We start from the raw sequence: 60,948 nt of genomic DNA, 5'->3' as shown, positions 1-60,948 counted from the left end.
GTTTGGGACCCTGGTGTCTGGTCTGCAGAATCCCAGGCCTCCCACACACAGCGAGGAAAGTGCTGTTCCATCACGTCCTTCTCACCCCAAGTGATGCCAGGTATCTGGTATTCAGAAGACCCAGACTCTTCTTGTTGATTAGGTGGTCCTAAACTGTCAGGCAAAGTGGTTGTAACTGGAAAATTAGGAACTAAACACACAGAAGATCCACCAGGATGATGTCACTCTCAATTTTGGTCCATTTTCAGATGGAATTGTCTGAAGTCAAAAGGAACTGATGATTGAATTAGAGGTGGAGAATTCAAAGCATCACTAGATATAGGAGAATACAGTTGTCTCGGGGTAGTAGATACTTACCAAAGTAAAAGGGCATGACATCTACAACTTATTCTCAATAATCAGCCAAAAATAAATTAAAATACTTGTTTGTGGTGATTGTGGTGTATACAAACCCACTGTGCTGCCAATCATATAAAAATATGGCCCATACACATAATATTTAATGATGAATAAACAATTGTTACTAGTTACTTATTTACTAGTCTATAGTTTTATCATTATTTTAGAAAGTACTTCTTCTACTTATATATATGCCAGCAGTAGCCCCATACATCTTGTGTTTACTTTGACTCTTGATTGAATCAGGAAGCATGAGTAGAATAATTTGCTTCTACCATCCAGGTCTGTGTAAGTATACTATAATGTTTTCACAACCAGCAAATTGCCTAATGAAGCTATGCATTGTGGTATACACATGTTATCCCACCACTTTTGAGGCTGAGGCAAGAGGATCACAAGTTCAAGGCTAGCCTCATCAATTTAGTGCAATTCTCAGTAACATAGTGAGACCAGGTCTAAAAAAAAACATGAAAAGCTCAGTGATAAAGTGCCCCAAGTTCAGTCCCCAGTACCAATAATAGTAATAACAACAACAACTAATGACACACACCTCAGAACATATATTTCTGTTAAATGATGTACTTATGTACCCCCAAAACACGGAGTTGTCATAGCTTACCTGAAGACTAGTGTTAGAAAGCACTGCCTCAGTGGTTGGAAGGGAAAGAGAATTATCTAAACTCAATGACAGTTGAAATCCACTGAGATGTGAGGCACAGCTAACCTGTGCTGTAATGTACCAGAAAGATTCTCTTGAGAACAAGCAATTGGTCCCTCTGCAGATGACAAACATCAATCACCAATGAGGCACAGTGCAACAGTATAAGAGCAGGAACAAGAGGCTTGAGGATTATCATATTTGGGTATAAATGTTGACAGAATCTCCCTTTGGATTATGCAAGGGAGTTTTGTGAGGATTTTGATGGATAATACCTTAACACATTCATATTAGATATGTGCTAAATCTGACACTGACAGCTCAGCAGATTTTAAAATATAGGTTTCATATCTATTTTGCATACACATACTTTATAAGTATACTGTCTGCAAACTCAAGTTTGAATGAGCTTATCTTGGCATATCTCAAGACATCTTTAGATCTGATTCTCATTTATATTTTAGCTTTTATTGTGGAAATTTTCAAGTGAATACATAAATAGAGAAGCCACCACCCAGGTTTTTATAGTTACTAACATTTTACAGTCTTCCTTCATCACTTCTTCCAAAGTTTCAGGTAGAATATTGAAATAAATCAGAGCTATCATGTCATTTCACCTGTCCATGTGATTACACCTATCTATAAAGATAAGGTTTTTTTTCACATCATTATCATGAAAAAAAATATCTTATAATTTTTTATAATCTATTAATTAAGGTATGCGAATTTTCTCCAATTATCTCTAAAAGTCCTTTTACATTTGATTTCTTTTATGTCAGGAGTCAAAGAAGTTCCATATATCACAAATGATTTAGATGTCTCAGAAGTCTTTTGGTTTCTAATAATTTCCCACCTACACTATGCTATTGCCTTTTATTATTTATATATTTTTCACTTCCTAAATTAGGTTCATTCCTTGCTAGATATTGTTCTATTTTAGTTCACGACTCTGATTTTTACATCTAGAGATCTGATTTGACTTAGATTGAATTTGATTTTTAGGTAGGAATGCTACATAGGTGATAGTGTGTTCTCATCACTAAGAAGCACATAGCATGATTCTCTCATTGTCATCAAGATTAAGAATGCAGGTGGAGTTAGGTGATCCTTTTCTATCTATGAATCCATTTCCATATCCATGATCTAACCTGAGACAGTGTTTAGGACAATTGTCCTTGGTATTCTATTTCAAGTTCAAAATTTATCTTTTATTAATGGCATCTCTTTCACACTTGCTATTTTCTTTCAGTGCATTACAAATACTCTGAGAGTTTTCAATACTCCAAATACAATAAAGAACATCAGGCTTTTATTTTACTTTATTTGCCCCACACTTGGAATCTACCACATCTCCAAACAACCTCCATTTATTTTATTGAAAAAATGGCATGTAGATGGGACTGGGGTTGTGACTCAGTGGTAGAATGCTTGCTTACCGTGCACGAGGCACTGGGTTTGATTCTCAGCACCACATAAATGTAAAATAAAGATATTGTGTCCACCTAAAACTTAAGAATAAATATTAAAAAAAGAAAGAAAGAAATAATGGCATGTAGAGACCATCATTTTGGCTTTGGTGTGTTCATTACTATTTGGTTGGTTATTGCATCCACTCCTTTTCAGTGGACAAAGATACATATACATATGTGACACAAATTTATATATATATATATATATATATATATATATAAAATTTTTTAATTAGAAAAATAAAACTAAATTGTGAGTTTATGATGGCATTCAATTTTAAGGATTACAGACAGTTAGAGGATCTCAGAGGTTGGACAATATACAGATTATTATAGGAGCTTCAGTGCAAGAAACATGCTTCTTTATAAGCTTCAGTATAACAATAAAGAACTAAAACTCAGTGACAGGGAAATGATGCCTAGATTAATACATAATTATAATTATAATTATTATTTTTGGTACCGGAGATTGAACCCAGGGGCACTTAACTACTGTCACATCCCCAACCCTTTTTTGTATTTTTATTTATAGAAAGGTTCTCACTGAATTGCTTAGTGCCTCACTAAATTGCTGAGGCTGGCTTTGAACTAGTGATCCTCCTGCCTTAACCTCCCTAGCTGCTGGGATTACAGGCATGCACCATCACACCCGGCTACAATTTTATATGTCCTGGAAATATTGACAACTATCAAAAATGGTTGGGAAAAGATATTGTACATAGAAATAAGAAAATTACATTGCAGAACTTGTGAGAAAAGTTGAGAGGTGATGAACAGAGAGAGACAAAATAATCACAAAGTATTAAATTCACAAGTAATGAACACGTATATTCAAAGAATATATAACCTTTAAAATGAATAGATAAGGCAGGAAACACAAAGGAAAATGTGAGAAAAAAGATATGAATAGTTAATTTATAAAGATTAGTATAGAATAGCTAAGGTAAGAGGGACTCAACATATTAATTAGGCAAATGTGAATTCAACCTATGCAGCTGTAAAAAGGACAAAAATTTAAATGCAGATAACTTCAAGTTAATGATGATTTGGGATAAGCAGACTTCTCAAGAGGATTGATATTTCTGTTAATTCTGAAAAGCAATATGTCAGTATTTGTGGAAGTTAGATAAGCTTTTCCCTTTCATCCCTCTTAATCTCAGTCACGTATCTGTATCATAGAAAATATTCCATTCATATCTCTAAGGAAACATACATGAACCACAGAATTGTGTATAATATAGGGAAGTTGTTGGCAACTATGATTATAAGTAAAATATGTATATTAATACTAGAAATATCCTTCAGGAGTAAGATGAAGCAAACTAGTTGCATATACTGTTCAACTGATTAATCCTAAAATACATAGTAGAGGCATTTACCAGAATAGTACCCACATATACTAAAAACATATTTGCCTAAGAAAATGAACAAATTATATACAGAAGCCTCCATAATTACATGAAAATCTATTTGCTGACTGAAAAGCTACTCCAATTTCTGGCAATTTACAACAGCAAATATTTGTTATCTCACACAGTCTCTGGGAATCAGAATTTGAGAGCTGCTTGGCTGCATGGTCCTGATCAGAGTCTCTCATGAGATTGCAGACAACAGAAGCTTTGCTAGAGGCTAGGATCACCTTCCAAGTTCAATTACGTCATTGTTCACAATAGATCTGGGTTCCTTTCCATAGGGTCCTCTCCATAGTGCAGTTCATGAAATGGCAACTGATATCCCCAGAGGAATTGATTCAAGGAGAGAGCATGTCAGAGTGTTCAAAATAGAATCTACACTCTATTTTATAACTGACTCTCAGAAGAGATAAATCATCAGTTCTATGATAGACCAACTCCAGAGTAATAGGGGAGTAGTATAAGGAGTGACTACCAGGAACAAGGGCTACTTGTTGGGCATTGGATGCCCTCTTCTTTCAAACTTTAGTCAAGAATAATTTAACTGCCTTATAGAGATAGTAATCTTTTAAAAATACTATAAAAAAGACAATAAATCATTCTCAGACTCCCTAGGACCAAAGAAATAGAAATACAAATTTGGATATATATTTTGTCTAATACAGGTATTTTGAGTTGAATATTCCTAATGCTATTGAGAATAGAGTAGTAAAAACTCTCATGTACTTCAAATGAGAATCTGTTGATGCTGCATTTTGAAAGAATATTAAAAGTAAATAACTTAAATTGATAATGCTCACAACTGTATACAATCTAGAAATTCACATTAGTAATGTTTATATACAATATATTTGCATAGGGTGGAAATTGTTTGGGTGCAAAAGAAGAAAATGGGGAGTATCTTGGGAAATTAGAATATTTTGCATTCCCCATAAATGGATATATGTCATTGGTCAAAGAATGACAAGGTTTATTATGCAGTGATAAATCAATTGACCGAATGTTTAATAATGATCAATTGTTTAATAATGGCATGTATATCATGATCTATATTTATATGTAATTAGAATAAAGTACAGGACACAATAGAGTTAAGAAATTCTAGGGGTAGAAGTGCTTTATGACTCTTGAGTGCAGAAGATTGAAGACATACCAGAAAGAGCATATCTGGAGATTATAGACAGTATAACCCACATATTCTGTGCTAGGATGGAATCCTGCAATGTGTCCCTAATACTTTTTTTAACACTATCTTTATTTTATTTTTATGTGATGCTAAAGATCAAACCCAGTGCTTCACACGTGCTAGGTGAGCATTCTACCACTTGAGCCACAACCCCAGCCCTCCTTAATACTTTTTATCTGGGGGGAGGAGGGAAGACTATTTCTGCTAATCAGGATAAATAAAAAAGCATAAAATACACTCATCTCAAGTTAGGTCTGTTTTGATGCCAAACCATTTGGGGACCAGATTGTAGGGGGGAAGCACAGGTTTTAAGAAAATTTGGACTTTAGAATGGCTATTAAGAAATTGTGGAAGTTAAAAAAAAATCTGTTTGTGGTTATTGGCAAGCAGGATCATAGAAGACTTTTCTTTTTCAGTCTACTCAAGCACCATTTGTCCCTCCCCCAACTTTTAAAATTTTGTTCTTTTGTTTTGTTTGATTTGCTGATCTAATAAGTATGATCTCATGGTAATAAACTGGGGTGGGGGGGGACTTAACAAGGCCAGTTTGTTAAGACTCTTCTTGGTAGTAGTAGGAATTGAACCCAGAGGCACTCTACCACTGAGCTACATGGCTTTCTACTTTTTATTTTGAGACAGGGTCTTGCTAAGTTTTCCAGACTGGCCTCAAATTTGCAATCCTACTTCAGCCTCCCATGTGCCTGGAATTTCAGGCATGTGCCACCATTTTGGCTATTTGTCCCTTTTCTGTCCCCCTTCCACATCCTGTCCCAAGGGATTAGTTATTACTTTGGAAATCAGAAAATAAAAGGTAGAGATGAAAGTAAAAATGGAATCTCTGATAGTCTCTCGTCTTCAATGATCATCTCTCTTTTTTAATGCACTTTTTAGAAATAAAGAACAACCCAATAAGTAAAAGTATTTAGATAAAGACATATCAGTATCTCCAACATCATGTTAACATCCATCAAATCATCAGCTCCTCAGGACAGGACACATATTTCACTAGCTCATTTTAACTGGAGAAATCAGAATCAATTCTAAAATAGCAAAATTACCATCTTTATCATATCTTTTTTCTTTGCATGTGGGCACAAACAATTTCCTCTTCAGTTCACCATGCAAAGATCTATATTTATTTCCTTGATAAGTTGCAACCACAGTTCCAGTGAAGGTAACAGACAACTTTGGCAGAAAAATCTGGAAGGGGTAAGACAGATAGTTTAAGAAATAAAATCCAGAATGAACTTTCTATGACACACATTGAATTGTGTTATAGAAGGAAAGGACTGCAGCACATGCTTGTGAAGGCCCCCAACTTTAGAATATCTGCTGAAAAACAGTTTGATTCATGTTGACAGCATCCCACATCAAACACATATCTTTTTTTTTTTTTTTAATTTTTTTTTATTGGTTGTTAAAAACATTATAAAGCTCTTGACATATCATATTTCATACATTAGATTCAAGTTGGTTATGAACTCCCAATTTTACCCCAAATACAGATTGCAGAATCACATGGGTTACACATCCACATTTTTACATAATACCCTATTAGTAACTGTTGTATTCTGCTACCTTTCCTATCCTCTACCATCCCCCCTCCCTCCCCTCCCATCTTCTCTCTCTACCCCATCCACTGTAATTCATATCTCTCCTTGTTTATTTTCCCATTCCCCTCACAACCTCTTATATGTAATTTTGTATAACAATGAGGGTCTCCCTCCATTACCATGCAATTTCCCTTTTCTCTCCCTTTCCATCCCACCTCATCTATCTGTTTAATGTTAATCTTTTCTTCCTGCTCTTCCTCCCTGCTCTGTTCTTAGTTGCTCTCATTATATCAAAGAAGACATTTGGTATTTGTTTTTTAGGGATTGGCTAGCTTCACTAAGCATAATCTGCTCTAGTGCCATCCATTTCCCTGCAAATTCTATGATTTTGTCATTTTTTAGTGCTGCGTAATACTCCATGGTGTATAAATGCCACATTTTTTTTATCCATTCATCTACTGAAGGGCATCTGGGTTGGTTCCACAGTCTAGCAATTGTGAATTGTGCTGCTATGAACATCGATGTAGCAGTATCCCTGTAGTACGCTCTTTTAAGGTCTTCGGGGAAAAGTCCAAGAAGGGCAATAGCTGGGTCAAATGGTGGTTCCATTCCCAGCTTTCCCAGGAATCTCCATACTGATTTCCAGATTGGCCGCACCAGTTTGCAGTCCCACCAGCAATGTACAAGAGTACCCTTTTCCCCACATCCTCTCCAGCACTTGTTGTTGTTTGACTTCATAGTGGCTGCCAATCTTACTGGAGTGAGATGGTATCTTAGGGTGGTTTTGATTTGCATTTCTCTGACTGCTAGAGATGGTGAGCATTTTTTCATGTACTTGTTGATTGATTGTATGTCCTCCTCTGAGAAGTGTCTGTTCAGGTCTTTGGCCCATTTGTTGATTGGGTTATTTGTTTTCTTATTGTTTAATTTTTTGAGTTCTTTGTATACTCTGGATATTAGGGCTCTATCTGAAGTGTGAGGAGTAAAAATTTGTTCCCATGATGTAGGCTCCCTATTTACCTCTTTTATTGTTTCTCTTGCTGAGAGAAAACTTTTCAGTTTAAGTAAGTCCCATTTGTTGATTTTTGTTATCAACTTTTGTGCTATGGGTGTCCTATTAAGGAATTTGGAGCCCGACCCTACAATATGTAGATCGGAGCCAACTTTTTCTTCTATCAGACGCAGAGTCTCTGATTTGATATCTAGCTCCTTGATCCACTTTGAGTTAACTTTTGTGCATGGCGAGAGGAGGGGATTCAGTTTCATTTTGTTGCATATGGATTTCCAGTTTTCCCAGCACCATTTGTTGAAGATGCTATCCTCCCTCCATTGCATGCTTTTAGCTCCTTTATCAAATATAAGATAGTTGTAGCTTTGCAAACACATATCTTGACACTCCTCTGCTTCCTTGGAAGCTAGGGGAGGCCATTCAGTCATGCAAGTGGTGGAACCTGTGTTCAGCATGCAGGGGTCTCGCCATCTGACCACACTGGCAAGATGAGTTGGGTTCAAAAGAGCTGGCTGTAACATTAAACTAAGCAAATGGCGAAGAAATCATGCAACACACAGACATGAATTTCTCAGGTCAAGGGTGGGACTTCTCTGTGACCTCGAGTGTCCTCTTCCATGTTGGAAGGCAAGAGGGCAAAGAGAGAAAGTGTACCCAGAACCTCTCTATTTATTAGGGAAAAGCCATTTGATAGAATATTCCACCCAAATAAGGCAGGGGATAATGATTCAAAAGGGGGGTTGCCCAATTCCATTGGGTAATGTTCAAGCCCAGAGCTGAAGCCCTTCCTTAAGTGAAGCAAAGGGCCACTTGCTTCGCACAGCGTGTGGTGTGCTATGCCAATCCAGTACCCCCTTTACTCAAGGCTGGGGGGGGCGGAATGTTAGCTCATGTGTAAGGCGGGTCCTCACATATCCCCCCTTTCTTAATTTATAAATGCAATAGAGGGGCTATATTTTTCAGTCACTGGATCCTTGGTCCAAGGACGTCATGATGTACTATTATGACATAAAAAGGATTAGTAGAAAACATATCATTTCAGTAACATACCATGTAGAATGTTTCAACATATTTTCAGGATTAAAGACATGCTTTGATCAGCTAGAGAGGTAGGATCCAAAAGATTGATTTTACCTGTTTTGAATACCCTGGATATAGTGACGTAACTCCAAAAGATTGAGGTTATTATTATTGCTCTGCCAAATACCCATTAGAAGATTTTTAATCTTTTCCCAATCTCATTGGGAAGCGTTATATTTGGCTGCAGTAACACAGACATATTTATAATTAGTATGGCATTCAAACCTTTCCTTAAACTTGAGAGTATAAAGCTCATTTCCAATATTTATTACAGTGGCTTCTAGGACATTCAACTCAGTTTCAATACTTTCATCAATATTTATCTGATTATGGAGGGCTTTGGAAGTACATTGAGCCAAGTTATTAAGAAAATTCATATGTTGTAAGTTTTAAAACATAGCTGCAGAGGCTGTAATTGTAGAAATAATGAATAAAATTAAAGTAGCCACTCCAAGGGTTATAAGACCAAGAGCTCACTTAGGTCTGTTTAACTGAGCATACATCTCTTGCAAAGCCTGAACACCAACTTCAGCATACCATAGTTCTGAAATGTTGGTTGGTAATAAGACAAAAGAGGGTTGGTGAAGGATCAATGTTCCTTCCCCTCAATTATAACTAGTGATGTAATTAATTAAATTGTATTTTTTACAGGCTACAAGATATTTATCATCCTTTCTCTTAATTCTCACATTTCCAATAATTAAAGCATAAGGAGATTGAACAGAGGCCTGCAGGCCATAGCAGGAAACTTCCCTACAATTCCTGCCTACAAATCAGGCATAGTAAGATTAGCTTTAATAATCATGTGTAAGTCATGACTTTACTAATTTTAAAAATATCAATGTGTGCTGTAGGGCATTACCTTGTTTTCAGGTAAAGTTGAGAGCAGGCTTATCATGTTTAAGCTTTTTATTGAGATAAACTATTGGCTATTGAGCTGATTTGTTCATGGCTGTCTGTCTATTATATTAAGGTTGACTATTTTTAGGGTTATTTCTCTCAGTGATAAACAATAACAGGGGATCAGAGTAAGGCCCTGTTTTAATGTTTTAAAGACTTTACTTATATATAATGTATTAAAGATTTCCAAAGCCTGTTTATAACTTGGAAGAGGAGTAACATTTCCACCCAGCAAGTTTATTCCTCCTGGGGCCAAGACTAGTATTTCAGTCTTAGTTTCTGTCTCTATGTTTTTTCTTTCTTTTATTTGATCTCTATTTAAACTGTGTGGTAACATCTAATAATTGATCAGGGACATGTTAATTTTTGTAATTTCCTACCAATGTCCACGGATAGCTGGATGATAAACTCATCCTTTGAAAATGGGTGACCCTCCATAAATTTAGGGTGCTGTGTATTGTCTCCTTGAGTCTCTCCATGAAGTTAGTAGAACTTTCCTGAAGGCTTACTATAATTATTTATCAGGCATCCTGTTTATCTGTTGGATCCTAGTTTGTTTTGGGGAATTGTCTGTGCTCTAGACAAACAACCAGGTTTGTCCCGATTCTGTGTTATTGGGACATGTTTAAGATAGATCTTTTTCAAACTATTCTTAGGGTGGCCTTCCCTTTTAAAGTTTAGCTAAGTAACAGCATAATATCTTTCTAGGTGAGGTCAGACATCTAGCATAAGTTGTGAAACATTACAATATATGCATTTGAACCTTTTGAAAATCTCCCTGAATTCATTCTTGTCTATGTTAAGTTGTTGGTGGTGGGGGGGTCTCTTTGATTTTTCTTCCTTAGTACGTGTTTTTTTTTTAAGGCTTTCTCTCATGATAGTGATCATGGTTAGGCCTAATAATACATGAAAATGAGGCAATTTTTCTGATCATTGTAATTTCCCAGTATGTAAACTAATTGATCCATTTTAATGTCATATGTAAAATGGACAGATTAAGAGAATCTTCAATCCCTTCCTGAGAGAAGATCTCAAAATATCGTTATTTCTCATAATAGCACCCTTTAAACAAGTTAGTGTCTTTAAATTGTCTTTAAAAATATATATATAATCAAGTTTACTTTCCAGTGTAGGAAGAAACATACAAGTTTCACAATATATCTTATTGATAATAGGTCCAGTTAGAGGATCATATGTGATACAAATGAATTCCCAATAAAATTCTCTTCTTAGGGTGGCCTTCCCTTTTAAAGTTTAGCTAAGTAATAGCATAATATCTATTTTCTATAGTTTAGAATTAACATATAACTTTAATTTGGAGAATACTAGTTCTGATAAAATGTTCTCTCAAGCCTTGGATATTTTAGAGACATATTTAATAAACAGAATTAATGTGTAAATTAGTAATAATTATCATAATTATTGATGTTTTTGAATATCAAATTTAGTCCTTAAAGACAAGTTTCAGGGCTGGGAATATAGCTCAGTGGAATTTAAGATGGTACTTGAAGATGTCCACTATTATCTAATCAAGGATTATGAATTTTTTAAATACATTTTTTTTAGTTGTAGATGGACACAATAACTTGACTTTATTTATTTATGTGGTGCTGAGGTTCAAACCTAGTGCTTCACACATGCTAGGCAAGTGCTCTACCACTGAGCCATAGCCCCAACCCTGGGTATATGAATTTTAATTCACTAAAAATTAGTCCTTGTTCAAACAGCAAGAATCACTAAGCATAAGTAATAACCTTATTGGAATGAGAATAAACTAATGTACCAATAAGTTTTTCTCATCTCAAAATATGGACAAAAATCTTGGGTTTTGTCATATCAGCATAATAATACCAGGGAAAAGACTGAAACATCCTAAAACTGATAATTTTATATATTTATAGCCAATCAAGTTATACATAAATCTGATTCTCAATTACTTTAACTTCCTATATCACCTGTCTAGTTAATCATAATTATTATACCTTTGTTAGACCAGGACGCAAAGAAAAGACCACTGACTCCAATTAAAATCAAATTAAAGAAAGCTTATTATTTCCACTGGCCAGGCTGCCTCTCCCACCAAAAACCTCCGGAACAAGACAACATTGCAGCTTTCATGCAGCCCAGCTTTATAGCCCAATAAGTTACACAAAGTGGGGTTACAGATAACAAAACTCTGAAGAGCATAACACAAAAGCTAATTTACATTTTTGATGGCCCTGACATCAGAATTTATGAAGGTATTAGAGCCTCAGAGAGGGTCGTTATCTGGCCAGGGAAGGCCAAGATAGAAGAGGCATCACTAAAGTTTCAGAGAGGGCTGCTATCTGGTCAGAGAGAGGCAGGCATGGGTGAGTTCAAGGCACCGGCAGGCATTCCAAGCAAGTTCAGAATTTGCAGTAATTTATAGTAAAGCCGAAATTAGCTTTTCATGAGTTTGTGGCAAGATGGCTCCCAATTTTAAGAAGGAATCAGGCTGGGTCTATCACCCTGATAAGAAGAAATATTTCAGTGGAAATGTAACCAAAGCCATTGGACACTCTGTATATAAGATTATATTTATTTGTCATATTATAAAAACCTGGACAATAATTAGGAATTAAAGCTTATTTGATGGTTGTAACACAACCTTATAATTTAATGTAAGTATCTCTTGAAATACGTATTTTATAGCAAATTACATTTATCTTGAATATCTCTTAACTATAAAAGGCAGAGCATCAGATAAATACATGTATAAAAATATAAATCATGTTTCCTTTTAAAGAAAAATGGTTAGAAACAAATAGACATATATGTTAATTACCCTACGAATAAAAGATTACAGATTACTTAGCAACTGGAAAAATATGTATCAGGAATAAATATAATAGCTTATACATTATATAATTATCCAATTTAAAATAAATCTTTTTAAACCACATGGTTCTTAAAAGTATTTGGATCCATTTTTATTTTACTAGGAGTCTACTCATATCTATGTGATATCATGTAATGTAGTTAAAACAAAATTCTTGCGCATATATTTATTCATTTCTTGTATTACAGAAATCAAAAGAATAAGGACCCTTGGTTGTCAGGAAAGCATTAGGAGAAAAACATCTCAGATTGCCGGCTTCTTTGTACCGCTATTTTTGTAATTTTTCCTTAGTAACACAAACCACAGAAAAAAAGAGGATTCCTAAAGGAACCTGTCAAGGGATAAAAACTCACGTTATTTAACTTGGAAAATAAGTCAGGCTTAGGGCTGTGATGCAAGAGTTTGTCGAATCAAGTTTTGACTGAAAAGCAATATCTTTCGTTGGTGGGAATATATTGAAGATTTGAAGGAAATTTTTTTGACAGCTGAGCGTTTGTTTTTAAGGAGTGGAAACTGCAAAGGGCAGGCTTGGAGCTCTAGCTGCACACGTGCAGGGGAGGGGAAAAAAAAAAAACAAACCCAAAACAGGCTGGTAGCTGGGAGGCGGGGAGGAAGCCCTGCCTGAGTGACAATGGGAAAGACTAGATGGAAGCCCACAGAAGTGCAGGAGGCGGGACTTATCCGCCATGTTTTTCCGGCCATGTGGCTGGAGTATTCTTCCGTGTTTTTCATGACCCAAAGTTTTGCCTGAAGTCCCGGGAATTTCATCCCCAGTATCGCCCTTCCTGAGCTTGTTGCAAGTCGGACAATCAGCAGTCCTGACTGAACCCGGCTGGGCCCAGCGACATGCGTCCAGGGCTTTGTGCTGTTTATTCTGCACCCCGCCCCTCGGTTACCAGTATAGCGTGGAGCTGGCTTAGCATTGTTCCCACAATTATCAAAGGGCCCCTGGGCTGTCTGGGCTTTGCCTGCTCCACCAGCCGCCATTGTGCACCATGCCTGACTCTCAGGCAAGAGTCCTTGACCCTGGACTTGTCTGCCTGCGTTTCTCCATTTTAAATCCGAGACCCTATTGCATGGGCATTCCACCAGTCCTGGTTGTCGGCCGCCATGTTTGGCTGCCATGGTTGTGGATTAAGCAGCATTCCCAGTTTCTTTTAGTTGCCCCGGGGTTAAGAAGGTGTGGGGCGGCAGCAGCCACATTTTCATCTTGCAAATCGCCATCAGCGCCTGGCTGGCAGGCTGGCTTGCTTGCACTTCCCCTTTGCAGCAGCAGACACTTCAAAAATCCCATAACCCAGAGGCGGGATTCAGCAGCAGACGCTGGCATTGTTATTAGTTTTTAATGCAGTATGTGTTTGGCACCCAAACTCGGTCATTTAAGGGGCAGAAATATTGCCAGCAGCGGGATAGAGCCTGCATCTGTCTTAGAATAGCAGCCCGTTTATAACCTATTTCGATCTCATATAGGATGCAGTGAAGAGGCTCAGTAGATTTCATTGGCCCAGTTTAAATCGCCTGAATATTCCCCAAAACAGTAGAAAAATAAAATTTATTTCTTTGGAAGAACAGAATTCCTCCTATTGACGTCCCACTATTAAAAAAAAAAAAACAACTTTCCTCTTTCCTCTTATTCTCTAAACATCCATCCCCAGTACATAAATCTAAAAAATTATCAGCTTAATATTTCAAAATACAAAAAAATCCACAATAAGTGCGCTTTTCCTATGAGAGAGGGCTGAATGTAACAATAAACATTTCACCAATTACCTTAATATCCCAGCGGGCCTCCAATCTCCTCCTCTGCCCGCACTGATGAGATGAGTGGTGTGAGGACGGCCTTAGGCCTGAGCCTAAGCAACTCCATTTAAAAAAACCTGCATTCTCACCAGGCACACACAGAGCCCACCAATATGGCCTCAGACAAGTCACTTCCCCTCACCCTGATAAACAAGAGTGGCCTCTGACAGGTTGTCCTTGCCTGATAAGAGGGAAAAGCAAGAAGATCAGGGTGGAGACCACCAAACCAGATGTTTCTGACCCCAGGGTAAATGATGTCACGGAGCAATCCTTTGGTAGCTGATAAGGATTGAAAGGAGAGTCAAAAGCCCCAAAATTTAGTATAAATAATAGAGCTAATGAACAGGGATTCAGCCAGCGGAAACAAGGATGCACTAGAGCTGGAGGGCCTGATGAGGACCTGGACTGACATCCCATCACTTGTCATCATTTTCCTGATCCTCTGCGTGATCCTCACCACCCTCAAACTCTGGATCCTAGTGAGAGCCGCAACTTCTCCATACAACCCTCTCCCTCTCCTCAACCAGTAGTCCACTCCACACCAGGAGAAGCCTGCCTTGGTTCTGGACCTGATCACCAGGGTCTGAGTGAGTGTGCATCTGCTGGACTTGAAGCCTAAGGCTTCAGACTTTTGATCTGACACTGAATTTAGCATGCAGAGGGAATGTCGTCATTATCCTGTCAAGTTTAAGTGTGTTTGCAGTGCTTAGAATTAATCTAGAATTGTTTACAGTGAATTAATTAATCTAGAATTGTTTGCTGTTAATTGATTATGTCTATTGCAGTTCCCAGCACTAAGGATTGTCCTTTCTTGATTAAGAACCTATAGAGTGAAATTTTATTGAGTAATTCTTTATTTCTCCCCCTTCGACTGCATACATAACAACTTTGCCCCCTGGTGACAGCTAGGTTCAAAAGAGCTGGCTGTAACATTAACTAAGAAAATGGCAAAGAAATCACGCAACACACAGACATGAGTTTCTCAGGTCAAGGGTGGGACTGCTCTGAGACCTCAAGTGTCCTCTTCCATGCTGGAAGTCAAGAGGGCAAGAGAGCGAGTGCACGTGGAACCCCTCTGTTTATTAAGGAAAAGATATTTGATAGAATATTCCACCCAAATAAGGCAGGGATAATAATTCAAAGGGGGGGGGGGGTGTTGCTCGATTCCATTGGGTGATGATCAAGCCCAGAGCTGAAGCCCTTCCTTACCGGGCAAAGGAAAGGACCACTTGCTTCGCACAGTGTGTGGTGTGCAATGCCAGTCCAATACCCCCTTTACTCATGGCTGGGGGTGGGGGAAGTCAGTCTTGGCTTGTGTACAAGGCGGCCGCCCCCCACACAGGAGGACCTGGGTTGTTCAATTCCTAGCACAAACAACCAATGTCCCCAGTCCCCACAGAACAAACATAAATGACAAAACACAAAACAGCAATGACAGGGAAAAAAAAAAAAAAACCCCTGGAGAATTGAAGGATGAACCACACTGCAATGGACATGTCATCTTTTTTTGTTTTTGTTTTTCAGATAGGGTCTTCCTACATAACGTAGTCCAGGCGGATCTTGAACCAATGGCTCTTCTGCCTCAGCCTTGGACATGTTATCTTTTGTCTGCTATAGACATCACCACCACCACAACAACAATAACAGTCACCTAATTTCATTTGTAAATAAGAAAATGACAGTTTGGCCTTTGATCAAAGCAGGGAGATCCATTCAGTCCTCTGACCACACCTGCTTCATTTTGCATCCCCACAAGCAATGAGAGAATGACTGGGAATACCAGTGCTTCCTTCACACACTTCAGGTGAGGGACCAAGATCTTAGCCCTCCCTCCCAGTGCTGGGCCTCACAGTTTCTCCTGCCCCACTCCAGGTTTCAAAAGCCCAATTTTAGTGTTTGCTAAACTTCTTGGCTGGAAGTTTTACTGCCCCCTGGTGTTACGAGAAAAGCGAGGAGAACCTCACCTGCCAACAGACCACTAGAGGGCAGCAACACGCCGGTGACAGAGCAACATTGTTGTTCAGGGGCTTACTCTGGTGCTTTGGGTCCTGAGAGGCAAAGAGGCCAGTACTGGCTTCTACAACAAAATTAAGAAGGGAAAGCTTATTTTGGATTGATATGTCCAGGAATGTCTGATAGGTAAGGTAAAAAGAAATGACCAGAGGAGCTTTTTGGGGGGACACTTCATATCCAAACCATAACAGAATACTAAAATACTAAAAAAAAAAAAAAAAAACTTGCAACCTAATGGAAAGTGAAACCAATTTGAAGTATAAGTGGAAAGTGGCACAAAGTGTAGATTATGAGCAAATCTCAATGGGTGATAACTATGTGAAACAATAAAATGATGTGGGATTTGATATACATGTAAAGCAAAAATCTGCGGGGTGGAGAGGAGAGTAAAGGAAATTAAAATTTTCCAAGGACTTTCTGTAGTCTGGAAAGAGGGTAAAAATATCAAGTAATTTAAATGTTTTAAATCAGGATATAAACTATAGGTTGGCCCCTAAAATAATGAATAAATAACTACCAAGGTAAAGGAAAGAGGACTCATAATATTTATCCAAATTAAGGCGAGAAATGAGGGGAAAAAATGAGGAAAACAAACCAGGCACAGTGGCATACACCTGTAATCCCAGTGGGTTGGGAGGCTGAGCAGGAGGATCATGAGTTCAAAGCCAGTCTCACCAACTTAGGCCCTAAACAACTTAGCAAGACCCTGTCTCTAAATAAAATATAAACAAGGTCTGGCGATGTGACTTAGTGGTTAAGTGCCTCTGGATTCAATCCCTAGTACCACAAAAAAAAAAAAAAAAGTAACAATTCATAGGGAGACCAAGAAGCAAGCAGGGTGCATGTTTGCAATAAAGATTTAAAAGTTAAAGAAGCATCATTTGGATCTTCGTGGCCCCTTCGGCAATAACAATATCCTGAGGGTCTCCAGTACCTAGAATAGCAACCATCTTCACACCTGGATGGTTTTGCATGTCACATTATTATGCCAAGATGGGATGAGACTGCAACTTAGACACAAGATTCTGCAGCCACCAGGGAGAACATTGGTGAAAAAAAAAAAAAATCTGGGCCTCAAGTGTTATCTATCTCCTGCTTAGACTGCTATCTTTTGTGATTTTTTACTATCTGGGCCCTGTTCTGTCTTCTTTCCTAGCTCCACAGGAATGATCAAGGACTCCACTTATTTGGAATTTCTAATCCAGTATTAAATAAGAGTTCTATAATTACCATTCCTTTTCTTTCCCTAATCATTTCTTAACCTATTGGATACAGACTATCCCCCGAAACCCTCAAAAACTCCACTAAATTTGTTATTGCTAAGTCTTCTACCAAAGATGTCTAAGATATTAAATAATTTACCCCACCATTCCCCAATCTTTATTTAGTTTGGCCACTCTGCAGCACTTGGTACTACCGAATACTTAGCCTCCCATTTTGAAACACTTGGTGGCCTTCTTGATGACATCCTCCTCTGGCTTTCCACATTTCTTCAGTTGCAACACTTAGTCTTTTCAAAGTTTTTTTCCTTTTCTATTTCATCCATAGATATTGATACTTCTAAAGGAGTAAAATCCTATACCCTCCTTTTGGATGCTGTACAACCAAGAGTTCCCAACGCAAATACCTTAGAAAATGGGCAAGTATCAAAAATGAAGCTGGATGACATAGCACACACCTGTAATCTCAGTAGCTTGGGAGGCTGAGGCAGGAGGACCAAGAGTTCAAAGCCAGCCTCAGCAAAAAGCAAGGTGTTAAGCAACTCAGTGAGACCCTGTCTCTAAATAAAGTACAAAACAGGGCTGGGGATGTGGCTGAGTGACCTAGTGCCCCTGAGTTCAATCCCCCACCTCCAAAAAATGAATACTATGAGCTGAGTCCCAGACATTATACAGTGGTGGGGACTGTGGTGAACTGGAGAGCTCAAATCCCATAAGGAGAGGTGTTTTTCTTTTGGTTCAATCCAATTGTGCAGGGCAGCAGCCCTACATACTGCAATTTCCCCAAAGTCTATTTTTATGCATAATTTCTTCATCTTAAGAAATACTGTGATTAATAATGACAATATCTTAAAAACTCCAGTAAACTGATTTCAACCTGTAGCTAGCCTAACACTTCTGCAGATTCTCCTTAAGCAATATCATCTACTGTCATGTCAATATTTATTTTATGCTGAAAATTTCAAACTCTTCTTTGTTAACTCTTTCCTTTGAGTCTATATATTCATTACCCAAATGCCTTTTTTTTTTAAAAAAGTTTTTAGTTGTAGTTGGACACAATACGTTTATTTTATTCATTTATTTATTTTAGGTGGTGCTGAGGATCAAACCCAGCTCCTTGCACATGCTAGGCGAGTGCTCTCTACCACTTAGCTACAGCCCCACCCCCATCCAAATGACTTCCATCATCCCTACTCAATCTGTCTCCTCGAAATTGTCCCTCTCTGCCAGCTTTCCTTTGAAATGATAAGAAAATCTAACATATTTCACACTGTTTACAAGACCCCTGGAAGTCTTTCCCAGCAAGTCTTTCAGTGCAGGAATGCTATGAATGAGGCCCCTTTGCATGAAATGTACTTTTCATATCACTTCTTACAGGCCACTGCCTCTCCTCTACCTCCACCCCCCATTACCTTGTTCTTCATATGTCATAATACTTAGCAATCAATACTCAGACAATAAATGTTTATTTACTCTACCAGGCTAAGATTCAGAATGTAGAAACCATGTGTACCTTGCACACCGCCGGATTTCCCAGTTCCTTGAACAGCGTCTAGCACAGTGTTGACTCTTAAAACATGTCTGTTGCAATAATAATTATACCCACTATTGCACATAGCTATTTGAGTTCTCTCCTAATCCTCATTCTCAAACTCCTAAGAGAAAAGAATTGAACTTCAACTATTGCATTCTCCTAAAAAGCCTTTCTTAGGATGAATGAGCCAGTTGCATGTGTATGGTTAACTGAGACACAGGCCTCTTTAATGAGCAGAGGTGCGGGGTGAGAAGATCTGTAGTGAGGAAATCACGGGAGTAATTCAGCGCAGATCCAGGTCCCGATCCTAGTGAACACGTGCTCCGGCCGGCGCGAAGAGGGCGGGCATTGGGGAGACAGATCCCGGGCGACTGAACGTGCTCGCTCCCGTGGCCGCTTCCACCAGGGCGTGCAGGCGAGCGCACGTGCGTCAGCTAGACCCTGCGTAAGGAGCGCCCGGGATCCTGCGAAGAAAATGATGGAGGGAAAGCTGCGGCCTGGGAACAGGGAAAGGTGTAGGGTAACCTGTGCTCTGGGAGGGGAGAGCACGGAAGGGGAGGAGAGAAGAAACGCGAGCTAGGTAAGGCAGGCCAACCTGGGCTCGCGAGGAAAATTGGGCGGGGTGGGGCGTGGCTGGAACAGCCAGGGGATATAATCGTGGTGCGACTGGTTAGTAAGTGTATTCAGAGTACGGGGTCGAAAGCATCTGCACCTGGAGTCACGCGGGTAAGAGTAAAAGGCAGAAGGGCGGTGATTTAGGTTCCTCTCTCCGACCCAGCCAAGCTTTGTATCCGCCCAAGTCAGGTTCCTTTTCTCAGCCGGCGGCCAGAGCCGCAGGGAGCTCCCAAAACCCGGCTGGCTCCGCCCCTACACTTAGAGGGCGGTAGGGGCGTGGCCCGCCCCTTCCTCGGTTGGCGTACGCGTCAGCCGGAGCCTGACGCAGTGACGCAGTACGTCCACGTAAGTGACGCGCAGGCCCGGACCGCTCCTCCTTCCCTGAGTGAGTGCCGGCCGGGTCGGGGCGGGGGAGAAGAGGGAGGGCGGGGGAGGGAGAGGCGACCCGGGAGTCGTTGTGGGCCGCGGGCCCGACCGGGTCCTGGGGCAGCGGGAGCTCGGGCGGGGCAGAAGGGCTTGGAGGGCCGTTAGAGCGCCGCCGCGGCTGTCGGGTTCCCTCCCTTGCCGGACTTGCGCGCCCGGGCGCCCCGAGCCTCCGGCGCTGTGCCCACCCCGCTCCAGCTCGCGTCTCCCGACTCCAATTAGGTCAGGCTCGGAGTCCCGCGGCCGCGGCTCCGGCCCGCAACGCGCGGCGGCTACTTGGCTCGCCTTTCTTTCTTCCCTCGCCTTCCTCTCTTGCCTCACCCTCCCCCCCCCCCTTCTTTTCATGTTCCTGGGTTTTGTTTTTTCGTTGTTTTGTGCTTTAGGGGTTTTGTTTCCCAGCACGAGCTCATGGGTGTACATTATCATGCTCCTCTTTTGTAGAGCAACCCGAAGGCCATGGAGGCTGAAGAGACGATGGAATGCCTTCAGGAGTTTCCTGAACATCATAAAATGATTCTGGACCGATTGAATGAACAACGAGAGCAGGATCGATTTACCGATATCACACTAATAGTCGATGGTGCGTAGGACAGTGGTCAGAGGAGCGTATTTATGGCTTCAGTTCTCCCTTTCCACCACCCGCCTTTATCCCCCTACTCTTTTTGGGCTCCCTACCAAAGTCTGGATGGTGTGCACTGAATGGTGTGCACTGAAACTGGAGGACACTTGTCAGTGTCTGCTCGCATAGACCGTACTGCAGAAATCTGGTTGGTCAGTTGTTCTTTCAGTATAGCCTGGTATTCATCGCATTTTAACTTCTTGCATCCTGTTAAAGTTTTCTCATTGCACGCAAGAGTGCAGGATGATGAAGTTTGGCGTATAGACTACATCTCAGAATTTTTGGTTAATAGATGAGAATGTCTAAAAATGTTTGGTTGATAGTCTTCTGTTGGTAAGCTGCTTTGAGAAGTCCTCTTACAGGAGTCATTTGGGAAGTATAGGTTTCTGGTTTTTCAGATGGTTTTGGATGGAGAATGTGAGAGAGCCTCTTTGGGAGTCCCCCACAAATAGTTGAAGGCTTCATCAGTCTTAATTGTCATAAAGGAGACAAGCCCAGCTTGAGTATCTTTTCTGTTTAGTGAAAACAGAGACTTTTCAAAGCAAGCTGTTCTTTATTTATTATAGGTTCACCAAAATTGAGTTACCACATAGTATGCATTTTTAAAACATTTGCTATTGCATACACATCAAACTTTGTGCTTATACTTATTTTACGGTTTTTTTGTCTCCAAATGCTGTGTGATCTTTTGGATTCTTCATTTAGCAATTTCACTGAGTAGTATAGACGTCTTATTTCATAATTGATGGTCATAGAAAGAGCTAGAAAATTCCTTACCTAGTATTGTAAGTGGGCTTTTATAAAAACTTAATTGTCTTTGAAGTAAAAATTTGACTTCTTGTTTAATTAAGTTTAAAATTTGCCAAGAGAGCTGACCATATTCTATCTGTAGTTCAATAATTTATACAGATATTATGTTGCAAAAAAAAATCTATTTTACTTTTATATTTTATGTTTTACAGTTTTTACATTTGATTTTTGTGCATAAGTATGTTTTGTTTGTTTTTTCCACCTTAGGACATCATTTTAAGGCCCATAAGGCTGTTTTGGCTGCTTGCAGTAAGTTCTTCTACAAATTCTTTCAGGAGTTTACTCAGGAACCTTTGGTGGAGATAGAAGGTACGTTTTCGTTTTATGTGCAATATTTCAGTGGACATAATTGGTTCTTTAACTTTTAGACTCTTTTACCTTTCATCATGGAGAATAGGCATCAATGATTCCTTATTGAGCAGCTAGATAGATTATTCTTTTGACACTTTTGAGAATCTTTACTTCTAATAAATGGTTTGGTAGCATGATCTGCCAGGAAAACTTTTAGATAGTAGATATTAGTGAGCAATAAAAGGCTTTTCCACTGCTGAAACCAGTCACTGACTTGAAATTATGCATAGAAATTAAATCACCATCTTTCAGACAGGTGGGGATACTGTAAATTATAGGAGAGGCCTTTATATTTATATTAACAGAGGTAATGATGTACTAACAGTGATGTAGATGACAGGCACAAGGTGAAGTGGGCTGCGATGATATGGAAGAGGCTAGGAATGATGAACTCAGGTAGCATTCAGAAAAAATTCTATGGAATGTCTTAAGAGGGAAGGAATCATCAGTTAGATATTAACTTGAAACAAAAAGTGATTTTTTTTTGTAATTGACATTTTCTAATAACCTACCAAGTGCCAAGCATTGTGCCATGTAGTTTGTATATTTCTGAGGCTCACATTAATATTTTAAAAGTAAGTGGTGTTATTTCCAATATACATAGAGGAGACAGAGTTCAAAAGGTTACTTGCCCAAGGTTGTCCACCTAGCAAGAGATTGTCTATGCTGTTAATTACCATGATTTTATCTCTTGTTGCTACTCTCTCCCCCTGTTTCATCTCCTGTCAAAATCCAAACAGTGGGGCATAAATCTATTTGTATACATGAATACAGAATCTTATTTCAGGGTTTTGGGGTTTTAGTTTTATATCTCTTTCACTATATACATATTCTTTGTTATGAATGGGTTGCCTAGGAACACCATTCCCTTAGAAAAATTTGATGCCTAAGGGAGTTAAGAATGTCTTTTTATTTTGGCATATTCCAGTTGATACATCTGCAGCTAGATTATCTTTTTTCAGTCATGGAAAGAGTGTAGGCATAATGGGAATCCATAGAGCTTACCAAAATGAGAATCTAGCTGTTTAGATGGTTTTTTGTTTTACTATAGGGCAAGAAATCCAACAGTTGATTCATCTGATGTTTGCTAAATATTAAGAAGTTACTTTACCTCAATTACATATTGATCTCCTCATTTGAAAAGAGATTAACAGACTTATAATTATTAATTGAAATAACCTGTGCAGAATGTCTGGCATGGTGTTTGATGCATTGTCAAAGCCTAATAAGTGGAAGCTATTTATAATATTAAAAAACTAATTATGTATTATATTCGATGCTAGAAATTCAGAATTCATGAGTAAGCTGACTCTAATGAAGTTGAAAATGTGATAGCAACAGCAAAGGACTGCAAAAAGTATTAGAGACTGTTACTGTTTTATGGCATCATTGAAGAGGGAAAATGAGAGGTTTAGTCTACCTTAGATAGGGATTTCAAATGAAAGATAACTTCTAAGCAGAATATTAAATTTTAAAAAATAAGTGGCCTCTGCTGGAGTACTTATTGTTAGTGGAGAGAGTAGCACTGGAGTAGTAGGCCCTTTTCTGAAAACTTGTCACCTTGGGATTTTTCTCTTCTTTGTCTTGTTATGTCCATAATATCACAGGACACAGAAGCCTTCAGTATTTCAGTTATAGACAGATAAAGTAATATAGAAAGCACTCTTTGTGGTTTTTGTGCAGATTTTAAAGAATGAGTTTAGTTCAGTGTCATGTCTTAAGGTCTTAACTGTTCTATTTATCAGTTACCTGGCTATAGAGAAAGTGCTCAACGCATAATTAGAAAAGCTGAGTTTTAGTCCTGGTCTTAGTATTTGTCAGCTATGTGACCTTGGATGTCTTGACTTCCTTTTTTTTAATCTGTAAAATATATCAAATGGTTTTGTATTATGTCCTGGACACTTTGAATGTAACTTTTTAAGACTGGATGCTGTTAAAAAATCCTATGGAGAAGACTTTCATTTTTATTTTAAGAGGCAATCTGTCTGGTTAGATTCAGGCTGCACCCTGGGTTGTGGATCCAATTCCAATTTACTTTTAAAATTTTTATAGTGCTGTCCAGGTTCCAGATGGGACTGAACAGAAACCTTCCTGCGACCTGGCTGGTAGTCATGTCATAATGCAGTTTTCAAAGCCATTGATATTGTAACTTTGGGTCAGTGCAACTCTGCAGGTGAGCTTTAGATCACATACACGGATTGAGAGGACCTTTCTCCAGTTCCTTCATTACCATGATTTCCTCTGTACTCAAGCTCCCAGAAGCTCCTTTTCATTGTTTAGAAAACTGGGGTTTTTAGCTTGTGTGCTATTGTACATTTCCTGCAGGTGGATCTGTTTCCTGGACAAAGTGGTGGCAGAAAACGTAGAGGAAAAACATGAATTCCCTCCATATTCTTCAAATCACCTCGTTCCTTTGGCAGAGAAAAGAACTCTTAATAGTTTAATTGGCTATCAGCTATATATGTGCAGCCTTAGAACTAGGACTTGTCCTGAGGCATAGCTGAGAGAAGAAAAATTACAAAGTCTCTTTCCCTCCCCACTCCTCTCCCCAATTATCCCCTTTTCTCGTTTTGTAGCTTGGTGCTTTTTTTCTGTTTCCACCCACTGCTCAGTTTTGGGATTTGGGTTCTCAAGTCTAACCTGGAAGATGTGGGAAGAAACTCTGCTCTTTTGAGTTTTTCTCTTTCTAATCTACTTCTATTTTCATAGTCCTTATATGTATGCTTTATGTGTTTTCTGCAGGATGTTTAGTTGTAATTAATGGACAAAATTGGGTGGAGCATGCTTGTACTTTATCTTAGCCAGAACTGGAACCTCATCTATAACAGTGACTTGGAGGCAGTGCAAATTAGTTGTACATTAGAAACACCAGGAGAACTTTTACAAATGCCAACATCTAGGCTGTAGTTTCAGATCAACTAAATAGGTCTTTCAAGGGTGTGGTTTACATACCTGTATTTAAGTTTTTTGACTCCTTGTTTTTCAGCATGTTTTCTGAGGACTAGTAATTAGTGGGTATCACCTGGGACATTGTTAGAACCATTGACTCAGTTTCCACCCAGGCCTACTGAATCACAAGATCCTCCAGTAATTTCTATGAACAGAGTTTGAGCTGCACTGCACTGGGACCTCCAATGTGTAATCAATGTTGAGGACCATTGCCTTATAGGATTTTGTAGAAGCAGATGACCTTTGTTTAAAAAATTGAATTGTAAAATCCTTTGTGGATGTCAGTGTTATACATACAAGCTGAACTCTTTCATTGTTTTCTGGTTTCCTAGTGGCAAATTACCTTTGATTAGAACCTTGAATTCACCTTTGGCTTCTAAATAAAATTGTTGCCCTTGAAGCCAGTTTGTATACCAGCTTAGCTTTGCTACTTGGATTCACTACATCCAGTCTTCAACATTTATTCATTCCCTGGTTCAGAACTGAGACTCCAATTTTCTTAATTTATTCTCTTTCTACTTTTCCTAAAACCACAGATCAATTGCCTGTTTTCTCTTTAATGGTAAATCTTAGAATATCATGTCCAGATATTTTAGCCCCTACTATCAAAGACAAACATCCAAGTACATGTTGAGTAGGACTTTTCCCCCACTAATTGGAAGAATTCCCTAAGACTATAGGGAAATGCCAGATACTACCCTTTTTTTACTCTTTTTAAGCATTGCTCTCAGGGAGAAGACTGAGATTAAGGTGCTCATATTAACATTTTATTTAGATACTCCCAGAAAAATTGTGTTCTCCTGTGCACTTCCATGAGAGGGGTAAGGGATTGGTAAGAAAATCCATTAGACCTGAGATTTGTAAGTTAGCAAACTAGTCCTGATAGAATAAAATATTTTCACAACTATACGTCATTTACCACTTCAATTACCTGGGCAGGTATTATCAGTTAGTTCATGTTAACTAATTTGTTCATAGGACAGTTGTTGGGCTGGTCACATAAGAAGCACCTGAGATGTTTATAAAAAATACTCATCCCAGATGTGATTCCAAAGATGGGAAACAACATTTTTAAGTGCTCAGCAAGTCTGACCAACCAAAATCCACAAAACAACCTCCACAATTCTTTATTCAAATTCTTGGAGGCCAGATGTATTTCTCACAATTCCAAATTTCAAAAATTTTCTAAATGCAATTCAGTTTATATTCATATTCTCAGTGGAGTCTAGGGTAACATCCTGTAACCAAATATTAGTATTTCTGAAGCATAACATGTTGATATTTACTTAAGTGGGAAAAAGACAGTACAGAGCTTTATGTTCTGACCAAATTTTATTGACAAACTTGTAGGGAAACTTGGTTTTAAGAGGTTTGGGAATAGTAGAGACAATAAAGATACTGACTGTAGTTGAGAGATAATGAGATAAAATCAAGGTTTGTCATTGATTCAGTATATGGTGAGTGAGAGGAATAAGCATATGTTCTATAAATAGGAAATATGAGAGTAAGAGCAGATTCCAGATGATAAACTTCACTGTTGATTTACTGTTGGGTCTCTATATAATGACCAACTTTAAATGATTGATAAGGATCAGGAATTTCAGAAGAAAATAAGGGCTGAAGATGCTGCATAGGCAGGAATGAGCTTATGGCTGTCTACTTTTGCTGCAAAATACTGAGCAAATAATCTTTAGGTATAAAATGTATTGAGGCTATATGAAATTCATTAGGGAACATCAGTAGTGTCATGATGTTTCAGTAAATCTATTTTTTAATGTATCTATGGATAGATTAAAAAACAAGAGATTAATGTACAGATGAACCAAGAGAAACAGTAAACACTTCATTTTCTTTAAAGAAATTTTCCTTTGATGACTTTCTGTTCCTAACTTCAGATTTTGTTTTCCTGAATATAATAGTGCTGGTTGTTAAAAGAGAAAAATGTCTATAGAATTTTGCAAGGAGCAGGTGCTCTTAATTCTCCACAGTTATATTGAAGTTCTTGACATGCTCTATTAATAGTATATGGCATGTGGAAACTTCTCCAGATAGAGGGTATTCTTTGAAGATTGTCAACAGACCTTTGGACTTGTACAAGAAAAAATGACATAATCCTAATATGAGATTCTTGGTAGTATTAAAAATTTCTATCTAAAATAGTACAGATCTCTAATATGAAAACCCAAGGATTCAGCAAAATCTTTCTGATAAAAATATATTAAGCCAGGGCTGTGGCTCAGTGGTAGAGCACTTGCCTGGCATGTGTGAGGCACTGGGTTCGATCCTCAGCACTACATAAAAATAAATAAATAAAGATATTGTGTCCATATACAACTATATATATATATATATATATATATATATATATATATATATATATATATATATATATATAAAAAGCTAGGCACAGTGGCACACACCTGTAATCCCAGTGGCTTGGGAGGCTGAGGCAGGAGGCTCCTGAGTTTAAAGCCAGCCTCAGCAAAAGTGAGGCACTAAGCAACTCAGTGAGACCCTATTTCTAAATAAAATACAAAATAGGGCTGGGGATATGGCTCAGTGGTTGAGTGCCCCTGAGTTCAATCCTTGGTACCCCCAAGATTTTTTAACAAAAGTCAAGATATGGAGCTGGGGATGTAGTTCAGTGGTAGAACCTTGCCTAAAATGTGCAGGGTTGGAGTTCCTTAACTACACATGCACACAAGGGAAAGTCAAGATATAAACTGAAAGAATAAGCAGTAGTCGACCCACCTGCCTTCGCATAAAATAACCAAGAGGGGTTATGTGTATACATGGTACAGACAAAAAGAGCAATTTAGGGGACTATAGAATTATGTAAAAGATCGTAGACCTATAATGACTGAGATTGCAGACATTTTTCCAACCAGGAAGGAAAAGTTTAAAATCTTTATCCCATCAACATCCTATTTAAAATTTTACCATAGATTTAGGAGTAAGACTATCTGGGATTGATCTTAATTTTTATCACTTAATAAATTATTTCATAGTTATAAGGATTCTGTTAATATTTGTATTTTGAGCCAGGCTTGATACATATAAGCATATCTGTTTTGATTAAAAATTCAAATCTCGGTGCTGGGGTTGTGGCTCAGCGGTAGAGCACTTGCCTAGCACATGCAAAGGGTTCAATTCTCAGCACCACATATAAAAAATAAATAAAGGTATTGTGTTCAACTACAATTAAAACAAAAATTTAAAAATCTCATTCTATTTTAAGAAATATGTAAACATTTATATAAAGCTCTTTTGTTGTGCATTTTAATTTTTGGTCCAAACTCCCTAAAAGACAGCAAAACCTAGTTGTGTTTCACATAGGCTACTTTTGTATAATAAAGAAAGCATGATAAAAAGATGACAACAAGGAAGGCTGGGGGTGTGGCTCAGTGGTAGAGTACTTGCCTAGTATGTGTGAGGCCCTGGGTTCAATCCCTAGCGCCACCAAAAGCAAAAACAAAAAGGACAAGGAAAAAATGATTGAGGAATCAAGTAAAATTAGCCTTTGATGAATCCAGTTATTTTTAATTTTAGTTTGCTTACTTGGAAATGAAACTTATTAGTATATTTTATGTGCTTTTCAATGTTCACATTGTTTTCAGACATTTTAAAGATAAGTATACTGAGGCTCAGACATTATCTTGTCCCATGTCAGATTGTGGAGGAACTGGTACTGACACTTGAAAGTTCTGACTTCCTTTGTGGTATCCTTTCTTTACACAAATACAGGGTACTGCTTTAAACACTTTGTGGCTATTCCACTAATATTCTTACCATTGTCCCATAGACAACATTTAGATGTATAAAGTAGTTGCAAAGAACATAATTGTTTTTGTCATTTGTAATTATATATGTTTTGTGCAGTTTGGACTTGGCATTTCTTAATCTAAAAATCTGTCAAACTTAGTTTTTCCTTTGTTTTAATAATTCCCTGTAGCCTTGATTTAGCAGGCTAAAGCAATAATTTATAGGATTAAGAAGTATACAGAAATAGAGATTTACCTCAATTTTTGAAAACAAAATTGAAAAGTGGGAATCATAGAAGCCTAATTTTGAAAATAACTTTTGCCATTTATTCCTGATTTGTGTTCTGAATTTTAGAATGCACTGATAGGCACTGTAAGGTGAGTGTACAAATCTAAAATTATTTCTCAACTAGGTTACAGTCAAGAGATGTCCATACATTGTAATCATCAGAGCAGATACATACACATTTAAATGTAGGGGAAGTATTAAAGAAGGTTTTGTTATTGAATCATGAAGGAATAGAAAGTCTGAAGAGACATACTGTGAAAATTGAGTCATTAATCAAAAACCTCCCAACAAAGAAGTTCAGGACCAGACCTCATTGTTGAATTCACCCAAACATTTGAGGAAGGGGAAGAGTTAATTTCAGTCCTTCTCAAGCTCTTCCAAAAAATTGAAAAGGAAGGAACACTTCCAACTCATTTATGAAACTAGCATTTTCTTGATAGCAAGATAAAGAAACCACCAAGAAAAAAAACCTGTAGACCAATTTCTCTGAAGAATATAGATACAAAAGTCTTCTACAAAATGCTGACAAACCAATTTCAACAGCATATTAAAAGAATCATACCCCATGATTAGGTGAGATTTACTCCTGGGACTCAATTAATGTGGTATATGATGTTTACAAAATTAATAATAAAAAATCACATGATCATCTCATAATAAGCATGAGCAAAGCAAACATTTCATGCTTTTGACATGAAAAGCATAGATACCCAAAAAAAAAAAAAAAAGTACATTTTGTCCCATTGTCCCAGATGTGGAACACTTATAAAAATTATGTAATATCATTATATAATAATATAGTTGCAATTAATAACAAACTGTAGATTATGATTTTCAACCTCTTTTAATGTAATAGTGTCAATTTCATTGAGATATTCACAGAATTGAACACTTGGGGTTTAAGTGGGTTAATAAAGCTTTTTTGCCGGTTGCAGTGGTACACGCCTATAATCCCAGCAGCTCGGGAGGCTGAGGCAGGAGGATTTCAAGTTCCAAGCCAGCCTCAGCAATTGGGAGGTGTTAGTAGTGTTGGTATGTGGCTGTCATGTGAATTATGCTGTTAATGCTAATTTTTCTAGGAAATTTTTTAAATAACTTGGTAATCAAATTACAAGCACTTTTTTCTTTACTACATATTGTAATTGACTATATTAATTCATATTGATTTGAATTAATGTGAATACATACTAATGAACATATTTTTTACAGGTGTTAGTAAAATGGCCTTTCGTCATTTAATTGAGTTCACATACACAGCAAAACTAATGATACAAGGAGAAGAAGAAGCCAATGACGTATGGAAAGCAGCAGAATTTCTACAAATGCTAGAAGCTATTAAAGCCCTTGAAGTCAGGTAATTATTTCTTGAGTGTGGTACAGATAGTTATATTCGGGCATGTTCACCCTATTAGTCAAAATTTGCAGTATGTGTCATGCCATTAAAGAACCGACATTTTGAAATTAAGAATATCTAAGGATCTATAAAATTCTTCTAGATAATGATTGATTGTTCTTTTACTTGCATTTGATTTACTGTTATTGTTTGAAAACTGCTGAGAAGTAAAGTAGTATTTTTGGTAAAGGAAGTTTAGGCAGCCCCTTGCAGAGTTCTGTGAGTTCCTGTAAACTGTTTTGTTGATTCAAATTATAAATTATTCATATCATGCTATATTCCATAAAGGGTTTGGCTTACAAGGGCTAGCACAGTACTGTTTAAAAATCACTGAGAAAATTGGTGAAGATGAAATAAATAGGTTGGGCTAGGGTATGGATATAAGCAGATTAGAATTATAACATAAATGCATTCCATTTTAAGTCTATATACTTGCTATGTGGGGTACATCTAGCTCTGAGTTCTGGAACGCAAGGAAAAGAAAAAAAAACCTAGTATTCAGTTACATTATTCATTGATTAAGGATTGTCTCATCACTTGCTCCAAGGAGCCATTCCTGGTATTAAAACATAAAATTCCTCTTAGGAGAGGTATGAAGATAACATTAAGGAGTTATAATGAACAAAGACCTCAACATGTTTACAAAATGAATAGGAGCAATCTAAGATAATGACTAAGAATAAGAGCTCCGGAGTCATTTTCCCTGGTTTAATATCCTAGGTCTACCATACTGTGTGGCCTTAATTGTCCATAAGTACCATTTCTTTTAATTAGTTTGAAGACAATTTAAAATCAATTTTTTCTGACAAGGTCTTGGTATTTGTAACACCTAAGACATAGTAGTTGTTCAATAAAATTTGTGAATGATAGATAAATGCTTGTGTCTCAGTCAAAACCAGATTAGTACTCTCCTATAAAGAGAGCTAAACTTGGGTAGCAAAATAGAGGTGTGTGCTGAGGGATGACTGATTAGGACATCCCTTCTTAAAATGAAGGTAGACTAGGGAATGTAAATGGATGTGTCAGTATCAGATATGTGGTTAAATCTTGAAGAAATAAGTGTTTTTTGTATGACCTCTGTTGCTCATGAGTGTGAGTCGTCAGTCCATAGGGAAAGTTCTTGGCAGCAGAACAGTGGAACATATTTTGTAACAGTGGCCAGGTTGAATTTGGGAGAAATTTAATGAAGTTCACATACTTAGTCTTTGGAAGATGAAGGTAAAAACAATTGGGTATTCATGTTGTATAGCTTATTTAGAACCTTTTAGAGGATTTATTATAAGACCCTTATATTAATTACGACCATCTGTGCTATTCAGTAAAAATAATAGTAACATGTTGAATTGTTTCCTGAACCAGCTAGATATTCTACAGGGAGAGTCTTAACCCCACCCACCCCCGTGTGTGATGCTATATTTCCTCTGTTCCATTGCAACTCAGCTTTAGCCTCTCCTTTCTGAGTGTGTAGAACCTCAAGATCAGATGACAAAGCTTTGGGCCTCCTAAGATCTTTTTGGGGCAGGCACCCAGCCTTGTGCTTATGTGTGATCTTCTACATTCCCTGTAATAAGTCAGAGCTTTTCAGAGTTCCCTATGGACATCACATTTACCCATCCGTTTCCTTTTAAGTTTTTGGTCAACTTCTTGGGAGCCCCAGTTGGTAATGCCACCTCAGTAGCTGCAGTGGTAAGCAATCAGTGTTGATTGTCTTTAATAAATGACTTATGATTAGGGCTATTTGAAGAATAAGCTCTTAAGTGAGATCAGATCTCCAAATATTGTTATCCTGTTTTAGATCTGTCCTTTGAATTCGTATGTGTAAAGCACTTAAAACAGTGAATGCCATATAGCAGTATTATTATGGCATATGCTCTATTCTTTGCTTGGAATGCCTTCTCCCTGCTTGTTCATTGACAGAATCTTACTCATCTTTCTATTCTCAGTCCAGAGCAAGCCACTTGTTCTCTAAAGTTTTACATTACAGCGCCAAGCAGATTGACTTAGATACTTCTATATTTTTACTTTATCTTTATACATTTTCTGCTTAAGCAATAATCATACTATTATTGTCCTTATATTTTCCCTTTAGTTTTCAACTGCTTTGAGACAAGAGTTATACATTTTCATCTTTCAGGAACCTCTAAAACTACTTCTTGCCTGGCCATTCAGCCTTAAATACTAGCTGAACTAAAGTTGGGTAGCAGCACTTTTGTTATTCTTTAATTATTTCTGGAACAAGGATCTGGGTTCACTAGGTTATACTCATTAAAATTAGCATAAGAAGACTGGTAGAATTAATTTACAATTTACCTCAACACTTGAACAAAACTGCTTCGTTAAAGGAAACATGTTTCTTTTCTCATTTTAACATCTTTCTGTTAGGGGTGGCTCTTTAAAGTGAGTGGCCAGGTCATAGTCATAGCTTAGTTTCAATTAAATCGTAATTATTTGTATTATTGATACCATGCAAGTTGAGTTTGTCATTTAAAATGTCTTCCAAATGATTATACTGAGTTGATGTTAACTCAAAAACTTATTAGGGAATTGGAGCATTCCAAAGTGAGCCATTAATTTCCTATTAATAACAGTATTTGTCATCAGAGGAATGACCACATAATCAATAACTGAGAGTCATATGGGTCCTTAAAAAGGAAGATATAGAATTAACAGGCTATCCCCATCAGAGGAAAAGACATAGATTTAACAAGCTAAATAATTTATGAATAAAAATTTTGTGTTTAACTTGGCTGCTAAAGAGAACACTGTTGAAAAGATTATTGTGTAACCATTTTGCAGATACAGAAGGTGCATGAAGTACTTGTCTTAGATTTGCAATATGGGATTGTTTTTGGAATATAGTGTGAACTTTTTTTAAATGACACTTAAAAACATACTTTGGCCTTATTTTTGCTTTTCTGGAATTGCTTAATTATTTATTTAAAACTGTATGAGAAGGTTTCTGTTATTTGTTACAAAGCATCAGTTGCCATATAAATTTTGTTTTCTTTCCTGCCTCTTAAAGTATAATTTACATGTAATAACCATTTGCCCATTTTAATTGTAGAGTTTGAATTTTGTTTTTTTTGGGGGGGCGGGCGGGTTAGGGACTGAACTTAGAGACATTTTATCACTGAGCCACATCCCAGCCGCACCACCCATCCCTTTTTTCATTTTGAAACAGGGTCTTGCTAAGTTGGTGAGGTTGGCCTAAAATTTGTAATCCTCCTGCCTCAGCCTCTCAAGTCACTGGGATTAGGGTGTGCATCACTTCATCCAGCTGAATTTTTTTTTTTTTTGTATATACTGGTGTAACCACCACCACAATCAAGATACAGAAACATTTTCATAACCCTAGAAGGTTTTCTGTTGACTCCTTCTATTTGATCTTGAATACTACAGATGTGATTTTTATTACTGTAGTTTTACCTTATTTAAAATGTCATATAGATGGCTGGGTACAGTGGCACTCTCCTGTAAAAGTCACATAGATAGACTCACAGCGTGTAGCCTTTCACATTTGATTGTTTTCCTTTAGCATTGTACTTTAGAGATTTGTGCATGGTGGTGTGGTGATATTTTGCCCCTTTCCATTACTGAGTAGTATCTCTACTACTCAGTATGTATCTGTACTACTCAGTACTGAGTATCCATAATATGGATATACCACAGTTTCTTTTTTTATGTGATGATGTTTAAGTTATTATTGCTTTTAACTGTTAGAATTGTAAGGTTAGAATAACACTGCTATATACGAGTCTTTGAGTGGGCATATGATTTTGTTTCTCTTAGTAAACATCTAGAAATAGGATAGAACTGAATGTAAGATATGTTTAACTTTGGGAAACCATTTGGAAGTTTTTTTTTTTGTTTTTTTTTAAGTGGTTCTACTGTTTATATAACATTGAGGGGTTCAGTTTTGTTACATTCTCATCAACACTTGGTATTGTTGAGGTTTATTTTTAAAACATTAGCAGACATTTTCTTAAAGGGACATAGTAAATATCTTAGACTTGTGTGCCATGTAGATTTTGCTGCTGTTACTCAGCTGTAATATTGTAGCATGGAGGCATCCATAGACAGCATATAAATGAATGCATGTGGCTATGTTAGTAAAAGTTGTTTACATAGAACAGGCTGCACTTAGGTCAGAGATTGCTAACTTCTGCATTAAGTGTTCTGATGGGTATATATAGGTATAGCATTGTGGTCTTAATATTTTGGGAGTTTCAATAAGACATGCAATCCATGGACAGTTGTCTCCTGATGATATTTTCATTTTCATATTTAATAAGTACGCTTAAAGTATACTGTTTGAGTTTTAACACATAAATATGTTTTGGCAGATATATAGGTAAAGCCATTATCACTATTAAGATAATGAACATATTCATCACCCGTCACTGTTTCTCAATTTTTAATTCATTCTCTCTCCTATGCCTCTTCATTCGTCATGCTGATCTGCTGTCACTATAGATTAATTCACATTTTCTAGAATTTTATGTATGTAATCATGAATATGAAATATACTTATCTGTTTCTCTCACTGTAATTATTACATTGTTGTGTGTGTATATATAGATAACATTTTTTTATTGCTGGGCAGTATACCATAATTTATTGATTTAACTGTTAGTAGCTATTTAGGTTTTTCCAGTTTGGGGCTTTTACAAATAAAGTGGCTATGAATATTTGTGTGCAGTTCTTTGGACATGCTTTCATTTTTTTTATGGCAAATATCTAGGAGTGGAATAACTGGATAAATATATGTTTAATGTTTGAAGAAAGTACCAGACTTTTCCAAAAGTTGTGCCATTATACATTATAGTATATGAGTGTTCCAATTGCTCCACAGACTTGCTACTACTCAGTATGATCAGGTGTTTTTCATTTTAGCCATGCTGGTGTTGGAGGTATAGTTGTTTTTGTTTGCATTTTCCCAATGACTAATGGTGTTGAGCATTTTTTTTCACGTGCATTTTGCCATCTGTTTATTTTCTTTGGCAAAGTTCAAATCATATCAGTTCTAGTCAAATCTGCTGCCCGCTTTTTAAATTATCATCAAGAACTCTGAAGGGTCTAAGGTTTTATCGTATTTGCAAGCTAATAGGTTGGTCAGCCAGTTTGAGTACATTACATGAAACTCTTGATTCAAAGAAAAAGGACTTGATTACTTATAGCACAGGAAACAGTGTGGGATCCATGTTTCTATCAGTTTTCCTTTTCTGCCCCTGCCCCAATTCCCATAGGGATGACACAGGGCCTACATGTGTGCTCTGCTCAGTGGTTTGCATTGTATAGTTGCAGTTCAGTTCCTGAACTTTAAGAAACCTTTGTCCTAGAGGGCACATTATTTTTATTATACTGGATGATAAGTAAATCTACCTAAACTCTGGAAGAAGACAGGCTTTATCTTTTAAAGCCCTTAGCTATATGAGCAATCTTGAATTGTTGGTCCAAGGTGAAAGGCTCTCAGTGCCTTTGTTTATAAGACATGCAATCCATGGACAGTTGTCTCCTGATGATATTTTCATTTTTATATGATTTTGACCTCTGATGAAATTTTCCATGACAATACCACTTCATTGGTCACTCTTGATTAATATACCAGTAGGGACTGGGACCTGATCCGTTTCGTTTTTCTCATACTGGATTCAAGATTACTATTAATAGAATTTCAGTAAGTAGGATGTGGCCATTCTTTAGTACTGACCTTAATCATTGTACCCATCCATCCAGGGCCTCTTCTAGAATCAGACAACAGAGCAAATTCCTAGAAAGGTAGCCTTCTCCTTTAGTTTCTGTATTGACTTTACCACTTGGCCCTAGGCTAAGTGTAACAAGATGTTTTAGCAATTATACACTGCATTGTCACGTGAGGAGAAAGTCTAGGGCAAGTCCATCATTCATACTCTTGCCAGTGATTTGATACTGACATGAGTGCCTTCCAGAGCCCAAGTGTTGTCTTTGCTGATCACATCAGCCTCAGTGAGAGAGATTTTTACCACCTTTTTAATTGGACAACTCCTGTGGAGGAGAATCCTGCCCACAGGATATGCATAAATAAGTCACTTATTCTTCTAGTAAGCTTTCCCTTAGGAGCTTCTAACCAGCAGTAGCCTAGGTTTGGAAAGATTTCCAGTCATCTGAGGACTACTTGGTCTTTCTTAAACATTTTCTGGTCCCTTGTAACCACTTCTGAGGTGTAAGTCATCGTGTTTTATAAAGGGAAGGAAGGTAGTACAGTGAAGTACGCAAGGTAGTACACAAGAAATACAGTCCCTGGGCAACCTAGGAGTCCTGGAAAGAAAATATTGTTTATAATTGAGCCCTCCATTATTCTGGGGCACAGACTGACATTGCCTCCAGTGTGGTCTCCCCCCATTCTCACTTCAGTTAGAATGATTTGAGTCTTGCAGTTTTTGGAGAAATTAAGGGCAGTCAGTTCAGTCTTTCCTACTTCTCATAAGCACTTGAACACCAGTTGAGTGGCAGTTGTCTACCTTATGGTTTCATGTCGGCTATGAGAAAGATAGTGAGGCAAAAACCTCACTAGAAGGAGCAGAAGCATGGCTATCCGTAGGTGGTTTTAAAGGACTTCTAGGTAAAGTTAAGAAAGTTGATGATCAGATCGTAATCAGAGCCTTCTGATGAGGGGCCACAGACTCAGCATCAGTTTAAAGATGCTTGTAATAGTTGGGGAGAGCTGCATCAGAGCATTTTCTTTCATTGGTAGGGCTCTAGGAATGGTTCTGATAGATAATTAATGTTCCTTCCTCCTCCATACCTCTTGGGATCTAAGGTGTTCTCTCCCCAGGTGCCAAGGTAATTGCTGTCCCTCCACCTCTCACAAATTCATTGTATTTCGTTCTGGTAGCTATAACTTCACCTGTTTTCTAGAAGTCCTCCTCTTACCCAAGCCTTTCATCTGGAGTGCCATTTTTATAAAAACTTAAGAGACCTATTTTGTTTCTTTGGCTTATGTGGGCCATTGTAAGTGTATTTGGCTAGCATTGTATTCAACCAAGTAGTCAATATTCTCATGAAAAAAGATGATGTCAATTCAGTAAGAGAATCCAGATGGTTGAACTGGAATTAAGTTTGAATCTTTTAAGCCTGTTTTGACCAGGGTGTCACCTGAAACAAGTACCAACCAGATTGTCATAGGGTTGCTCTTGGGAGAAAAGAAAAGGATCATGTCCAAGAATGTTCAGGGCAGAATCCTAAATTTTCCAGTTAGGATTATATAACCTTCCTACCCCTTTTTGTCTTCATCATTACCCAGGAAGCAGCTGAGAAGAGATGATTCCTTTCTGTGGACAACTGAATTTGATTACCAAACTGCCTTACCCAGATTTTTTGGTCAAGGAGGAGGTGAGGGAAATAGTCAGAAATCTTTTTGAATCAATGTTTTGAGAAGGCCATTGTAAATACTCCATAATATTAGTTATCTGTTGATGGTAGAGAGTATGAGAAGTCCATTAATACCTTTAATGTTAGCCAGTTATTAGCCAATTACTGAGTAGCATTTGTGATTAAAAACTGCAGTACTCTCGGACTGATGGTGATCCAAAAAGTTGAACAGAAGACATAGATTAATTTCAGAGGCTACAATGTGTGGCCTGAACTAGCTGATCAGACTGCAGTAGCAACAGTGTAAACTGAAAAAGTGTTAACAGTGGTAAAGCACAACTGACAGCCTAGAGATGGAGCCAAAAGTCTAGTATAGTCAGCCTTCAAGTACCAGAGACAAAACCATGTGATATGGCTTTTTCACTCTGAGACAGACAGGGCAACTCTTTGTAGATGTCACAAGTCTGGCACACAGTCTACATCAGAAACAGGGTCTTTTACTTGTGCTCAATCCGTGATGGTGGATGTGTTGGCACATTCAGAATAAGTCGGATCTAGGCATTAATGGTGACAGTCTGGGTGCAGATGTGATTAGCAGTTTGATTCCAGTTGATTTCATTAGAGAACCATCCTTTATATAGGCATCAAAATAAGTGATCCAGATTAAGAATAGGGAATGTTGACCAGAGCTATGAGGACAGTCTCAGTTTCTACCCATTGGGCAAAGCCATTGTGTCTACTTTTAGTTTTCATGGTTTTGAGGTTGAACACCTTCAGCAGCCCAGTGAACACCATCAGGTTTCAACTTAACAAAATCATTAGTGAGTCAAGGATCCCATTAACCTGTTGGCTTTACTTTTGGTCAACAGAGAGTGGGAGCTACCACTTTTTCATATAAAGCCAAAGTATAAACTGACTGCTTTCTTAAATATACCCTTTACATTTGACAAATGACACTTGTTGGGCACTTCTAACCTTATTACTGTCATTCTAAATCTTGTAAATGTACTTATTGTTAGATGCTGAAGCACTGAAACAGCAGTTTATAGAATCAACTCCACCCCCCAAGGTCAAGAGAACTTCCCTATCCTGCTCTGAATCATGCCTGTACCCCATCAGTTGAATGTAAAGTGCCTTTTCTCCCTCAGGGAACTAGGTAGGATAGTAAGTTGGGCACTTGAAAGTTTGAGTTCTTCACATTCCTGAGTTTCTCCCATCATACTTGGTGAGTACATATTGACTGTAGCTCCACTTGAGAATAGGGAGACTTTGGCTCTCCCCTTAATTTTCTTTCTCCTTAAAAGCACTTGAAAGTAGAGGGGAAGGGAAAGATAGAAGAGAAGTTATGGAGGAAGAAAGTGATTCTGGTTTCAAACAACTCACAGACTGTATGGGGTTCAGACAAACAAACCTCCAGTTTCAGCCCCTTCAAAGACCTCAAGGTTATTCTTCTGACACAGTCTGTTTCAGCTATGAAAACTCCTGATTTCAGCTGCCCCCTCTCATGTTGCTTTCCAGTTGGAACTTCCAGGTCATGCCTTTGGTTTGAAAGATACTCCTTAATCCTGGACGTTTACTGCCCCATTGTCATATCATTTCCATTTTTGCCTAGTTTTAACATAAAAGTTTAAGGGTTTTCACTTGGTCTGTAACTATGATTTTCTCCTGTTCACCCTCTAATATTTTATAGTTTCAGTGGTTTTTTTAAAAGCCAGCTTCATTTTGAGTTAATTTTTTAATGTATGATGTGAAGTAAAGGTTGTAGTTTGTATTTTCCATGTAGATATCAGATGTTCTAGCACCACCATTAAAATATTATCTTTCCTTTATTAAAATACTTTGGAACCTCTTTTTCAAAAGTTTATTCTGTAAGTGGGGCTCTGTTTTGGACTTTATTCTGTTCCATTAATCTTCATAGTTGTGCTTTCACCAGTGTCATTATCTTCATTGCTGTAGCTTTGTAGGAAGTCTTGAAATCGGTATACACCTTCCAATTTTGTTTTCTGCCTTTCTGTATAAATTTTATCATCAGTTTCTTCAAAAAAGCCTGCTGAGATTTTGATCTTGTATATTTTTTTAATTCATATGTTATATATTTCAGAAACAAAGAAAATTCAGCTCCATTAGAGGAAAATACCACAGGAAAAAATGAGGCAAAAAAAAGAAAGATTGCAGAAACTTCAAATGTTATCACTGAGTCATTGCCATCTGCAGAATCAGAGCCTGTTGAAATTGAGGTGGAGATTGCTGAAGGCACAATTGAAGTGGAAGATGAAGGCATGGAAACATTAGAGGAAGTGGCTTCTGCCAAGCAGTCCATAAAGTACATACAGAGCACAGGTTCCTCTGATGATTCTGCTTTAGCATTGTTGGCAGATATTACCAGCAAGTACCGACAAGGTGATAGAAAAGGGCAGATTAAAGAAGAAGATGGCTGTGCATCTGACCCCATAAGCAAACAGGTAGAAGGTATTGAAATTGTGGAACTTCAGCTGTCACATGTGAAGGACTTGTTCCATTGTGAGAAATGTAACCGTTCATTTAAATTGTTTTACCATTTTAAGGAACACATGAAATCACACTCCACTGAGAGTTTCAAGTGTGAAATATGCAATAAAAGGTACCTTCGGGAGAGCGCATGGAAACAGCACCTAAATTGTTACCACCTTGAAGAAGGTGGAGTGAATAAGAAGCAAAGAACTGGGAAAAAAATTCATATATGTCAGTACTGTGAGAAACAGTTTGACCACTTTGGACATTTTAAAGAGCATCTTCGAAAACATACAGGTAATTAGAAAATACTTTGTTAAAAGTGTATTTATTCCACATTTATATGAAGTCTAAATTGTTTTTTTAAATAGTGCCATATAAACTAATAACTTCTGTCTTTTCTAAGACAAAACACACATTGCATTTATAGTATTGTTGAAATATTGATACTTAAATGCAAATCATTATCAGCTTTGAAAGTGATTGTCCCTTTTATGCCTTACCAGTTTCTATATTTTTCAAAGAAATACATAAAATATTCTGATTTACTTACTAAGGATTATAAATTATTCAGTCCTAATAGTGGGACTTTACTGTTCTTGTTATTACATTTTTCCTATTAATATGTTACATAGATAAGTACATTTATAAGATGTCTCTGATATGTTTATACTTTTTTGCATACATTTAGTTATGTTTTGGCCTAGTTGATAGGCAATATACCATCTTACTTCATATCTCTCACCAGCAAATGTGTCAGGACTGGTGGATAGCCAGGGAGCTAAGAAGGATCATGTCTTCATACTATTCCTTCTCCTGGGAGCCATCCTAGACCTAAAGCACAGGTTCCAGAAAGGTCTGTCTAAGGCCCTATGGTTCTCACAATTCTGTATTTGCTTGTTTCCCTGTCTGATTCACTGCCCTTGTTCCCACTCCCCAACCATTTCCTTGTGAGGTCTCGTGAACCATGCATAGGACCTGCTACCAATAGCTTGAAACTCGAAGAGTCCTTAAGTCCACTATAACAAGTAAGTGCTGAGTATCAGGCTTCTGAACACTTGTTCCCAAGTCCCATTGCAGGTAGTGGTTAAGGCTGTTTTTTAGATTGTTGATACGTGACTACAGCATAGATACACTATACTATTTGGGATCTTTCTCTTTGATGCTAGAGTTTGGAGAAAGCTTTTGGTGAAATATTTTTATAGACCCCTCACTATCTAGAATCACTTGCTAATATTAGTTGAAAATGAGAAACTAGGTAGAAACAGATAATATGGTATCCTTTGCCATCTGAATTCTTGCTGTCAATATTTGGAAACTAAATACAGGAGTAGAGAGTAGTCAGAGAATGTACTACTCCTTAAGGCTCAGTATGAATTTAAAAGGTTTTAAGGGACTAGTTTGGGTAATTAATACACAGTAAATTTTTATGTAAATTAAATTCTGATTTCAGATTTGTACACTTTAGAAACTGATATAGATTTTTTGGTCCTTAAAAAAACAAATATTCGGGGCCGGGGTTGTAACTCAGTGGTTAAACGCTTGCCTTGCCTGCAGGAGGCACTGGGTTCGATCCTCAGCACCACATAAAAATAAATAAATAAATGAAACAAAGCTGGGCAGCTCAATTGATATTTTATATATATATATATATATATATATATATGTATGTATATGTATATGTATATATATGTATATGTGTGTGTGTGTATATATATATATATATATATATATATATATTCATTCAGCTAGGCGCAGTGGTGCACACCTATAATCCCAGTGGATTGAGAGGCTGAGATAGGAGGATTGCAAATTCAAGGCCAGCCTCAGCAACGTTGAGGCGCTAAGCAACTCAGTGAGACCCTGTCTCTAAATAAAATACAAAATAGGGCTGGGAATGTGGCTCAGTGGTTGAGTGCCCCTGAGTTCCAAAAGGGTACCAAAAAAACAAATATTCATCTATTCTTTGGGTCTCTTGTTGAACATTTATGTGATAACTGTGGGTTAATTTTGCAAAAGGATTAAATACCACCAGAACAGTAAACATTAGAATGTAACCAGTGAACTTTGATAGGGACTTCCAGCACATCAGCAGAGGACCAGTTGCTTTTATATTACTTTTTAGGACTATGATATTTGATAATAGGGCAACATGAACTCTTTTAGAAATTTTAAAATGTACTCTTTATTTTGGATTACACAGAATATAGGTTGTATTTCTAAGTTATTAGAAAATATAGGACCGCATGTCCACTGGACGATCACTTTAGCACATAAACAGTTTTGACATTTAACTTCAATTACTTTGCTAGTAATCAGTGACAAGATTATTGTAGGTAAGTGATAGATGGTTTAGTGAATTTGAGAAGAGCATAAGTGAGCAGTTTTAAATTGTGTTTGTTAATAAAGGATGATCACTTTTCCCTTTCAACAAATTTTTTCTTGTAACCAACTAAGTACAAAAATTGGAGACAATCCAGTCCCCGACCATAAAACATAATACACCCCAACTCATTTTCATATTTTGTATATTTTTATTGGTTTAATGTTTTTGTTTCTTGTATATTCTTAAAGCATGTACCATAATCTGTGGCTTGATTTGCAAAATTTTAGCTATTCACATACTCTGAATTTATTTATTATAGTAATGATCCCATTCTGCTAGATCATGGATTTAGAATCCAAGGAGCTCAGTTATATTGGGGAAAATATTCAGACACAGTGTTTGATAAGCTAAATGCTGGGTTGCTTGGGATGGAAGAGACAAAGATGGCTTTCTGGGGGTTACCCTATGGTGACTCAAGAGAAGAAGCCTGGAAACAGGCATTCCAGACAAAGGAAATGAAACAATCAGACATAAAAACAAGTGGAAGCAAGTTATTAGGAGGGCAGGTAGTGCATATGCTGAAGGATTGAATCCAGGTAGAGGAATGCAAGGAGATGTGACCAAAAAGATCGAAAGGGCTGACCAGACAGCAGGAACCTGTGCATCATATGGGAGATCTACAGGTGGTTTAAGTGTGAGAAAGAAGAGAAGGTTGAGATCATAGTTATTTTCATAAGTGCTGTAAATGAGTTTGGATTTTATCTTGGAAGATTCTGGGTCATTTTAAAGGAGTTTTAAGTCAGAAAGCAATCTGATCAAATTTGGTTTAGATGATTGGCAAGATAGATTGGAGCAGCGTGAAACCTACTGACTCTAATAAGGAATCTGTTCAAGTAAATCAGAATGGGGAGTTGGTAAAGGTAGCTACAATGGAAAAGGGTTGGACATTTTAGTAATATGTAGGTAAAATCCATAGGATTTGGTGACCAGTGAGGTGATGGGGAGGCAGAGGGGGTTGGTATTAGAGAGGGAGTTTCCTATCTTTCTCATTTAGGTGACCAAATGATTGGGGGTTATTAAATTACAGAAAAAACAGGTAAGCAGTTTAGGTGTTAAAGAAGAACCAGACCAACTGACAGCTATGCCTGAGGGATAACCAGTGTGAAAGACAACCTAGAGCTGGCCTTTAGCCATGTTTTTAAATAGTGAACTCCTAGTTTCCAAGAGAGAAAAGTATAGAATCAGAATGTGGATCCAGAAATCAAGTCAGTTCCAACTCTAGTTCTGATATTTGCAAGCATGAACTTGACTGGTTCACTTTACTTTGAGATTTCTCAAAGTATAAATAATGATAACAATACCTTCCCACAGTTTTCCATTACTGTGACAAAATATATACCTGAGATAAATCAACTTGAAGGAGGAATCATTTATTTTGGCCCACAATTTCAGGGGTTTTAGTCCATGGTCATGTGACTTTTTTGTTTCTGGGGCTGTGATGAAGCATGATGGAGCAAAACTGCTCACCTCATGGCAGCCTGGAAGAAGAGAGACTAGGAGGGAAGAAGAAAAGGAGACTGGAGGACAAAATATATACATCAAAAGCACACCTTCAGTGACCTACTTTGTTCAGCTAGGCCCTATGTCCTAAAGGTTCCACAACCTCCCAGTAGCACCACTAATTAGGGACCAGGCCTTCAAAACATGAGCCTTTGGGGAACATAAGCAGATCAAAACTATAACGCCTACTTTCCAGGGTTGTGACAAATATGAAAATGGTGAAAGCACTTTGAAAACTGCAGCTACCCACACATCTAAAATAGAAATAATCTGTTGTTATTTCTATATTTTACTGGGCTTATTAAAGTAAATTTTAAAATAGAAACAGTTCAAGTGGCATACAATGAAAAGTTAGTCTCTTTTTTACTTAAGTAGATCTCTTCAGAAGTAAACTACTGGCTGGTGGTATAGTTTGGTTGTGGAGAGTGTTCTTAGGCATGTGCCAGGCTTTGGCTTCAATCCCTACCACTACAAAGAAAGAAACAACTGTTATCATTTCTTTATTTATCCTTCCAGGTGTATTCCTTGGATTTTCAAATAACCGTACACGTACATGCTTGCTTTTGGGGAAACAGCTAGCATGCCGTGATAACAGTGACATTTATCTTGTTTTTTGGGAGGGAGGGGGGAAACGTTGTATCTATGAATACTTAATTTTTAAAAATTGTGGATGCACAATACTTTAGTATATAGTTATACCATGATTAACTACTCCTATTAATAAACACTTAGGTTTTTGCTAGGTCTTTGCTATTATAAACTATGCTGCAATAAGCATTCTTGTACATTTATCTTTATGTGTGTGTTCAAGTAACTTAATTTTTAAGAGGAGAACTGCCAGGAGTATGAGTATGTGCATTTAAAATCTTGGCAAATATTATCAAATTGCCCCTAAAAGAGGTTCTACCAGTTTATACTTGTAAGTTTTATTGATAATGAAAAATTATAATAAAACCACAAAATTTAATATTTCTTTTAGCAGTATCTCCCAACATTTTTGGAATTAAAAGGGGTTTCTGTATCAACAGTAATTCCAGGTAAATAGGTATTCTTTCTCATATTAAGTTTTTATCATGGAAATCGTACAAAAGCTGTATGTTTTTTAGGAAATAATGTTACTTGACTGCATGAATCCTTCTATTTAAGTATGAAGGTCTCATCTGGGACCTCATTTCTGGTGCTCCACCTCCAAAATTTTAGTCTTGTTCTCTAAGCATTATCCTTTCTCCATATTTCTTCACTTTTCTCATAATTTTTCTCTCTAACCACATTTTCTTGCTTAGAAGAACTCACTTCCTCTTAAAAAAAATCTTCTGTCTTGGAATGAATTTTGGTATTTGCTCCTGCTCCCTGGTTGCTGAGTACTGATAGAGATAATTCATGTCTGAGATCTTCAGTTAGACAGTTTGGTGTTTGTTTCCTCTTTCAGTGATTATTCCATATCATCACTGTAGTACTCCTTCTCTCACAGCAAATAACAGTGGTTTCTCTTGGCTTGAAGAACCCTCATAGTGATCTGTTCTCCCAGCCACCTTTCCTCTTTACTTCTAGGCTTTCTTGAGAGAGTCTTTATACTGATTGTTTTCACAAACATGCCTCTAACTCTCCTCATCCCAGACAAATCTGGCTTCTGATCCCAGTTTACCACTGACTTCTATAATTTCCCTTAGTTTTCATTCCTTCTGCTTCTTGGCAATTATATTTCTGTTTTCTTTGCTAGCTCATCTATCTGCCTTTTTAACTTGGTGTTTCACTAAGTCCTTTCCTTGATTTTGTTATCATACAACATACTCTGAGAAAATTTATCCATACTGGAAGTATTTATTACCACTGAAAATAACCACTAATCTACATATCAGTCTACCCTCTTATTTGGCTCCAGAATTATTTATACAACTATCTACTGGCTGCCATCCCTCAGCTCTGAGTAACTTGAACTGAACAGCCTCAAAACTGAATTCATAATCTTTCCTACCACAGCTACTCCAATCCTATTTGGATTCCTGAGTCCTGGGTTCTTTTCTGATTGGCATTCCACCCATTGTGAGAAACAGTTCCTCCCTTCTTAATCCTCATCCACTGTGCTGTTTTATACTTCTGACCTCTCCCTAGAGCAGACTTGATTCCTTCTTTCATTCCGTTCCAGGTAGAATTACCCTCCTCTTTTGTGCCTCTGCAGTTCGTTTCCTGTGGCTCTGTTTTCTGTAAGGAGTTTCCGGTGCAATGTATTTATTTATTATCACATATTTCACTTACCCTGGCCTTTGACAGGAAGTTTTTTTTAAAGGACATTGTATTTATCTTTCTATCTTCATTGTCTAGCACATGATCTGTTACATGGTAAGTGTATAAAAATGCTTATGGAAAGAATAGTGATGCATTTCCCTAAAATAACAGATTGGTCATGATTTTTATCTAAGGAAAATAATCCAAGAAATGAAAAACATGGTACAAAACTTGAATCCAAATTTGATTTCTTCATCGGAGCTCAGATTAAATTAATCATCATTAAGTCATATTTTCTCTTATAGAGAAATCTTGGATGTGGTAAAATATCTGAATTGTAATTTATGAATTTCCCCCTTTTAAGAATGTACTATTAAAAGTAACCAAAAAGCAAAAAACAGACTCTTAAAATTTGCTGTTTTTCTTATTGTCAGTATATTTTTTTCTCTTATAATAGGTGAAAAACCTTTTGAGTGTCCAAATTGTCATGAACGATTTGCTAGAAATAGTACTCTCAAATGTCATCTCACTGCATGCCAAACTGGAGTGGGGGCAAAAAAGGGAAGGAAGAAGCTGTATGAATGCCAGGTACGTGTGGGTGTATTCTGTCCTTAACAAATGAATTTGTATTTGCATTCTTCAATAGTGAAAGGTGGTAGTAGTCCCTGACTTACCGCAGTTCAACTTGGGATTTTTTAACTTTATAATAGTGTGAAAGGTCAGTGGAAGTCATACTTTGAATTTTAATCTTTTCCTGAGCTAGTAATAGGTAATAGGATGCTCTCTCATGGTGCTAGACAGAAACAGAGAGCCATAGGTCCCAGTCAGTCAGTGATCAAGAATGAAACAGCTGATACTCTACAGTGTACTTTGTTGTTTAGATGTGATAGTCAGTAGGTTTAAGTATATTGAAAGCATTTTTAACTTAAAGCATTTCCAACTTAGAACATTTACAGTAGATCTCTCAGGACATAACTCGTAAGTTTAGGAGCATCTGAGAATCTCAAGCAAAAGTACAGAGTTGACAGTTTGGAAAGGAATGAGAGTAAAGAACATCACTGTTGATTTTATAAGGAGGAATAGTTTTACTACTCAATCCTAGATGACACTGATACCAATTAAAAAAAAAAAAATACATACTAAACAATAGGTAGTGTGAAACTGAAGTTATTCTTAGCCATAGAGCAGTCAGTCTGAATTTGGGAGAGAGACTGGGGAGGCAAAACAGCTATACCTGCTGCATCATCTTCCATGATAAAATAGTGGGTTTTTTTTTTTTTTTTAAGTAAGATTATGTGTTGAAATTATGCTAGAAATTATAATATGGTTACTTTATATTCCAAGAATTTATGTGGTACTTAAACAATGAGGGCCATATGAAATATTTCCCAGAATATTTAAAGTTGTTAGCAGCTAAAAGACCCAAGTCAACCAAGTAATTATGAAATAGCTTGGACAAGATTTTATTGCAGATACCATATTCAACTTACTATCAATATATGTTAAAATTACAGAGAATAATCCATATTTCTTTCAGTTAACATCATATCTTTTGGTTATTTCAGGTATGTAACAGTGTGTTTAACAGCTGGGACCAGTTCAAAGATCACTTGGTAATACACACTGGAGATAAACCCAACCATTGTACTTTATGTGACTTGTGGTTTATGCAAGGAAATGAATTAAGGAGGCACCTCAGTGATACTCATAATATTTCAGAGCGTCTAGTAACTGAAGAAGTCCTTTCAGTAGAAACACGTGTGCAAACTGAACCAGTGACATCAATGACTATTATAGAACAAGTTGGGAAGGTGCATGTGTTACCATTACTTCAGGTCCAGGTGGATTCAGCACAAGTGACTGTGGAACAAGTCCATCCAGATCTGCTTCAGGACAGCCAAGTGCATGATTCACACATGAGTGAGCTTCCAGAGCAGGTCCAAGTCAGTTATCTAGAAGTGGGTCGAATTCAGACTGAAGAAGGTACTGAAGTACACGTAGAGGAGCTGCATGTTGAACGGGTAAATCAGATGCCAGTGGAAGTACAAACTGAGCTTCTAGAAGCGGACTTGGACCACGTGACCCCTGAAATCATGAGCCAAGAGGAGAGAGAGCCTAACCAAGCAGATGCTGCTGAGGCTGCCAGGGAAGATCACAGAGGTGCTGAGGGTTTAAAGACCAAACCAGCAGTGGATTCCCAAGTTGAAAAGGCAGAGAATGATGACAGAACAGCTATGCCAGTTTTAGATTGAAATAACGAATATATTTTTTAATTTACACTTTGGGTTTTTGAACTGATTATGGGCAGTGTGACTGTCCTTAAACTGACAGACAAGTGGACCAAAGTTAAAAACTATTTCCTGTTGTGCTGAACTGTTTCTATCGAAACATACTGATGCCCCTCACCCCAGTTAATGCCACAGAGGAGGCTCTTTCTCATAAATGAAGGGGAGCTTTGAGAAGTATATTTCTGAAAACTTAAATGGATTATATTCTTATTATATAGTTGGGTACGAAAGTATCTATTTTCATTGTAGTAAGTTTATCACCGTTTTCTCTTCCCCGGGTCATGTCCTTCCTCAAATTTTTTCCATATTGTAAAATCAAATGTAAAATCATTAGAATACAAGTTTATGTATTCTAATGCATGTTAGAAAATTGAATATGTAGGAAACAAGGCTGCATGAAGAAAGTGCGTTGTTACTGTGCAGTTAAAATTTTGGCTGGCTTTCTTTAGTTTGAACAACATTCTTGTCTACCCCAATAGTCACAGGTGCCATCTCTGCAACAGAAAGAGTGGTGGTGGCAAAATTTCCAGAATGTTAAAAAAACAAACAAAACACCCACGTGCCTTTTTAAAACCAACTAGACTTTTCTATAAAACATCTCTGGTTCTTTCAAAGTTTGTGTTATAAGGAGCAATGTAGACAGTGCTATAGTACTTCATATTTTTGCTTATGATGACAACTACCAATTCTTTTTCATTTAAGTTAGATTGAGAAATTTCATTTAATGGCAGCTGAAGGGCCATTTTCAATTGGGAGAGTTCATTTACATCTGTGGTAAACTTTATTTTGATGAAAAGTTGCACTAGTATTTTACCACAAGATGAAAAATAAAAAGATGAGCATCATTTAAAAATTAATGTATTTAAAATAAATTACAGAGAAAAACATGTATATAATATATCAGGCTTTGTTTTGAATGGAATCTTTTCCCCCAATCCTTAATGTAAAGATCTTGTGCTATAACTTTTAAAGCCATACAAATAAGAGTGCTAAACTGTGGACTTAAAAGTAGGTGTGTAAATATTTTTAATCAGTATTACTTAGAAAATAAAATATAACAACTACATAAAATAAACCAATATGCTATTTTCTTTACCTGTTAAATATTGGGAGATATTTACATTTTTAAAGTAAACTTGAAAATTATGTGTTCATGACTCTTTCTTATTTTTTTTAATTACCAGTGTGGAGGTTGGTATGTGGTCAGAGATACCATCTCATCTTTCTGCATCTGTATTAACATGATTTTTTCATGAACAGAGAGAAAATTCTCAACACATACCTCCAACTTCAAAAGTCGGCTCAAGAAAAAGAAGACAGAAGTTGGTATTCTTTGTAGTTCTTACATAGTGAGCATAACAGCAAGTGGAATTTTTTGAGTAGAGCCTTATTAAGTTTTAAAGATCAATTCAAATAACTTTTTGGTAATCCTGATGTTAAATAGTAACACGTTTATGAAATATGTGGAAGAGAATGGCTTTATACAGTTGGAGAAGTCACAGATTGAGATGTATCAGGAATAAAAAGGTTGTGTTTTTAAGATCTAAAGTAGTCGCACAGTAGCACACACCTGTAATCCCAGCAGCTTGCTCCCAAGCTGCTAAGGCAGGAGGATTGGAAGTTCAAAGCCAGACTTGGCAACTTAGCCATAAGCAACTAAGTGAGACCCTGTCTCTCAAACAAATACAGGGATGGGGCCGGGGCTCAGTGGTAGAGCTCTTTTCTTGCACGTATGAGGCACTGGGTTCCATCCTCAGTAACAAATAAAAATAAAGATATTTAAAAATGAATATTTTTTTTAAATTACAAAAGGCCAGGGATGTGGCTTACTGGTTAAGGGCTTCTGGATTCAAACCCTGGTACCAAAAAAAAATTTTAAGTATATGAACAATTTTCAAGTGGGTGTTTGGCAGTTAAGTACCAACTGCAACACTTACCTAAGCTTTTTTGAAGTTAGAAAATACAATAATAGTTTTTTCACATTGAATATTTTAGGCTTATGTTTGATGTCCATGTTCCTGAATTGTGGTTTTTTTTTTTTTTTAGCCTTAGGAGATAGTCTGAAACTACTAGCCTACCAGCTAGTATCTAGTGAATTTTGAAGGCTAAAAATAACTCATGTTGTGTCCGTGAGCCATGGTATAAAACAGGTTTATTTTTAAATATAATCCTCTTTCTGACTGTAAGGCAGAGATCAGGGGCAGAAGCACATCAAAGTGTTAAAATTATCATTTGAGTTTTCATAGTTGGTAAAGCTTTCAAGACAGATTTGAGTGGCAAATGTTCCTTTTCCCAAAAGGTATAATAAGGCTATCAGTATGTTCAGAATGCCAGTGGATTTCATGGGAAATTAAGATGAAATTACCACTGGTTATAAACCTTATGTTGAATAGCACTTTGTAATTTGCAAAGCATGATCTTTTTTTTTTTTCAGTCTTTATTTTGTTTATTTTTACATGGTGCTGAGGATCGAACCCAGTGCCTTACATGTGTGAGGCAAGTGCTCTGCCACTGAGCCACAAACCCCAGCCCTCTAAGATGTTTTACTACTTCATTTCTACTGGCGTTTTAAGTCTGCACTGTGGTAGTTGAACAGTAGAGTGTGCAATAATCTCTGCGCTCTGGTTTGAACAGCAGTTCTCAGACACCAATTGGTTGCCCAACAATTCAATTCTGAGGCTACCCAGATTGAGAGCAGACACCCAATGTTAAATGCTCAGTATCACACCAGTGTCCTCACTTGAAGCACAGCCACAAATGGCGCCAACTAACTTCCAGCAGTCATGCTCACCCAATTACAAATTTAGGGTTCCCATAATCCCTAACCCTCAAAGTTTGATAATGCCTTAGAACAACTCACAGAACTAAGGAAAGCACTGTACTTAAATTACTGTTTTCTTAAAAAAAAAAAAAATCCAGGAACAATCAAATGGGCAAGATGCATAAAGTATAGTGGGGGTGCAAAGCAGGAGATCAGAGTTTTTCTGTTCTTTCCTGGTTTGCCACTTTCCCAATACAATGATGTATTAATTTGTGAGTTTTCATTATCTAGGCTGATTAGATCATTGGTGATTGGTTACTGAGCACCTTCCCGTCCTCTTGGCTCTTCTGGAGGTATCAGAGTGGAGCTGATAGTTACATCCCTCTACTCAAAATTGATTCTTCTTTTGACCCATCCTCATCTTGAAGCTACCTAGGGGTTCCCTTCCAGTAGTTCATTAACATAAACTGGGGTTGGGATTGTGGCTCAGCGGTAGAGCAGTGACTGAAAATTTAGCCTGATTTTGTTAGAGAAAATAGAGCTTTGAAATCATTAACACTAACCGTTGTGTTAATTATATCCAGAGAGGGACAGGCTAAATCTTTTTCATGTGTAATGCACTGAGCTGTCCTGTAGCTCTTAAATTTGTCATAAAGGATTCAAAGGGAAACAGCAGAATTAAAACTTATCAAAACTTTTTCATTACCATTAATAAGATCTTTAAAGCTAGAGGCAGATAATGTCATAAGTATAGACTAAATAGGATATTTTGAAATTCTGTGTCCTATAAACTGTTCCATTAATCCTTATTGACATAGTAAGTGGGACAACATGATAAACTGATTCTTTTTCTCCTTGTCTTTCTTACAACCTAATATGACATAAATATTCAACTAAAGTAATCCCTACCTTGATATTTCTACCAGAATGTAGCCTGGGGAAGAACAACTTTGAGATAGGAATTTAGAGATACAGAGAGAACAGAATCTCAAGAGAAACACCCGTACACCATTGGAATGCAGAACAACTTAGAAGTAACCTAGTGTACCCTTTGTGCTTGTCTTTGGCTTGCCAGCTGATGAGAAAGTACTAGAACCACAAGATAACCATGAGGCATCTGGACAAACCACTCCTTTAGAGAGTGTGCCATTAAAGACTTTGGTAACTGAGAATGACCTTAGTCTCATATAATAGCAAGACACACAACCCTAGGTAGAGATTTAATACCCCAGGTGGGTGGAGATGCATAATTATAACATGCAAGAGCAATGTGCAAGTGCAAGGAAAATTAGCACAAAAGTATGTAACCTGGTCCTGACTTCACTCTATTTTGGTCCCCTAACTACTATTCCTCTATAAATGTTAAAAGCCCAGAATAGGTGAACAAGGATCTGAGATTGCCCACATTCTCATTCTGAACATGTACTTTCTACAATAAATCTCTTTCTCGACTTGGACCTGTCAATCCTTAAATTCTTCTCTGTGAGATGGTCAAAAATATGAAGGGTCCGAGTAGAGGTGTCCTCCACTCCTGGAGACCTCCACAAACTCCCAGTCAGTGACTATTTCATTGCAACATTATAGCTATCATTTATGAATTACTTATGTAGTGTATGTACACTTTTAGTTATCTCAACTACTCCATAAGGTCACTTTGTTATTTTCTCAAATTTTATAAATGAAGGAACTTGAGGAAGGGGATGAGAAACAGTAGGTAAGAGTGGAACCAGTATTTGAACTGAGGTTAGCTGGACTCCTTATGCCCCACCCCCACACTACAGACTATGCTCCTGATACAAAATAGAATTCTCTAAGAGAGGTCTTTGAAATTGACATTGGATTGCATAAAACATAGGGTGTTAGATATTCATTGCTGTGACAAAATACCTGAGAAAACCAACCTAAAGGAGGAATTTATTTTGGCTCAGTTTCAGTTCATGGTCTCTTTACCCTTTCACTTTGGACCTTTGGTGAGGCAGAACATCATGATAGGGAGCAAGTAGTGGAGCAGAACTGCTCACTTCATAGCAGCTGGGAATGGGAGGAGAGAAGAAGAGAAAAGGGGCAGAGAAGCAAATGGACAAAATACACCCTTCAGAGGCTTGCCCCCAGATCTACTTCCTCCAGTGGAGCCCCAGTCCCCAAAGATCCCACCCTCAACAGCACCACAAACTGGCAACCAAGCCTTGGTCAAATACACAAATTTTAGAGGAACTTCAGATTCAAATCATAACACATAAGATAGACATCTACTTTCTTTTTGGAATCTATACCAGTCCTTGATGGGATTGGGAGTGGAGGAGATAAGAGATGAAGAAAGATGGCAAGATAAATGCAGCATATCATCTTTTAATACCTCTCTTCCCTGAGGCAACACATATATGTAACAGAGCCACTTTTGTGAATTGTCCTTTGCAGAGTTATTACCCCTCTCTTTCCATGTCATTGTAAACTCAAAAGCAGTGCCTAAATGATTAAGATGTTAACTGCTAAAGAATTTTTGCTCAGATTTATAGAATCCAGAACATCTGGTGACTTTTCCATTATATGAGAATGTATAAGATGATGCTTACCTTGCAGAAAAGTAATGCATTCGTCTAAAGACTTACAGAAACAAGCACCAAAAGGTGAAGGATGACTTTGATGTTATGGCCAAGGGGCAGGGGAGCACACTCCCTATATGATAAAGACCCTGCTCAGCCTTCCTGCCCACTCTCACTCTGCACCTCCTTTCTCTCCCTAAAAACACCCATTCATGTATCTGACTTTCCCAAGTTGGTCTTCTTTGGGAGGACAATAGCATACCCCCCCCCCACACACACACACACATCATCTTGGAACAAACCTGGTGTCCTTCTCACGGATTCTTGTCTCTCCACAGTTCTCCAACTTTAGCAGATTATCAGAATCTTGTAAATACCTTGCTGGACCCCATACTCAGACCTGCTGATTTTGTTGTTCTGGGTTAGGGCCCTGGAATAGTCATTTCTTTTTTTTTTTTAACTTGTCTTTTATTGCTCTGGGCAAGGATTCCATCACTCCAGCCTACTGTTAAGGTATTTTGGAAGCAGATTTATTCCAAATACATAAATAATTCCTCTCCTCTTTGTTCAATGGTTGCACAGAGATGCGGGGAGTAGCTCAGTAAAAAGTAACTGAAGCTTTCCCAATAAGATTTTGCTTTAGGGTTCATAAAAGTGGGTAGAATATGGTAGGTATATGTCCCACCAGAGTTTGTAAATTTTCCTTACATACCCTAGAATTAAACATACTTATTGTAAATACTTTACCATTTTTAAACTATTAAAGTGTGTAATTCAGTGGCATTAAGTACATTCACTTTTTTTTTTTTTTTTTTTTTGCAATCATCACCATCTATCTTCAGAATGTTTTCAGATTTGCAAACTGACACTCTACGCCCATTAAACAATTGCTGATAGCCCCCTTCCCTATCCTTTAACCACCACCATTCTACTCCTAGACTACTTTTGGACTGTTTCTCTTTCACTTAATAAGAAAGACAGTCTACTGCTAACCAGTGGGGTTGCTTCTCTACATGCAAGTTTTCTTGCATATAGTTGATTTGAGTTTATTATAGAGAAAGAGGTGGAGACAAACTGGATGTGGGCCTTCTATCCGCGTCTCAGCAGCCCTGCCATGGATCTGCCCGATTCTTTCGCAACAAAAAGTTGATCTTTCGAGCCATTTCGACGTTGTAGATCCGCCTGCAGGTTTCATAGCTTTCCCGCTGTTGCTTGCGGCAAGGTTTCTCATAGTATCTTCGTTGTTTAATGTCCTCAATGAGCCCATCCATGCTGAGGATTCTGTTCAGGGTTCTGTATGCACCTTCCACGTTCCCTTCGTGTACCATCACAGTCCTGGCAATGAACTTCAGGTGCTTTGCCATGACCTTGGATTTAGGTCTTCACTCTTCAGGACCCGGGACCCTCAGAACGCCCCGACCCCCGGCGCTCGCGACCGGAAGCGGCTGGAATATGCATTTCTAACAAGTTCCCAAGTAATACTGATGCTGTTAGTCCTGAGACCACACTGGGAGAACGGACAGAGGGCACCTCAAGGAAGTTCAATGGATTGGCCAGTAGAACCGTTTTTATTTTTGTGGTGTTGGGGATAAACCCGAGGGCCTTGTGCACACTAGGCAAGCATTCTACCAACTGGCCTACATTCCCAGCCCTGGAATGGACCTTTCTGAGGGCCTCTTCTTTTCATAAATCAGCCAGGTGTTGTTATAGAAACATTTTCTTTGTTACCTATTGTTCAAGTTAGCCTCTGTGATGGCTGGACTGAGACAAGTTTTAGGTTGGTTTTTTTTTTTTTTTTTTGTAATTTTTTTAGTTGTAAATGAACACAATACCTTTATTTATTTGTTTGTTTCTTTGTTTTTATATGGTGCTGAGGATCAAACCCAGTGCCTCCCATGTGATAGGTGAGTACTCTACCACTAAGCCACAACCCCAGCCTCGGAGTTTTAGGTTTTTTAGTATAAAACAAGAACATTCTACTTATTCTCAGTAGCTAAATGTTTTTATGTTTGAAATGAAAATGCCACAAAGATGAAATGCTAGAGAACAATAAAACACAAAGAACCCCCAAAATCAGAATAATTAACCAGGTATACTTTTGCTTCATCTGGGTAACTCAAGTATACTTTAGACACAAAATGTTAACCAATACTTTCCAAGAGGCAGGTATGAATTGAGTTCACTTAGGAAAACAGTTGATTACTCACTCTGGTTTAGAGGCCTGGTAGATCAGCTGTATTAGAAGAATAATCGTGTTATGTGAAACAATAGTTATCTAAGTCACATATGACTTCAGATACTACTAGGAAATAATACATAAAGTAATACAGGTTTAGAACCTTAGTCTAAGTGAAATAGTGCTTTTTTCAAATGAAAGTAATTTGATTAAAAAAAAATAGGTAACTTTGTTAAGTATCAATGGACCTAGAGGCTTCAGCTGTTCTTCATTGTCCAGTTGAAAATAATAACCAAACGCCATTCATAAGAAACTTTCACAGTCATTGCTATACGTGACTTCACATTCAAGAAAAGTTTGGAGAGCTGGGCATGGTGGTGCACAATTGTAATCACAGGGACTCAGAGGCTGAGGCAGGAGGATCACAAGTTCAAGGCCAGACTCTGCAATTTAGTGAGACCTTGTCTCAAAACAAAAAAATTAAAAGGACTGGGGACTGATGTAGCTCAGAAATAGAGCATCCCTGGATTCACACTACAGTACCACAAAAACAAAAAACAAACAAAAATACTCAGAATATCAATAGAATTTAAGCTGAGTGGCAGAGGGAGAGGTAGTGGCCCCTCACTCAAGTCACTAAATTTTGCAACCTTTTTTCATTTTCCTTTTGTTGTTGTTAAATTAGACCTTCTAAAGTAAAAGAATTACTTAGTTTAGAATAAGTAAGTTTTAAAAAGCACACAAAATCCATTAATCAGAAATAACTATTATTAACATTAGATGGATGTCATTCCAGATATCTATCTACACACACACACACACACACACACACACACACACCAGAGAGAGAGAGAGAGAAAGACTGATTTTACAAACAGGACTACCATGCTAGTTTTAATTCTTTCTGTTTAATTTTGCTAGAATTTAACAGAAAGAAGAAAGAAAGCAGAATAAACTTCAGATAAATGTTTCTTCATCACAGGAAATATTAGTTCCTAAAAGGTTCCTGTAAAGTTAAGGAAAAAGGATTTTAGTAAACACTAGTTGTAAATAAGCGATTCCATTTTAAACTATCAATTATCCCAACCTGTGAAAATGCTGAAATTGGCCCATTCATACTTCCACCTCTGGGTTTGTTAGTTATAGTTGCATTCTCAAGGTTTATAAAGGTAACATAGAGGTTAAACAGCTTTGGGGAGAATTAGTGAAACAGAAAATAGATCTGAAGTCATTACCTAGAATGTAGCAGAAAAGGTAAAAGTGCAGGGGCAGGATCCTGAAACCAGGTCTGGCAAATTGACTTCAGGAGACATGATTTCTAATGCAGTTTTAACTTTTCCTTGTTTTTTGTGGGCATTATGTGAAAGCCAGTGCACAGAGACGACATCAAATTGGGATTTTTTGAGGTTCTTGGTTTCTAGGCAATTTCCCTATAGAATTTTATCCTGTGTATTGTCATGTTGTAGGATTCAAGGGGTATTCCATGTCTTTTTAAAAATGCAATATTTTGCATTGTATTTTATTGCCTTTATAAAGAAAATGGGCATGTACTATTTTAAAGATTATTCTTTTAAAAATAACTCTTGTCTTTTCCTTAAAAACAAATATTTCTCATAGAGAATACTTACCCTACATAATTATTGTCATAAACCAAGGAAGCAATTGTTTAAAGTTCTTCCTGCCAATGGCCAGTGCATGGAGCTGTCCAAGGTTTTATTCCTTGCCCTGCCTGTTCCTGACCCCTGTAACCATCACACAGAGAGATAGCAGAGATGTGTAGCAAGGATGAGGACCATCTCTAGAGTCAGATGACCTGGGTTTCTGTCCCTGCACCAGCATTCTACAACTGTGTGACCTTGAGCAAGTCATATGACCTCTTTAGGCCTCAGTTTCCTCATCTATCAAAACAGGGATGGTAATAACAGAACCTAAATCATAGATATTGTGAGTACCTAATGAACTGATTTTTATAAAACAGTGCCTAATAAGTAGCCGCCATCATCATCATCATCTTTGTATATCCCTTAATTTCTACCATAAAAGAATTTTGGCCAGGTTATTTTTCTCCTCCTCATTTTTGTTCTTGTACATATTGCCCTGGAAATGATGAATACAGGATAGGTAGCATGAGGAGGTGGAAAGATTGCTCACAGAGCTATAACTTAGGGTGTCTACTCCTGGCTCTGCCCTAACTAGCTGTGTGACTCTTGCTAAATCAACTGACCTCTTTGAACTCAGCTCCTCCACTGTTTAATAGAATTATTAACAGTTATTTGACTGTTTACTCGTCAATAAATACCTTCTACGCTTAGCATTCTGTGAATTGAATTCCCAGTTCTACATTCAGTGCAGCGACTTGTTTCCTTGTTTGTAAACTGGAAAAATAATATTTGGCACCTAATATTAGAGGATCACAGCTGGGAGCAGGCAAGGTTTTAGGAAGACTCCAAAGTGGCACCACGAGGCCCAGGCCCCATGTATGCCAGGAAGCCAGGCAGAGGGGTGGCATTAGTATTTCTGCAGAGACTAAACCTTTCCAGACTCACCCGTAGAAGCTGTCACAATACTTTGCCAGAAACTCCCGATCGGTTGGGAGGATTACTGTGTTGCGGTCTTCCAAAGACACCAAAAGCCTAGCTCTAGAGCTGACGCGGCTCCGCTCACGTTAAATTGATACGACCTTTGTCAACCCTCTGGCTGCTATGTCGCCGCTTCCCATTCACTCTCTAGGAGGAATCCTCTCTGCAGCAGGCCCGAATCCCCTCCCGGAGTGTCTGCAATGGGTGTCCCTGCGCCGCACGCCCTCCTCTTTCCCGTCCCTCCCTCCTGGCTGCCATAGAAACCGGCCTGCCGGGTCCAGGCCCGCGTCCCGGCGCCCCGCCGGCCCTCCTTTACCCGTCCCTGGGCCGGCCCCTAGCTCGGGATTGGTCCTTCGGGAAACGCTGAGGGGGCTTCGGTCCCCGCGGCCCAGCTGGGGCCAATAGGCGCGGTTTGCTGGGCTGAGTGTGTCAAGTTGGCCGCCCCTGACAGCTCGCGGAGCCTCGCGCGCGACCGCGACGCCCGCGCGCTGGGACACCCCTGCGCACCCGTCCCTGCCCCAGCACCGGCCACCTCGCGCTCCTAGCCCGGCACCGCGCAGCAAAGCCAGGTAGCCGGCCTCCAGACTGAGGTAAGCGAGGGGCGGCGGGCTCTTCGCCAGCCCCCCTACCCGTGCCTGCCTGTCCTCTGCCCGGCTGCAGACCTGGCTGGCTGCACAGGGGACGCCTCTCCTCCCCGAGACCTCTAAGAGAAAGAGAGACACACGTTGGGAACTAGTGTGGCAGTCAAGTGGGGTCAGGAGAAGGTTGGGCGCTCCTTGGGGCGTCCTCATTCCTCCTCCCTCGGATGGATCAGCGCGCAAGAGGAGAGGGCGTGCTCGCGCGTCTGTGCCCCAGTCCTATAAGGCGCCCCTGTCTGTATGCGCGTCGGAGTACCGGTGTCTGTGCGGTGCTGGCACAGCTGACCATGTGCACCCGCAAATCCGTTAGTTTGTAACAGGTCTGGGGACCTGTGTGACCTCCCCACGGGCGCAAGCCAGGCTAGAGGTGGACATCGCTCTCGCCACACCCGGCATCACGACTCTCCCTAGAGAAAGGTGCTTCTTCTGGAAGACCGAGCAAAGTTAGGAGGAGCCTCTACTATCTTCCCGAATAGCCCTCCAGGAATTGTAGGACATAGAGGACTGCGATGCCACCAAGAAAGAATCCCAATGGGGTTTTTAAAAAGCCGATTTCTGATGAGCTTCCGCATGCGATCTGGGCAGATGGAGAGGTCAAGGCAATCGCTAATGATGCTTTTAGCGCAACCAAGATTCAGCCATCTGTACTTTTTTTCCCTTTGCTCCTTTCCTCTTCCTCTCTGCCCCTCTTTTCTTCCCTCATCCCCATTCCCATCCAAGCCCCACTCTCCCCCTTTCTCGGTCTCCGCGTTTGCGTCCTCCCAGAGTTTAATGGACAAGAGGGCTCTATGTTAGACCCACCCTCCCCCACCCCATTCCTCACCCCGTTTCAAAATAAGAGCGAATGAATCATATTCTAAGCTCTCACCCGTGTAATGCAAACAAGTTTGGATATTAAACAAATCGCGTTTGCACTCCAGGCCACGGGAATCCAAAAGAGAAACAAACAAAACCAGCCGAAATTTTTTGTTCCAAGATTTCAAATGGGACTCTAAAGCGAGTATTTGTTTATGGTAATAGGGTTTTAAAAAATATTTGAAAAATATGTATCGCACAAGCTTGCATCATCAACATTCAATGTGATTCACAGAAGCGCTTCAAAAGATGGTTTCTGTTAGTGTTGCAAAAGCCCTTCTAATTTTGGTTGTCATGGTAACTGAAGAAGTCGCCCCACACTATTGAGAAGCTGCCTGGCTGAAACTAGGAACCATTCTTGAGGGGAACTCCTTACAGCCCCTTATGTCACCATGATAATAATTGGGTTTATAAAAAGATACTTCTTTAATATACTTTCCTTAAAGTACCTAAATGCCAAGGCATGTTTTTTGTGGTTTTTAATTTTTTTGTTGTTTTTTTCAGAGTTTTCAGTTTGTTCAACACATCTTCTGTCTCAGACAAATGAGAGTAAACACTGCCCTCCAGCAAGTCAAATGGCCCAAGTGTCCCTGTGGCCCCAGCTCTCTTCCCACACTCACTGCACTAACAGGACAGAGGAGAGCTTTTGATGTTCAGGGAATCCTGGCCTGCTACCAGATCGCCCTCTCCATTTAGCATTTAAATTTGGAATCCTAATTAGCTTTCTAATTAGGAGGTGGAATGTGGGTGGGGGTCCTCTGAGAGGCTATTTGGGAAAAAGCAAGGCAGCTCTCCATGAAGTAGTAGTTGGTGTACTGTTGAATTTGCTTAGGAAAGTCCACATGGGTTTATT

The 60,948-nt window shown here is 38.2% G+C and overlaps 1 protein-coding gene, 1 non-coding gene and 1 pseudogene across 6 annotated transcripts; 2 read left to right on the top strand and 1 right to left on the bottom strand.

Annotated features, from left to right (window-relative positions):
- The first annotated feature begins 19,555 nt into the window (after positions 1 to 19,555).
- Znf131 (zinc finger protein 131) lies at positions 19,556 to 49,700 on the top strand. 5 transcript variants are annotated; one of them, XM_027954417.3, is made up of 8 exons: positions 20,168 to 20,353; positions 20,573 to 20,711; positions 21,768 to 21,869; positions 30,120 to 30,264; positions 39,755 to 40,115; positions 40,218 to 40,440; positions 46,713 to 46,843; positions 47,821 to 49,700. In XM_027954417.3, exons 2-8 carry the CDS (start codon positions 20,588 to 20,590, stop codon positions 48,505 to 48,507), a joined length of 1,773 nt encoding a protein of 590 aa, XP_027810218.2. In that variant the 5' UTR covers positions 20,168 to 20,353; positions 20,573 to 20,587; the 3' UTR covers positions 48,508 to 49,700. The 5 variants fall into 5 exon arrangements, with proteins under 5 accessions (XP_027810216.2, XP_027810218.2, XP_027810214.2 ...); XM_027954415.2 differs by lacking the exon at positions 20,168 to 20,353 and adding an exon at positions 19,556 to 19,673 and having other exon boundaries at positions 39,755 to 40,440; XM_027954413.3 differs by having other exon boundaries at positions 39,755 to 40,440.
- On the top strand, positions 28,251 to 28,322 carry Trnat-agu (transfer RNA threonine (anticodon AGU)). Its single transcript has one exon. It is a non-coding gene; the product is annotated as a tRNA-Thr (tRNA).
- Positions 49,701 to 54,661: 4,961 nt separating the features above from the next.
- Positions 54,662 to 55,237, bottom strand: LOC114107076 (small ribosomal subunit protein bS21m pseudogene; annotated as a pseudogene).
- Between the last annotated feature and the right edge of the window lie 5,711 nt (positions 55,238 to 60,948).

This window comes from Marmota flaviventris, chromosome 5, assembly GCF_047511675.1.
Source record: "Marmota flaviventris isolate mMarFla1 chromosome 5, mMarFla1.hap1, whole genome shotgun sequence".
NCBI lineage: Eukaryota > Metazoa > Chordata > Mammalia > Rodentia > Sciuridae > Marmota > Marmota flaviventris.
This window is presented reverse-complemented; position numbering and strand designations above follow the sequence as displayed.

Coding starts and splice junctions, on each gene's coding strand:
- Znf131 (XM_027954415.2), top strand. CDS start 20,588: ATGGAGGCTGAAGAGACGATGGAATGCCTTCAGGAGTTTCCTGAACAT. Junction 20,712..21,767: donor TATCACACTAATAGTCGATG/GTGCGTAGGACA, acceptor TTTCCACCTTAG/GACATCATTTTAAGGCCCAT. Junction 21,870..30,119: donor ACCTTTGGTGGAGATAGAAG/GTACGTTTTCGT, acceptor TATTTTTTACAG/GTGTTAGTAAAATGGCCTTT.